General features: G+C 34.0%; 2 protein-coding genes across 2 annotated transcripts; both read left to right on the forward strand.

Moving 5' to 3' along the window:
* The first annotated feature begins 9213 nt into the window (after positions 1–9213).
* On the forward strand, positions 9214–40768 carry LOC131851269 (Ig-like and fibronectin type-III domain-containing protein 1). Its single transcript, XM_059201744.1, has 25 exons — positions 9214–9467; positions 12967–13113; positions 13765–13990; positions 14810–14982; positions 17067–17400; positions 18322–18475; positions 20043–20209; positions 20874–21087; positions 21512–21637; positions 22272–22452; positions 23390–23524; positions 24303–24487; positions 25490–25634; positions 26080–26209; positions 26911–27112; positions 30331–30436; positions 31082–31222; positions 31592–31770; positions 36064–36231; positions 36650–36773; positions 37865–38066; positions 38433–38605; positions 39376–39548; positions 39668–39751; positions 39920–40768. The coding sequence occupies exons 1-25, from the start codon at positions 9287–9289 to the stop codon at positions 40112–40114; spliced, it is 4245 nt and encodes a 1414-aa protein (XP_059057727.1). The 5' UTR covers positions 9214–9286; the 3' UTR covers positions 40115–40768.
* Positions 40769–48717: 7949 nt separating this feature from the next.
* Positions 48718–63901, forward strand: LOC131851278 (cytochrome P450 4c3-like). Its single transcript, XM_059201756.1, has 11 exons — positions 48718–48729; positions 50942–51098; positions 52436–52525; positions 53216–53326; positions 54098–54286; positions 55449–55645; positions 57012–57078; positions 58652–58847; positions 59921–60072; positions 61577–61756; positions 63747–63901. The coding sequence occupies exons 1-11, from the start codon at positions 48718–48720 to the stop codon at positions 63899–63901; spliced, it is 1506 nt and encodes a 501-aa protein (XP_059057739.1).
* Positions 63902–72089: the final 8188 nt, after the last annotated feature.

Consider the following 72089-nt stretch of genomic DNA (forward strand, 5'->3'; position numbering starts at 1 on the left):
GACTTCATCACGCAAGTTTCTTGCTCATTTTCTTGTGTTGAATAGGAGTTCTGAATGAGTGGTAGAATAAAAAGTATGACTAATTAAAAGCGCTTACATTAAGTTTATTAGATAAGGAATATTTCTATTTCGTTGTAACCCATCTAAATTGTTATAACTTTTTGGAACCAAAAACCCCGTAGTTCTTACCCCGTAATAATTGATAGCTTTCGGTTGAACAAATTTACTCTTCGTGTTATTTCTGGTATTATATATATTATTTATTACAATTTTGTGTTCATTATTGCTATACTGCTCCAGAGCTATCAAATATTTAACCTTACTATGCACGGGTAGTATTTTACAATATTTGAATAAATTTTCATAATCACCGTTAAATATAGTTTTAGTTTTCTTATTACTTAAGTATTTCAGTAGCATAGTTTGTATTTTTTTTATTTCATTTATATATGTAGTAAAAGTACGTCCATATATACTCAGACCATAACTAATCAGTGAATCTGCTAGTGCGTAGTATAAAATGTATAACATATGCTTGTTCAACACTTTCTTTAATTGATAAAATTTCCCTAAAATATTCCTAAGTTTCATACACACACTATTAATATGAGATTTCCAACTAAAGTTGCCATCCACAACTAGTCCCAGATATTTGAAGTTATCAACAAAATCGATCCTATTACATTGACAGTTTATTTTGTCTTTATGTAAACATTCATACGTGTGTCCTGTAATTATTCTTTCTTCTATTTCTATATCCACCCTATAGAGAAGTCGGAAAGGTATTTTTTTTTAATTTATTTTAGAATCTCTTTTTGAGGGATTTATTTCGAATGTATATTCGAATATTTTGAAATAAATCCCTTCAAATATTTTGAAAGATTCTTTGGAATGTTTTGAAAAAATCGCGTTAGTGGTCCTACGCAGCTGTGTGTCTTATGATATAGCTTAGCTCCTGAGATGTTTTTCCATCAACTCTTTGTATCGTAGCCCTCTTTAATAACAGGTAGCAGATTCCGTATTTCCTATATGACTCCTATATATGTTTGTATATCTTCCATATATGTATTATATATACTTTGGTGTAGCGATTGTGTCTTAATTTCCGATGGTTCCAAGTTCGAATCAAAAATTTCAGAACACAAATATAACTGCTCCTGAGTATATCTGCTTATCTTAATATATGTTTCTTCTGTACATGTTTGTCATCTTACTTCTCCTAAACGGCTTGACAGAATTGGATGAAATTAGGGCTATATTTATCGTTTTAGAGATGATCAAGATAAATAGACAGATATTTGTCTGTTTGTCTATTTTTTTACACAATCGTAAGTATTATATAAACAGTGGTCTCAAACTTTTGTAAACACTGTTTAGATAATACTTTCATATGCATTTAGTGAAACGCTGTTAATTTGAAATTACAAATGGACACATCAGTTTTTTTTCGTATACATTTAATGTTACGTCATATACTATATATCTCATATATATAATTCCTCCAAGTGTCTTGTACGTCCGTACAGAGACACTTGGAGAAATTAAGGGTACAAATGAATACATACACATACATATAAATCGATTAAAATTATAACACTCTATACTGCTGCTCTATACTTAAAATTAAAAAAAAATCAGCTCAAGGGATATCTGAACTCATGCTTATGATGCACATCCCTATATTTTTTTTTTATTAGGGTATTGGGGTATTGTCGGGTGCTAAGTTCTGTAACACTGCGACCTGAATAGATCTATTGTGCTCGCCTTTTTTCAAAGTTCGCTGCCTAGATCCGTCAGGGACAAGAATTGAAGGATATTCTTAGAAGCAATGATTTTTATCCCCTCAGGATAGTGTATACTTTCCAAAGGAGATATTTCGTTTATGCATGAGTGGGCTACAACATAGGATGTGTAGTGGCGTGGCTCTTCAGCTTGACAAAATCCTATACACATGCACACTTCTAAATGTATGTATGTTGGGGGAAGACGATTGTCAGCAATGTGGATAACTCCATTGCTAGCAATGTACCATGTCAGGTTGACCTCCACGCGGTTCACTTAATTCAATGTATATTTATATAGGTGTCTATGTCTAACATTAAATGAAAATTCAGTGCATGAACAACTATTGCCATGCACGCTCGTCATTCAAGTAATCGTTTAGTGAGTAGGCAGTAGGTAGTAATAGGCTTTGCTCAGTAAATATGATTTAACAGATGTTTTTAATTTATTTAAGGGTAATTCCAAATATAATAAACTTTTCAAAACTATAGGCAACTTATTACATAATTGTATGGACTGGTAGTGAGCAGTTCACAATGCTTCACCACCTCCAGTGTAGGTGAGAGCTGACTCACAAAATGTTGTCTCCTTGTGCTCTCTCTGAGTTGTCTCATCTCATCAGTTTCATATTTTTGTATATGTTTAACGTTCGAATCGATACGAATAATTTGAATGATTTTGCGGAATTCGATTCCGCAATTCGATTACTCATCAGCTATTCGTGTCATGAAACGGTTTAAATTTGTAATTATATTTTTAACAAGCAAACAAAACGAAAAACTCTGTGAAGCGTTATCTGTAGACGTTAATATTTTTTTAATGTTACAACGATATTACTGTTCTTATCTTAGGCAAGAGAACTTTAATCTCGTTACAAAAATATACGTTGTAACAATTCAGCATAAGATTATTTTTTGTTATTTTCTGTAATTTATGTATTTGTAATCTACATTTACTAAAATTATAAAGAGGATAATATTCCTTTTTGTATCTTTCTTAATTTGTAATGGATCAATTCAAAATATTTTCTTCGTTGTAAAATTATTTTTTTAACTGGACTATTAACACAGCGCCATCTAGTCCCACGGTAAGCAGAGCTTGTGTTATGGGTTATGTTATAACTGATATAAATACTTAGTTTTTTTTGTAAATACATACATAATGCATAGAAAACACCCAGACCGATATAAACAATCATACTCATGAATACAAATGTGAGGAATCGAACCTGCAACCATCGGAAGTAAACCGGTGTTCTAAACCACAAAACCACCGAAATAATAGCAATAGTAGTAACTAAATAATATTAATATAATAATAATTGTAACTAATAATAATTTCATAACTTAACACTATTTTTTTATTTAATTTTAAATGTAATATATTTTTGTGCTCCATCTACTCTCTAATTATGCCAGAACTCTAAATTCTTCGCGTTCTCAGTACTTAAGACTGTGTATAAAGTTTTTCCTTCACATATTAATGTATGTATATATTAGTAAAGGTAACTCATCTCAAACTTCCCACCCTTAAGTTAAAAGACGCTACACGTAAAACAGACTACACACGCTACTAAAATTATAATAATATCATAGGACAATTCACACAGCGCCATCTAGTTTCAAGGTAAGCAGAGCTTATGTTATGAGTACTAAATACTTACAAGATACAGCTTTTCAAGATATTAAGGTTTCTTATGTGCGCACGTGATACCCCTGGTGTTTCAGGCCTATGAACGCCTGAAACACCAGGGGTATCACTTGCGCGTTGCTGACCCTTAAGAAACCTTAATATACTCTTCTTGAAAAACCCCATGTGATACCCCTGGTGTTTCAGGCGTTCATAGGCTACGGTAACCATTTACCATCAGATAGGCCGGATGATTGATTACCACCATCGTAGTATAAAAAAACATACATATGTAATATACACAGAAAATACCCAGATCGCTACAATTATACTCATAAATACAAATGTTTGTATCTTGCGAGGAATCGAACACGCGACCATCGGAAGTACGACGGCTAAACCGTTACTCCACCGAGGCCGTCAAAAAATAGCGCAGTGAGAGGCACTTTTTAACTAAGTCGACCCTAATCTTACTAAATATTATAAACGCGAATGTTTGTGAGTATGGCTGGATAGATGTTTGTTACTCTTTCACGCAAAAATTACTAAACAAATTTTGATGAAACTTTAGTAAAATAGCTTATACATCAGAATAACACATAGGCTATTATTTAAAAAGATTTTATGTAAATTGGGCGAAATATAATGATAAATGTCAAGTAAGTGCAGACAAAGTTGCGCGGGGCTAGTAATATTATAAACGCGAAAGTCGTCAGTATGCATGTTTGTTACTCTTTCACGCAAAAACTACTGAACACCTTTTGATGAAACTTCACAGTAATATTGCTTATACATCAGAATAACACATAGGCTATGACTTAAAAAGATGCTATGTAAATTGGTCGAAATATAAATGTTAAATAAGTATGATGCGATGCGAGACGAAGTTGCGCCTGTCGATTTTACCCTCACCAAAACTGCTTCAATACCTCCCCTAATTCTAGTGTCGTATGTAGACCGCATAACATGCGCATGCATAAATTGATTTACGACCTACCCCCACTAATCCTATTCTAGTTAAGATGCCAACCCCTCCGCCCATTGCTTCGTAAATAGCCAAAATATTCGCCCCCTTATCAAACCCTTAACAAAGAGGTCTAACCTACTCCAGTTGTTATCATATAGATTGATTCATTCCTGAAAATATGTGGAAAATTGAGGGGGCTCGCTCAATTTGCGTTGATTTCTTTATCCCTCTGCCGTGGACGGGGAGCGCCGGTGAATCTAAATGAGATGGTAAGGGTCGGGTCTTAGTAATAGCGGACTAGCTTATAGATGAGACGATTGGCGCGTGGTAAGAATTCTCGACGGGACTTGTTGAATTTCATCGCTTTATTATGCGGCTGTAAATAAAATAAATATTGTTCAAGTAATGTGTTATCTGTGTAGAAACTTTATTTCGTGTGTTACATTAAAAATAGCTTATATTACATTCATATCTTCACGTTAAATTTCATTAAAACCCGTTCAGTCAAATATAACAAACAGACAAAGTCGGATACAGTTTTGCATTTATAATTTTATATATTATTAGACTGATAGCGGTTTCTATTAGCAATTCGAGCAACACACAAGTTTCTTGCTGATTCTTCCTGTGATGCGTTCGGAATTAGTGGTAAAATAAAACTAACTAACTATTCAAAAGTGCTTGTATTGAATGAAGATTATAAACTACACCAAAAAGCGTAAATTTTATACATGTATTATTCTTAATATTGTAAACATCATATCCAAAAGCGTGTCTCTCTCTTCCCAAATTTTTTTAGGTTATTTTTTACTCATCGTGTTGGTTTCATGCTATTTTTACACCAATTGACGTCTTTGACTGAAAATATGTGGAAAATTGACGCCAGATTTTTTTTAAATCAAAGAACCGTAAACGTATTATCTATCAAAGGTTACCTTGAGATATACAAAACCTTCCCAACAAGTAACCACTTTGACAGATTGCAATCTAATGTCGTTTAGGGAAAAAAAACATCTGTTATTTTTTCAAGATTAATTTCGATACAGCGGTGATGTCAAACATCGTCACTGTAGTTGATAGAAGGGTTAGTATTGCCCTTACTGTTTAATACAATCTTCTTCTTTCTGCATCTATTAGTACTGCTAGACGTATGCCTCTTGCATAATTTTCCACTTTGTTCAATCTGACGCATTTTTCATTTTTTGTCCTGATCAATACAATAATTGTATTTAATTACTAGCTGACCCCGCAAATGTTGTGTTGCTATATAAATTAATTTAAAATAGGGATTGCTGTTAGAAGAGTGAAAATTTAGGGTTGTGTGTAATTTTTAATGCCACATATAATAATTTAAAATGATATTTGGTCCAAAATGTTTTTCAAAATGTTAGTGGTGGCCAACCCTTATCACATAGGGGTATGAAAAATAGATAGTAGCTGATTCTCAGACATAGTGGTGCATTTATAATTTAAAACTTAATTATTACTTAGTATTAGACTATTTGATTGCCCTATCAAAGCCTGCCTAAAGAAATTGAGCTGTAGGTTATATAACAATTAAATACAAAATTAATTGGCTCTTTGTGTATTTCAAATTAGTATAAGTTTCTACGTTTATTCGTGATTATAAATTTAATTGGTTGTTATATGATTTATTATAACTAAAATTTAAGTGTCTATTTGTAATCTCGAATTAACAGCCTTTCGCTGAATGTTTTTTTTTTTTGTAATTTTACGTGTTTTGACGATCTCGGTGGTCTAGCGATTTAGCACACCGCTTTACGTCCGATGGTCGCGGGTTCGATTCCTCGCACGGCACAAACAATTGTATTCATGAGTATGAGTTTTTGCATCGGTCTGGGTGTTTTCTATGTATGTATTTACGAAAAACAAAATTATCTATGTACTTGGATCTAGTACCGTAACACAAGCTTTGAATAGCTTAACTTGGGACTAGATGGCGCTGTGTGAATTGTCCTAAGATTATTATTATTATTATCTAGCTTCGCTCAAGAGAAACTAAAGCCCCGCCCCAAAATTCGCTTTTTGACATTTATATTCGTGGAGCGGATCTGCGTAGTCTTTACCGGCGTCGCGGTCGGGTCAGGCTTTTAAATCCCACAAAAGCTTTTTAAGTATTACAGTAGTTGGACAGTAAAGCTTTGCATCAATGATGTTTACAATAAAAAAAAAAACAAAAACAATTGTCTCCAAGTATGGCATTACTTCTTAAGTTAAGTTATTAATTTTACTAGTCGCTCTTTGTTGAATTGATTACTGAATGATTTGCTTATTTTTATTGGGGTATATACATATATATGCCTAGAATTTCATACTATGATTTATTTATTTACTAGCCACTCGCCCCGGCTTCATCCGGGTGTACATGTATTATATATAAACCTTCCTCTTGAATCACTCTATCTATTAAAAAAACCGTTTCAAAATCCGTTGCGTAGTTTTAAAGTTTTAAGCATATATGGGGACGGACAGACAGCGACAGCGTTGGTTATTAGAAAACCAACAGTTTACAACCTAATACATTAAATCAATTGTTCTAGAGTTTCTAGAGTTCATCGTTCAATCAGTTTCTAGAGAAAACCAATAACAGGTTTTCAGTGATTTAGCAAAAGAAGATAAAACAGAACGTGGCAAACAGAATAAAGGTTAATTTAGAAGTACATACAGATCAATCATTATAAATTTCACAATACATAAAACTAATAGAACAATCAATTTAAGAATTACAAATACAATAATAGTAAACGTATCATTAGTAAGAATCGGGTGATGTGAAGTGAGTGGCTTAATAATTATTAATCAAAAAAATCTTAATAATTATTAATAATTAAACAAAAACAAAAAACGCTATCGGAAAGTGTATTAAATGTATTTGAAGATACTGTGAGTACAATTTGCCGAGATGAATGTCGAGCGAGTTCCAGTAGCAGCAACAAATGAAGACGTGTGAAGGTAGACGCATGTCTGCCCATAAAAAGATTTTGTTTTCCATCTACCCGCTGCTCTTCAGTTTACCAGATCATGGCGATTGAAACACTGCCGAAATATCGGGAACTCAATAAATATAAAACATGGTAAGATCCCGTGATTTTTACTAATTATACGTTTAAATAATGACCTCATCAAATTTAAAACAGTATACAATAATAGTATCTGAATTTGAAGTCACTTGTGTGTGAATGTGTGTAAAAAAGAATGTGTGTGTGTATGTGTAAGAAAAAATGTGTGTGTATATGTACCTATAATTAAGGTGTATGAAGATTGTGATGATACCTATAAATTCATTTGCCCTGGAGAAATCACACGTCATCTAGTCACCAACAACTGATATAGAGAAATACATTTTTATATAAATACATACATAATATACATATCGATACAAACAGCCAGACTAAATGTAAACAGTCATACTCATGAATACAAATTAAAAAAAAAATTTGATAAAATTAAAAAAAAAGTGGTATTTTAATTGTAAATGTAATTATTGAAAAATTTATATAAAAACGTGTATTTATGTGTATAGATGTATATAGGTGGGTAAGTATTAAAAAAAACTGAGCGATATCTTGCCAACAAACTGTTCTGCAGTTTGGCGAGTCAATATATAAAAATAACTGTACTGTACATTTTTTATTAATTTATTTAATAAAGACATTAAATAAATTAATAAAAAAAATGTTTCTACCGAGGAATAGTACCGGCGACCGTCGGCTGTAAGGCGGTATGCTAATCCGTCAAAGATAATTGATTATCACAGAGTGATCTGATTTTAATTAATATCTCGAATTTAATTATACAGGAATTTGTAATAAAAATTACAGCTATATAATAACTAGCGACTACGATTTGGTATGCGTTTTTTAAAATATGATATTCTTATCTATCTGTCTTGATACAAAAACAGTAACTTTTAAATATCGTAATGAGGTAACAAACTAGCAAACATACAGACATACTTTTGCGTATAAAATATTACCATCTTTACTTAGTATAAAATGAAGTCGCTACCGTTAAGATCTAAACGAACAGATCTTTCAAACTACGCAATAGATTTTAATGCAGTTTTTAGCAGTAGATAGAGTGATTTAAGTAGAAAGTTTGTATGTATAATACATGTACACCCGTGCGAAACCCGGGCAGGTAGCTAGTCTCATATATAGTGTAGTAGTCATCCCCACACGCTGGAACCTAAGTGGTACCTTACCAGTGGTAAGGTACCACTTAGGTTCCAGTAGTTCCATACCACTTAGGTTAACCACCAGGTGGTGAGGGGAAGGGGATTGTAAGTAATGTGGATTGATAACCCCATTGCTAGCAATGTACCATGTCAGGTCGACCTACACGCGGTTCCCCATGGAAACCATCGTGTTAAATTCCTGGTGAATTTGTCACGATGGGCTAACTGACCTGACCTCATGTTCATTCTATTCTATTCTATTCTATTCCTAACAGTGTGGTTTCAGAGGAGCTTCCTCCCGCGTACACTTAGATTGTGGAATGAACTTTCTGCCGAGGTTTTCCCACGAAACTACAGCGTGAAGTTTTTCAAGAAGGGTATATTGAGGTTTCTTAAGGTTCGGCAACGCGCACGTGATACCCCTGGTGTTTCAGGCGTTCATAGGTATATGTGTATAGGCATATGGTAACCATTTACCATCAGATGGACCGTATGCTTGATTGCCACCATCGTAGTATGAAAAAAAAGTAGTCAGAACAGACCGAACTACAATCAGCATTCACGACTAAAAAATTTGTTGGGTATAGACAGTAATGTATTTTCTTAATTCGTTCAATATTTTTGTTATAGATAAAAAGAGTGAATCAGTTGAAAGCGCCAGCGCCTCAACGGGGAGTTCTCAAGAAGATGAAGAGCCTAAAGAGACGTGGATGAGAGCACCCGGTAGTGGAGTCACCGTCAGGAGTGGGGAGGATGCTCTTCTCACGTGTGTGGTGCTTGGGGCACGAGGGAAGCCGGTGCTGTGGAAGCGGGCGAGTGACCGCCAACTCCTCACTGCTGGTGGGGTCAAGGTCACGAGGGATGAAAGAGTTCATGTTCTTCATGATGATAGTGAGTTTTAATTTTATATAAATGGAATAGAAAACAAACTGACGGTTCTTCTGTTCTTAAGTTGTAACGGTCAAAAACACATCAAGTTTTTAAATTTATTTAGAGGAAATAATACAGAACAAAAAAAATCTCCAAATACGGCACTAGATCTAGACTAGTTGTGCCCGCGGTTTTATCTGCGTGAAATTTATAGCCTATGTGTTATTCTAATGTATTATTGTAAAGTTTCAATAAAATCCATTCAGTAGCTTTCTCGTGAAAGACTAACAAACATCTATCCATCATCATCATCATCATCTGCTTCTTCCTTATCCCATTTATTTGGGGTCGGCGTAATATGTTTTTCGCTTCCATTCATCCCTCTAAACATCTATCCATCCCTCCATATTCATTAATATTATGAACGTGGGATACGTTCATAATATTAGTAAAAAATAATATTCATAAATCAACAGGAATGTGATTGTTTGTGTGTGTATGTATATGCGCGTGCGTATGTGTATGTCTCAAAGCGCCCACCAGGTAAATAATTCTAATATAAATAATAATAAATCATAATAAAAATAAATAATCAATCTCAGCAGAATCAGCATACTGCAGCGGCTAAATCGCTTCAACGCTGTTTTTCTAGATATTACGATACGAGCGAAGCGGGGAAGCGGTGGCCTGCATTATTATTTACTGTAATTAAACGTCGAAAGAAACCACAAACCACAGCTAGTATACCAGTGTAATAATTTTAAACAATTTTTCATAGTGCTCCTATTTCCAAGTCAACCATTAAATGGCCCCGGCCTTTGTGAAGAGTTCAAAGCTACACAAATTAAAGAGATTCGCTTGTAGTACCGCTCTGGTGAACACAATATAACATGTATAACTGGGCCTATAGTGATTTATTGTTGTTGTATAACATATTCAATAAACATATAATTGGCTGGGGTATTTCGGGAGGTTGAACAAAAGATCATATAAATGTTAGAAAATAATAATTGGTTTGTTGTATATAGATAGTATATTTAGTCATATCATTAGTCTGTAATAGAACTACATGGATAAAGATATTTTGTTTGATTTAATTTGATTGCCTTAAAAATTAATTACAGATCTAAAAAGATATTAAGAATAGAGTAAGAAAATAACAATTAAGAACACAACAAATCATTTATTTTTTATTTTTATGGTTTGGCAAAATGTGCTTTCGCCAAAAATAAGTTTGGGAAACAGAAAGGCGGAGTATGGGTAGGAACGGAGTTAAATTGAACTGATAATAATATACAATCATTATAGGAAAAGAAATATTACAGTAAAAATTTGCATGGATATAATAAAATTTTACATATATTATTCAATGTGAATCAATATATTTAAGGTAGTAAGTCTTTTTTTATTTTCCCGCGCAAAAACGTAATGCGCCACAGATACACAAAATTACGCAGTAGGATTATGAGCGCGCTATAGCTGTATACGATGTTAATAATAGGGTTAAAAGTATGAATTTGCCGTTCTAGATAGTAGTGCCGTAATAGATACTTTGAATTGACATAAAACCTTCATGCTGTGATATTTTCGAGTGAAACTATATGCATAAATATGATTATATAATCGAATATTACATATATTATTAACCCATTAACGGTCGCTGTACCCAATTGAGTACAGATAAAAATAATTTTTATTCTGCACAGGTACTTGGTATGTTTTGTAGGTTATTATTTTTTTAAAGACATTAAATCACCCTATAAGTGTAAAAAAAGTAAACTGAGGTTCATTCGAAAAAGTTAACATTACAAGTTATCAAAGTTTTGAGTTTTAAAAGATATTTTGATATATTTTTCAGTTTTTTAGGTTATAATTCTAAGTAAATAAATATGACTTATTCCTTTGAATATGAAAGTATTTTTCAATATTTACGTCGCTGTACTCAATTGTTTAAATGCATGTTAGAAAAGTAGAACTCAAGTCAATGTAATTTTTTTTTTTTGGGATAGTTCACAATGAGCCGCGGTCAGTTTAGAACTATTCTAATCGCTAATCGCTATTCAGGCAATGAGGAATCATCGTCATTCACCATCATCAATCATATTTTGTGTCTTTGTATACTTTCTAGTTATGATTATAATAAAGCGAAACCTGAAAAAAACCTTTGTTTGGCCATTAATGGGTTAAATGTAAATCAATATATCTTCAGAAGTATTTTATAGTCTTTTTATTTTCCCGCGCTAAGACGTATCCGCCACAGATACACAATATTACACGGCGCGCAGCCGTGGTAGGTTGACAGTCGCGCTATAGCTGTATGAGATGTTAATACTAAATATGAGTATTACATATATTAATACTTCTAATTATTTCAATAAAAACTCTTTTATTGGATCATGGAATGACTAGCCAGCTGACGGTGCATCTGGTGGTAAGTGGTGACTGTCGCCTATGAAATATCTATCCAAATCCATAGAAAGAGTAACAAACATCCATCCATACTCACAAACTTTCAATTTATAATAGTAATAAGATATAAAAAGTCGACAGAATCTCACCAAAGGTTGCGCATAATTTTCAGTGGTTTAATTTTTCATGTTCCCTATACGGATAGAGGTCTGTTACATTATCATACGTATAAATTTTTATTAAGAGATTTGTCAAAAATAAATCCAAAATCCAGTATTTTTTTAAATCTGTTTGGATTAGACAATGTATATTGCGTTATAAAACACAAAAAAATCGTTTTGTACTCGTAAAAGTGTTACAAAATTGAGGAATAGTGGTAACGGCGATAGGAATTGCCTTTGTATTGTAGCCGCGGGCATTTGCAATATTCGCGCTGGGAAGCTTCAATTTGATCAAAATATAGACCGCATATATACCTAATACTACAACATCTAAAAATATTGAAACATCAAAAATGTATTAAATTATGTTTATTACATCAAAAATTTATTAAATAGGACTTGTTTCCAGAACCGTAAAATAATAAAAAAAAAGTGTTAAAAAAGTTATATAACTTTTAAATATTTTTGCGAATAAGAATGAACTCACCTTTTTTTATTATTATAACTTACGGCTCTGGAAACAAGTCCTATTTAGCCCAACTTTTAAAGTACACTAACTCGAAGTTTTACAATACAAATTACATAAATTGAAATCATTGAAATTAAATTAAATTTATTTGTTATAAAAGTAGTATATAATAGATGGTATGGCTATTTATGTCCAACATGTGAAAATTAGAACTGTTTCGCGTGACATTTCTCAAAGTTTTAATTTTAATAATAATATTTAAAAGTGAAAATTCCATCAAACTCGGCCTGTTTTAGATATTATCAAGAATAAATAAACAGTTAGACAGAGTTCTTTCAGAGATAAGCCAATCTTTGTTTTTTTTTATATTATATATAATATAAAAAAAATCAAAGATTGTGTGATTATGTTATATTTTATTATACATATAAGTGCAATGACGAGAATATATAAAATTCTGTAATACTAAAAATTGTTATAGCTGACGAGCCGCTCCAGGGTCCTGGCATCATGAAGGGCGGTGACGTGTGGGCGCTGGTCATCAAATCAGTGAAGTCTTCAGACGCCGGTCTTTACACATGCGAACTAAACACAGAACCTCCTGTAAAAAGCTTCCACAGATTAACTGGTAAATATCACTTCATGTAACTAGAATTTGGCTCCACTATATATGATAACACAGATGTACTAAATAAAAAAAATTATGGCATGTTGATCTTCATTAAAATATTCACAGTATACATACAATGTCATTCATTTTGTATATAAAATAATGTTTCAACGAGTAAAAACAGTCCGTTCGATGGATCCCCCGTCTTATTCGACGACGGGAACGAATATCGAAATTACGACGGCCTGAGCCGAGGTTCGAACCCCTAACGGTGCCCTCAGACTAAAGTCGTATCCGTCAGGCAGAAGTTGGCCTTCAGCCGCTCCAGAAATCCTTCCGCGGGTTTGGAGTGCCATCTGCACTCGCCTCCTATCGTCCGGTGAAGCTGTAAAGGCCAGCTGCGGCCAACAGCATTAGAGTAGTCCGAAAAAAAAGAAAAACACTCATTAATTAGCCATTGACGGCCTCAGTGCTTTAGCGGTTTAGCACACTGCTTTACTTCCGATGGTCGCGGGTTCGATTCCTCGCATGATGCAAACATTTATATTCATAAGTATATTGTTTGTATCCATCTGGGTATTTTATATATATATCTTTAAGTGTGTTTACAAAAAAATTCACAACTAACATTGTGAGACGAGAATTTTACATATAAGATATTTTTTCTAGTGATCTCCCGAGGACTCACGCCGCCGGAGCAGCAAAATGTAACCGACAGCTACTCAGCGAATGCACCGACACCATCATCATTGGCTCTATCGCACAACTATACAGACTGTTGTTTGGCTGCGAACATTAGCAAATCGTGTTTAGGCTTTTGCAGCATACAAACGATCCTTGAAGGTACTGGTCAAGATCCGGAGACCTGCCAGCCCGACTTCCCGGCTATTGTCAAGTAAGGATAACCATTTTTATAGTTTTTGACAGTTGTAAAATTTTAGGAAATTTCACAAGTCTGGCGATTTAGCACACTGCTTTACTTCATCTGCACTTACTTGACTCATTAGTACTTATAATATTTCCCACAATTTAAATAAAATCTTTTTAAATTTTAGCCTACGTGTTATTCTATATTATTGTAAAGTTTCATTGAAATCCAGTCAGTAGTTTTTGCGTGAAAGAGTTACAAACATCCATCCGCAATATACAGGTATATCATCATAGCTTATATGTACATTAGAGTAACACTTAGGCTATAATTTAAAAAGATAATATTTAAATTGGCCAAAATATAATGATAATTGTCAAATAAGTGTGATGCAGGCATAGTTGGGCAGGTCAGCTAGTATTATATACGCGGAAGATTGTGAGTTTGGATGGATGGTTTGATGGTACTCTTTCACACAAAAACCATTTGACGGATTTTGATGAAACTTTACAATGCAAGCTGTACACAGAAATACAAAACTATAATTTAAGAAGGTATTCTTCAAACTAGGCGAAATATAAGGATATGTGGCGAATCTACGGACGGCGTACACATCCTATAATAGACGAACACTGGATATATAAGTAATAGCGGTAACAATCTACCCGCTAAATATACATAGATGTTAAGTAAATGTGATGCAGACGATGTTCAGCGGGTCAGCAACTGATACTATAGTTTTAATATATTTTTTCCCAATAGCCCAGGTATGGCAGATTAATATTGGGTCTAACATGGGTCCGCTAATTCTCTGTATTCCTAACATATTTTTCCGCATTCTCCCAGGTGTATGGCAGATGGTCGTAACCACGTACCGTGCTGCGTCCAAGAACGTGTTCCGGACATTTGTCAAGACGTGTGCCGAGGAGAATTCACGCCTATCACTGACAATATCAAAACACACTACTCCTGCGCATCGTACATGGAGAAAACACTGGCTTGTATCGTGGAAGGCATAGGTATAACATATTTTTCAAACATTATTCGTACAAATTGAACATAACATCATCTTTTTTTTTTTTTTTTTATTTATTTATAAGTATTACATATACACAATTTGTTTTTACAATTATCGCCAAACTGCTTTGCAGTTTGTTGGCGAATAAGGACACTCATTTTTACTTATATCTAATTTACAATTTAACTATAATATAGAACTTATACTAATGCACTTTTTCGAGTAACCATCTTTTCAATTTAAATTTAAATATTTCTTTACTTGAACAATCGTTTTCATTATAAATTTTATTAAATATTCGTGGAGTAATGTACCTTCTTGTTCTCTCACCATAATAGTTGCATACCACCGGTTCAATATACTTATTTATAGTTGTATGTCTCATACTATACTCAGTTGTTTTTTTAACCTTATACTTATTGCATTGATATTGTTCTAATGCCAATAGTAAAGTAACTTTTTCATGTATAGGGAGAATATTACATTTTGTGAATAACAAATTGTAGTTTCCTTTACATTTCTTTTTAAATTCCGTATCTACTAAGTGTTTCAAAAAACGTATTTGTATTTTATACAATTTATCAAGATAGGTACGAAAGGTACAACCATACGCCGCCAGACCATAACTTAATACCGCGTCTGCCAATGCCCAATAAAAGGAAAACAATATCGACCTACTAACTACATATTTAAGCTGGATGAACTTACACAAAACATATCTTAATTTATTACATATATTGTTTATATGTATTTTCCAGCTAAAACTACAGTCTATTGTGATCCCTAAATATTTATATTCATTCACCATCTCGATATGTTCACAATTACATTGTATTTTACTATTGTGAAGACATTGATACGAGTGGCCGACTATTCTAATTGACTTGTTAATATCTTTCATATATGGAGAATGTACAAGCATACATTTAGTTTTAGATACATTCAATAATATACCATTGTCATGGGACCACATCAAAATGTTTTCCAGGTCGGACTGTATACATTTTTCAATACTTTCGATATCTCTATCTGCATATATCAAACACGTATCGTCTGCGTACATATATGTCGTACAATAATTTATTACGTTAATCATACTATTTACGTGCATGGTATAACCAACAGGCCCGTATACCGAACCAGTAGGCACACCACTTTTCATATAAAATTCCTGACCGGCTGTAGCATTAATTACAGTGAACAGTTTTCTGTTATCTAAATAATTTCGGAACCATTCGTTTACTGGACCACGGATTCCACATTCTCTCATTGCCTCCAGTAGCTGTCCGTGGTCCAGGGTATCAAATGCCTTTTTGAAATCTACAAAGAGGACTCCTACATATTTCCTATTATCTAGGTGACTATTTATTTGATCACTAAATTTGCCAATAGCTGTAGCTGTACTATATGATTTTCTAAACCCATGCTGTGTATATCTGCTTCCTTATCCCATTTATTTGGGGTCGGCGTAATAAGTGTTTCTCTTTGATTCATCCCTGATCGCAGTCATCTCATTAATTACTCTGTTTCTTACCATATCATCTTTCACACAGTCCATCCATCTCTTTATCGGCCTTCCTCGGCCCTTATAACCATCCACATTCATATACATATAACACCTTCCTTAAAATATTATCTTTAAATACAACATAACATTCGACATAACAAAAGCTGTACGTAAGTATGCTTTTATTACATACCACAATAGAATTTATTATTAAAATAATTCTTTATTCAAATATATTTAAATTTAGGCACTTTTGAATAGTCGTACTTTTTTTTTAAAACGTACCACTCTAAGGAAGGCAGTGTTTCATCACAAGAAGGACAAGCAGGAAACTTGCGGGAAATTTTAGTCTTTGAAGCAAATATTGTAACTTTACATTTTTAGTAACAATTTGTGAAGGTCATAACGGTAGTTTCCGCACTAAATATTTGTAGTCTTACACATGCTAATTGTAGCGAAATTTAAAAAAAAATATTAGAAATAAATAGTGAAATCCAGCTTTTCATGCTGTGATGCCATGTCCAGGGGAAATAGGATAGGATTTATTAGAAAAGCGATTAATCTAAACAATTTTTCAGAACTCCTCCCCAGTCCGCCAGAAGAAGTAGAAGTTGAGCCGCTAAACGAGAAGCAACTAAACGTATCATGGACTCCACCAATAGAAAACAGTGATACTATCACAGAATACATCGTCAACGTAACCACATTACGTTCATTTGACGCCCACCTCATAGATCCTTCGGAGAGTTCCATAAAGAATGATACAGCTAAAACGATACAAACCGTCGCGTATAAAGTACAAGCGAATAAAACATTTTTAGTGTTAGATGATTTGCTGCCGTTTACTATGTACGAGGTCACAGTGACATCATATAATATACATGGATCAAGCCTTCCAAGTTATGCCATCAGGTATGTGAGAGAACATAGACAGATAACTAGTATTTGCCTGCGATTTTGCCTATTATATTCACGATTTTTTGTTATAAATGTGTTTGCTCGTGGTCTTACCTCATCTGATGGTAATTGATGGCAAGACCTAGGATGCAGCGCGATTACCCAGAAGAAATCTATTCACCATAGACTTGAAGAATCCGAGGTTATATTTCTCCGAGAACACGAAAGCTGGAAGTGTTCCACTCTTTGGCAGTGCATATTAGATAGTACGACGCTAACCGCTCAGTATGAATTTATGGAATTTCCACGACGTACGGAGAAAGTAGTCAATTACAATCTTCTAGTTATTTATTTATTAACTTTCTTTACATTGATCTTAGGAATAAAAACAGCTCTATATTCAAATACATTTCAAGCATGAAATTATTTAGAATAATATTAATATCTAGATGTTCGTTCTTTCTTTTTGGATCAAGTGGTTTGTAGATTAATGGGTGGTGAGAATATCCATTGGATCTGATAGATGACGGTAGATTACAAATCAAAGTTACAAACAAATAAAAGGTGCTGTTAAAAAAATTATAGAATAGAAAAAAAATCTTTAGTTAAATAAATTTAAATTTTAGCACTTTCGAATAATCACACTTATATTTTTAATCTACCGCTCATTCGGAGAGCTGTCTTCACAAGAAGCATGGACAAGAAACTTGCGTGTTGATCTTTTAGATAATTCCTGTAATTTTACATTTTTAATTTGAATTGTGTGAATACGAACCACTAAATAGGACTAATAATAATTCATTAGAATCAAAATATTAAATTCCCGATCACAACCAACTAGTTGAATAACTAAATAAGAACCAGTCGTAGTGATTAGGCCACCCAGTTCTTACAGTACTAGTTCACGTGTATTACGGCTAATGTTTTTAATCACAGATCTTTAACCCTGACACCTGGTAAAATGAAGTCCACCCAGGTGGCAGCTGCACCTAAACTCCCAGATGTGAAGGGATGCTGCATCTCGTCGGGGGTGAATCATAACGGTTGTGTTGAGAAGCTGTGCGACCCAACTAAAACGCACGAGATTGATGTAAGTATATGTATGGTATCATGCATGACTCATCATCACATCCCATATTCATCTTTAGTAGTGGCTATGTGTTATAATACGAGATGGCACGCTCAACTTTGTCTGCATCACTCACTTGGCATTTATCATTATATTTCGCCCAATTTACATAATGTCTTTTAATTGACAGACTCGGTGGTCTAGTGGTTTCACACACCGCTTTATTATCCGATGGTCGCGGGTTCGATTCCTCGCACGGTACAAACATTTATATTCGTGAGTATGATTGTTTGTATGTATAAGATACAAACAATCATACTCATATAAGTTTGGGTGTTTTCTATGTATAATATGTATGTATTTATAAAAAAAAAATATCCATGTATTTATATCAGTTGTTTAGTACCCATAACACAAGCTCTGCTCTTAGCTTGGGACTAGATGGCGCTGTAATAATATTTCAGGACAATTCACTGTCCTGAAATATTATTATTATTATTAATTATAACTTGTGTTATTCTGATGTTTAAGCTATATTACTGTAAAGTTTTATCAAAAATCCGTTCAATAGTTTTTGCGTGATAGAGTAACAGACGTCCATCCATCCATCCATACTCACAAACTTTCGCATTTATAATATTAATAAGATTTCTGTGAAGCTGTAAAGCTACATATAAAATTAACAACAACGGTTCAAACAAAAGCATCATCTGCTTCTTCCTTATCCCATTCATTGGGGGTCACGTTATGTTTTTCTCTTCCATTCACCTTTGTTCGCTATCATCTCGTTATTTACTCCCTTTCTTGCAATATCATCATTCACACAGTCCATCCATCTCTTTTCCGATGTTACAGTGCCCTTCTAACCATCGATATTAATATATATAATATTTTCTTTAAAATATCCTCTACTATCCTCGATGATCTAACAGTTTAGCAAGTCCTCAAGTTCCAACGGTCGCGAGTTCGTTCCTTGCTTAATACAAACATTTGTATCCATTACTATGACTGCATATATTGGTGTTGTTATACTAAATATCAATTCCTACGCATTACATGCCTATACAATGACAGAGTTTATTCTTCAACTTCTCCGACACTGGCACCACTTTCATACTTCCTCTAATGTATTTATTCTTTATCTTATCCATTCTTGTCACACCACACATCCATCTCAACAGTTATATACGTTACATAAATATTTAATATAAGATAAAAATAACATTTTGTTTGGGTGTTAAAAAATCATTACTTTCCGTGATAATTAAATAACTGTGTTACTGCAAGTTAATCTCGAATCTAAAAAAATTCACCACCAATCAAAACCACTCATATATTATGATTATTACCTTAGGGAAATAAAATATTATTTCTGAAAGATTTAAATATAGAACCTAATGTTTATTATTTGAAAGGCATTGTTTTACACTAAAAAAACAGTTTCATTGTTTTGGAATTGGAATCATTGTGTTTTTATGTTGTGTTGTCTGAATAACATTATAATTTTTGCACTCATTCCACTGCTCGATGGATTCATATCATTTGTGACTAACGCACTATCATCAAAAAGGTACCTTTTTAACCCCAGCTGCAGGTCACAGATCTGATGATATGCGCTCCCTGGGCGGGAGTCACCTTCGGGTGTCTCGCTAATGGAATGGACCATACACCTTGTTGCCGATCTAGAGGATTACCAGAACCCTGTCTCCCGCTGTGCAGTGGAAATATCACGACACTTGACTTCAATCATTTCAAGTAAGTTTGTATCTTGTAGTGATAGCCTAATGTAGTCTAAAACATATTATGCTTCTGAATTCTGAAAACTAGAAATAATACACCCATTTTAAATTAACCAAAAAACTAGAGATGATAACGATATAAACTATCTTCTCTGCTATTTTCTATCACCTCCAATCTATCCTCTGTTACATTCCAACAAAGAAGTAAATCTTGACAGCCTACTTTGATCTTGCACTAAATTCGAACCTAAACAATATATTCTTAAGGCGGGAGATAGCCAATTATCAATCGATCTCTGCGTTAGACCCCTTTATCGTCCGTGATAAAGGCAGGTGCGGCAAACTGTAATAGTTAAAAAAAAGCTATTTCTCTATCATCAAATTCTTTATGAAATTTTATTTGCATATTATTACTCCTAAGAATTAAACTATAACATATATCATAATTCTACTAAAAATAATTTAGTTAATTCAATTAAATAATTAACGCTATTTCTATTTCTACTCCTAAGAAATCTTAGAGGTAGAAATAGAAATAATAATAGTAATAATATAGGAAGAAAATTACGACACTTACCAAAAAATGTAGGTACCACTTAATCCTTCAAACCAAGACCAATTAGATGATCATAACCAATTTTATCTAACTGAATCTATCACTATTAAATACGATTTACCAGGTGCCTCCGCTACATGAACTCATACACCAACTGCCTGCTGGAGGGCTACGGGGTGCTCCCGGGTGCTCCAGCGTGGCTCCACTTGACTAACATCGATACTGACTTCGCTGTGGTACATTGGTCTCAGCCTGCCGCTCTAGGAGATACTGTCCAGTCGTACAATTTGCATTACAAAACTTTAAGTTCGGATGAAGATTATAGGGCTTTGGAGAAGGTAAGTGATGACATTAGTAGTCTTATAATAATAATAATAATAACAAATAATTAAACATACTAGAATTACTTGGACAGTGTAACTCCTATAATGCCTTAGAAATTCGAGAATATGAAACGAATAAAAAAAAAATAACATAGAACAATTCTCACAGTGCAATCTAAACTCAAGCTACGCAAAGCTTGTGTTATGAGTATTAGACCAATGATATAAATACTTGGACACATTTTTTTATAAATATTTACGTAATATATATATAAACACCCAGACTGATATAAACAATGATACTCACGAATATATATAGCACCAGGCGAGGAGACGAACCCGCAACAATCTGAAGTAGAGGCATGTGCTAAACCACAAGACACAGGACCAGAGAACTGACATAAATACTTATTTTAATGCAATATTTGTTCAAATACAGATACATTCACCGTTCATCCTCGAAGACTTGGAATCAAACACGGAATATGAAATCTACGTTGAAGCAATCAATGAACATGGTGTTGGTCCACCTTCATCCAGAGTCATATTTAGAACACAAAGCCAGGTATTTCTTTAATCTTATCAAGTATTTACCAAACTGAAATTATATACCATTTCACTTCGCCATCAAAAGCCGTTTTTTATGTAATTCCAAAGCTGAAGATCCACCTGATACGGTGGACATTATGAACGGTAACCGTCGTAGCACTACGGATATCCCGTTATCTCGTGACAGCCGTGATTCTACTCATGACTTGCTATTCCGGAGGACAAAGATGTCATACCTCTTATTCTGTAATTTTATTGCCTTTGCACTCTAGAACTGAAACAGATTACTGCAAGCTGCTTAACGGCTGAAATAGTTTGGTACAGCATAGAGGCACAAAAAAGAAAAATTTGCCTTCAGATAGACTGTAATCCTGAAATGAATCACCTGCGGAGGTTTCCGCTAGAGATTACAGCATGGGGTTATTCAAGAACTGTATATTAAGGCTTAAAATTTGGCAACACACATTATGTCAGGTGTTTTAGGCGTCCATATATTACGGTTAATCATCAGCTGGGTATGCTCAATTACCACCATTGTCATATAAAAGAAATTGCAAATTATCATTTTGTATTTAACACTGAACTTTCCCACATTCCCACAAATATGTGTATTGAAATCACCTGGATTTGTTTGGTTGGTTGTTTCTTAGATTTACGTGGATGAAGAAGAGGCAGCCACCGCCTACAACGTGACAGAATGCTGCGAGAAGGTTCAATTAGCAGGAGTATGCATGCCACTGTGTTCGTACGACGCCAAAATGTCGGATCTACGCACGCTCGCGCCGTTGTGCGCAATGGAGTTCCACAAACTATTACGTTGCGGTGCTGGAGGTAAGACAAATTTATTTTACGTAATTGGAAGGATAACCGTATATTGAATGAAAAGTAACCATTGCCCATTTGTAACCATATGTAAATTATATAAAATGTATTTAAAACAACGCTGCACAGGCCACAAATAATTAAAAAAATAGCAAGTAGCTTTATATAAAATTAATCAGGAATAATATTGTACCAATTTCTGTTCCATTCCTTCTGCTGCCGTAAGGCTGCAGCAGTTTCACTTTAAGTTTTATGTTAAAAAAGAATATAATTCTGAAAAAAATGCCGAAACAAGGTCGTCAGTATATGCAATCTTTAATAATAATGATATAATAATATCATTCTTTCTAAAAATATTTACAAAAAGAAAACATTATATAAATCCACTAAACAAAGTACGGCTTTGTCGCTTGAATTTTCCCTATCGTCTACTTTACTGCGTGGACTATTCTTCGGGACCTACATTTTAGGGTGATTGTGGTAAAGGTATCTTTTGTATATTGGATGGTGAGCTAGCGATTTGAGGTGTTTGTAGTAGTGTTGGGAGTAAATTGGAGTGTTTATGGTAATGTGGGGAGTAATTTGGGGTGTTTGTGCTAATGTGGGGAGTAATTTGGGGTGTTTGTGCTAATGTGGGGAGTAATTTTGGGTATTTGTGCTAATGTGGGGAGTAATTTGGGGTGTTTGTGCTAATGTGGGGAGTAATTTGGGGTGTTTGTGCTAATGTGGGGAGTAATTTGGGGTGTTTGTGCTAATGTGGGGAGTAATTTGGGGTGTTTGTGCTAATGTGGGGAGTAATTTGATGTGTTTGTGGTAATGTGAGGAGTAATTTGGGGTGTTTGTGCTAATGTAGTTTGTGGTAATATGGTAAGTAGTATACTCCCCACATTATCACAAGGGTATCTAAATGCAAGAGAGGGATGTGAGACGTGGAGCGTGTCGTCAGGTCGCAACCACGCGGGGTGCTGCGCGCGGCGCGGCGTGCCGGCGGCGTGCCGCGGCGCGTGCGCGGGCGCCGCCGCCGGCGCGCTCAACGCCTGCGTGCCCTACATCGGGAACATCGTGCAGTGCTTCGAGGAAGGTAAACCACCACACTACCCTCGCACTCTCATCACACAAATACCACTTGAAATAATGTCTCTTCAAATAAACTTAATATCATTTCTGAAGTCTTTATAACTCATATTTTTTACACTCTACCACTCACTCAGAACGAAGACGAATAACTTTAGAACGTTGCGTGTTGCTCTTTTAAATAAAAGTCATAATGTATATAATAGTAAAAATCAAAAATTACATATTAATTTTTAAGTGAATTTTAAGTGATTACGAACTGCCAATAAAAGAGTGACAAAATAAATCGGTAATGGTTATCAGAGCAGATCAGTACCTATAAGCACACACTACCATAACTCATCCTTTAACCGAAATACAGATTACAGCTGTACTATATATGAAGGAAAAATTATAAGAATATACCTTCATGATTGCTCCCATCCCATATGATGCGGTCATGATAATGCTCAACTGTCACTTTTACCCTCTCGTTGGATATATTTGAATCCATGAAGCTTTAACCATCTAACTATATAGTAACAGTAACTTAATAGTAAGTCACAATTATCCCTGCAACACAAGCTACTTTGAATACAATATCAACACATTTTGTTTAAGAACTGTTGGATAATTCGTATCTCATGGAAACTGTTATTTTGAGAATAAATATTATTTACATTATTTTTATTAAGTATTATCCCCATAGTATCGCTATTATATTCGCCTTTTGTACTATATGTTTTGGTATTTAAATAAATATTTATAACTATTTCTATTTATCATCATTTATTTCAATCGACCAGGCACTGGCTTACTGCCCGGGCCGCCTCGCGAGCTCCACGCTGCAGTATCAAGCAAAGGTAGTGTCATCCTTGAGTGGGTAGCACCTGAAGAAGCTGAGAATGACACCAGTTATGTAGTTCACTGGCAGAAGATCAACAATAACACACAACCCTACACCTACAATACGCTGCCAGCGTTCTCTCAGGTAAGAATTCAGACCAGAGGTAGACTTTACTTACTAAGTCGTCTGCGTGAGTACCTCTGTCTCATTTATTTCAGGCACGAAACAGCAAATACCAGTAAAATTAAAGGTTACAGAGGAATTAGATCCTCTGGAATGGCGCATCAAAAGAACAATTTCGATATTTTTTCAAAATTATCAAAAATCCTTATCCTCAATCAAAATTGAGATAATTGAGACAGATATACCCACTTCTGACGCACAATTTCAGGCACGAAACAGCATAGACAAGTAAAATTAAAGATTACAGAGGCATTACATCCTCTGGAATGGCGCATGAAGAGAAGAATTTTGAAAATTTATCAAAATTCTATTCCTCAATCAAAATTGAAATATTTGAGACAGATATACCTACCCATGTCTCACTATTTCAGGTACGAAAAAATATAATATACAAAAAAATTAATGGTTACAGAAGCATTAGATCCTCTGGAAAGGAGCGTGAGGAGAAAAATTTTGGTTTAAAAAATTCCGTGTGCGAGTCTGTAACCATATATAAACATTTAGTATGTTTGTTGGGTTCTCGTCATGACATGCTCGGTATATATCACATACATCTTACTTTACATTTATTTATGATAAACTAGCTGTGCCCACGACTTCGTCCACCTGGAATTGTGACCAAACAAATACCTTGACCAAATAAATAAAAAAATAATCTAACCCAAAATACTAAAGAAAAAGTTTCATCGTTTCAAAATTGATAATACATCCATACAACCTTTCATTTCCCTTTACAACTCTTTTTCGCATTAAAAAGTAGCCTATGTCTTTCTCAGGGTCTAGACCCTGAGAAAGTGAAATTTGGTACCCAGATAATCTAGATTATCTGGGTACCAAATTTCAATTAAATCAGTTCAGTAGTTTTGGCGTGAAAGCGAGACAGACAAACAGATAGTTACTTAATAGAATAGAATAGAATAGAATAGAAGAGAGTAGAAAACTTATCGATGACTCCTTTCACAGGGTATGATGAACGAAACGAACATCACTTCCATAGAAATCCACTCGCTGGTACCTAACAGCACTTACCAGATGTTCGTGGTTGCTCTGAACAATCACGGATCCTCGCTGCCTTCTAGCATGATCATCTTCAACTATACAGAAGGAGGTAAGTTTACCAAACAAAGCCTACTCACTAAACGATTACTTAAACGACGAGCTTGCATGGCAATAGTTGTTCATGCACTGGATTTTCATTTAATGTTAGACATAGATACCTATATAAATATACATTGTTAATAAACTGGCTTTAAAAAAAGAAATTCAATTGAGTTTCAGTACAGTACTCTTGTCGAGGCTGTGGTAGGCTATGTGGCTCTCGTATCGATCTATATAGCTTCGAAAAGTTCACGCACCTTCACGCCATAAATCGTCTATCATATGCGCATAGGCTATTAGTATAGTAGACTCTTTCTTTCACTTCCTTTACAAGTTTAAAAGAAGATAATACTCACCTACACTGGCCTTAGCCAAGTGTGGGAGAGGTTGTGCTGTTATTGATATTAAGGTTAGGGCATCTGGTCATACGCATTCTAATGTGCATTGTTTTGCAGAAGAGAAACAAGTCTCTGGAGTACCATCACCACCACACTCTCTGTCTGTGTCGTCTCACTCTGCCACCTGGCTGACTCTCAGTTGGCAACCGCCACAGTTCTCGCTGCCTGACGAGAAAATATCCTACACGTAAGTTATTATCTAAACTGTACTAACATTTGTATTAATGAATTTGTTTGTTTGTATTGGTTTGGGTGCTTTCTTTTTTTAAGATATTACCTCATTGATATCTATACATATAAATAAAATTGGAGTGTCTGTTTGTAATATTGAAATAACCATTTTTAATACATACATACGAATATAAGTATGGTACATACACCAAAATATCATTTTTTACAATTTTTGTCTGTCTGTCTGTTTGTTCCGGCTAATCTCTGAAATGGCTGGACCGATTATGATGTTACTTTTTTTGGCAGGTAGCTGATGTAATGAGAAGTAACTTATGGTAATTTTAATTTAGAGAAATTCTTTTATTTTAGAAATATAAAGTTATGTATATTCCACGCGGACAAAGTCGCGTGTACAGCTATAGCTATATATTTGTGATACTAATTTTATATGTAATATAGTATATATTCTTATGGATGATAATGGAATGGTACGTCTATTTGAATTTAAAAATTAATCTGTATTTTTGTATGTGTGTCAATTGAATATAATAACAGCCGAATTTCTTAGCTCGAAATCATTTCGAACTGACGGTAGATTTGACATATCATAAGATTTTGTAATAGATCTAAATGAATAAAGATATTTTGAATTTGATTATGCTTTTATGCTATATGTTTGTAACGGCTGATACAGAATTTATCTATCTAATTGAACAGGTTATATTTCAAGTCCCCCACGCAACTGGGACAGAACAACGTCACCACTATAGACACCTCTGTTCCTGGTCACACGTTGGAGAAGTTGACTCCAAACACCCAGTACGTGGTGTGGGTGAAGGCGCATACAGCGGCAGGAGACTCGCTGCCGTCTGAAACTTTACTGGCTTGGACGGACCCTGCATACCCTGCCTATGTTGAGGTAAGTAGAATAATAGAATAGAAATCATTTCTTCAAATAAACTTACATTGAAGCACTTTTGAATAGTCATCACATTTTTTTTAATCTACCGCTCATTCGGAAAGCTGTCTCATCACAAGAAGAACGAGCAAGAAACTGGCATGTTGCTCTTTTAAATAATTTTATTCTTACTTTACATTTTTAAATTTAAGTGTGTGAATACAAACTACCAATTAGCACTAATTCAATTAAATACTCAAATAGAACATATTAAGTATACAACCAACTGGTTAAACAATTAATAAGAGGAGTTATAATATCTTCGCGACAATACTCAATGGGGTAGACAGAGGAATGCCTCTGTAAAGGGAGCTAATGAGCTGCTTTTACACGTACGCTCTCAAGCGAATATGTTTTCACGCAGAAAAGAATCATCATCTGCTTCTTCCTTATCCCTTTTATTTGTGATCGTCGTAATATGTTTGTCTCTTCCATTCATCCCTGTTCGCAGTCATCTCGTTATTTACTTCCTTTCTTACCATATTATCTTTCACACAGTCCATCCATCTCTTTATCGGCCTTCCTCTGCTCTTATAACCATCCATATTCATATGTAACACCTTCCTTAAAATATTATCTTCATTCCTACGCATTACATGTCCATACCACGATAGACGATTACTCTTCAACCTCTCTGACACCGGCGCCACTTTCATACTTCCTCTAATGTATTCATTCTTCATCTTATCCATTCTTGTCACACCACACATCCACAAAGAATGTGCATGTAAATGTGTGACAGAGAACGAAGAGGACCGCGCACTCGCGCATTCCCGCGTTCCTCTATCTAGCGGCTAGCGCGTTTTTTTAATGTTAAAATGGCGGTCATGGGAGTATGTGGCAAAGACTATGGAGTTATTAATAATTTATCGATATTAAATCTTAATGGTGTCTTTGGCAAATACAATTTGTGAAATAGAAAATGAATAATGGCCTTAACGATTGATCGAGTCAATGTAATAGTATTGTACTTGTTTGGTATAATGACAAATATTCAAGTACATAATAAATTAATGTGAAATTAGATTTAACGATAAAATACATTTAATTAAAATATCAATAGCATTATGAATAAAAATAAACATAACAAAAATTATACGCTCCACTTCGTAAATGGCCGACATGCTTAACAAAATGGAGGGAAAATTTTGCCGCCATGACAAAGTCACCTCGTTATATTATTATAATAATGTCCGTAATGAAAGAAATCAGGTTGTTTGAATGTAATCGTGGACTTTGCCTCTCAACGTAACCACCAATTTACTTGGCAACAATAAAATGCAAATTATTCCTTAGAAGTATTACAAGAAATGAAGGGAAACCGAGAGCAATATAAAACGTAATGAGGGTGAATACTTTTGTTTTAATACAGGCTCTTTTAAAGCCGAGTCTAAAGTGAAATAAGCGGACCCGGAGTGGAATGAAGATATTACTGTGTTACTATATAGGTTAATACTTAATTACAATTTTAATATTAAAACACTAGCGTTATGAGCGTACTAGCTCAGTGGTTTATTAAAAGACTTATGGCGTGTCTAGTGGGGCAAAGAACGTACTGCCCCAGTAGTTTTTTATCCTCAATTACGCCTTAGTCATGAGTTCGAATCATTCCTGAATAAAAAAAAGTATTTTTATATTTCTGACTTATGAAGGAAACACCGATAATAAACCAAAAAATGTATGTTACCCGCGATTTTGTATTTTATTTTTAGATTTAGACCACGCCAAATTTCATTAAGATTCGTTCAGCCATTTAGTCGTGTAAAAGTTACAAAATGACAGATACACTTTCGTTTTCCAACATTATATCGTATACTAGCTTTGCCCGCAGTTTGCCTACGTCTATATTATAGCCTATTCTGATGTATACGCTATATTATCGTAAGATTTCATTAAAATCCATTCAATAGTTTTTTTTTTTTATTTAGGTCACCAACAATGTTTACACCAACACTGTTATATTATATATATTACATTACAATCTATTTATACTAAGCGCAACCTTAATTATAGGCAACTACGACATTTATGTGACAAATTTGTGCTTACAATTAACAATTAACAAAACATAAAAAACAACTTAAAATTCTACCTATATAAAACCTGTACTGATTCAACTAGAACTTATAGTACTATTGAGACATCTGCGAAATTTGCAATAACTATTACTAAATATGTCAACTGATGAATGCTTCTTTGAATAAGTGTTATAAGTTCTCATTAGCCTGTTTAAAGGTGAGTAGAAGCCTAAATTACTTCGTGCGAGATTTTCTATAAATATATTATATTTACCAGGTCTAGGGAGTTTAGGTGGTATTCGAATATTAACTTTATACAACAACTCTGAACAGTTCAATATGCCATTCCCTAATTTCCAAAGAAATATAATATCTGGTACTTGTCTTCTATCAGTTAGAGGGTTCAATTTAAAGTATTTGAGTCTGTCTGAGTAGTGCGTAAAAGAGTATCAAACATACATTCATCCATGCATAAATGCATGCAATAAGGGGTACGCAAGGTTTGAGGTCTTTTTTGAAGTGGTACGCAGCAAAAACTACTTGAGAACCACTGCTTTAATTTCCTCAACTTGCTTTCTTGATATATAATAGCGTAGCGGCTTTTGTATTGATTGCCGCATGCATCCTCATGTAAAGTGCGAATACTGTAACTACCATATAGTAATTTTTGTAGCTGTGACGTGGTCGAGTGGAATGAGTAGTCATGCTCACTAAAATGTCCAGACATGTGGCGGCGTGGTGGGCCGGGTCATTGGGCTCCCTAAAATATGGTCGAGCGCAGTGATGGCTGGCTCATCCGTCATACTCGTGAACGAGTGTTGCTTGTAGGGACTGGTCTGCTCTTATCACTACGACTGATTTAATCTTATTGTGTTTTTATATTTGAGCCTAAATAAATTAGTGCTGGTTGGTAATTTGTATTCACACGTTTCGACTTGTAAAATGTGAACTTACAAGGATTGTTTAAAAGAGCAACACACAAGTTTCTTTGTGTTTTTTTGTGTCAAGTTTCGTTATTCTTCTTGTGATGAGACAGATTTCCGAATAAGCGGTAGATTTAAAAAAATGTTGACTATTCAAAAGTGCTTTTTTCTATTCTTTAATAATTAATCTTCTAAAATTCTATAATAATTTTCTATTCTATTCTATTCTATTCAACAGCCACCGACCGTGAACCCAGTGAACCTCGTGGTAGAAGGTTCCAGCATGACTATCCTGTGTATCGCTATGGGCACGCCGACACCTACTATATCACTATATATATCAGGTCAGTTATATAAATTTCCATCTGTTTGAAATAATATACATTTGCAACTATATAATAATAACAATAACCCTGGACAATTTACACAGCGCCATCTAGTTCCAAGCCAAGCAGACTCTATGGGTCTGTAATATTGTGTTAGCAATTACATAATTAAATTAAATATACCGAGATAAACTTTCATATTTGTTTCGTTTTGTAAAAAGTCGTCTGTGGTACCTCAGTCACGTATTTCTGCTGCTAAGTAGCTTGCATTATAAGCTGTTTTACAGTTGTAAGCTTGGAGATCAGACAGTAAAATTACAAATTGAGGAAAACATTCAAATATTGTAAATATAAAGTTTTCTTCATAAAAAAAGTAGTTTTTTTCGATTCAAGCATTTCATATGTTTCGTGACATTTTTCACAAAAAACAACTGGATATTTAACATTATAGTCTATATTTATTTTGGGTTAAGAATTTTTATTCACCTGAGAAAACTAGTTTCTTAAAAATAGTTTCTTTGAAATAGTTTATATTCATTTTGAATGAAGAACTTCTATTCTCATGTCAAATAAATTAGTTTATTCAAAAAAACATTTTGAGATTTTAACTCAGAAGGCACTAATTAATGTTCTGGATTATTGTTAATAAGTTGTAACATACAGGTCGTCTAGTCAGACAAGAAGTGACCCGTCATATGGTCACAGTCATCCATAACGTAACTCGGGATATGGACCAGATATCCTGTTACGCGGACAACGGGTACGGGACTCCAATGCAGGCCTCCAGAAAGATCAACATATCACGTAAGTTATTTAAAAGTGTCATTAGTAAGTTATTTTCTATAGACACATTGGAATCTGGAAATACCGCTGATTTATAGTTATATAGAAAAGGAGTACAGAATGCGATCGATTTTTTTAATAAAATTTTGTATGAAAATACATTGAGTCAATAAAAAAAAAATTGTGTAATTTTTTTTTACTATGTATTGTATAGAAGTGTTTTTGATAAAAGAACCTTAATATTCAACCTTATAACTTATATTAAGTTGCTGTTAAATATTTTGTCTATAACCATTGATGTAAAGTGTACAAATAAATAAATATTAATTGTGGTCGAATTTCAACCAGTGGATGACCCCTAGTAAGTACAAATATACCATGTTCCTGCAGATGTCCCAACAATCCAAGCATCAGGTATAACAATGGCTGCCGCTGGCGATTCCGTAATATTGGAGTGCAGAGTTGAAGCACTGCCCAAACCAACCATCGCATTCTGGAGAGAACCCAACGGGAGGAACCCTGTTATTGATGGACCCAACTACACGATTCAATTATTGGCTGATCCTGAGGTAAGATCCTGTACATTTTTAATCATAAAACATGATAGTGGTACGGTACTCCCGCCTACGCTAACGGTTTATTCTGGCGGGGTACTGGCGGAGAATGATAGGATGAACATCAGGTCAAGTCAGTTAGCCCATCGTGACAAATTCATTAGGAATTTATCACAATTGAAAACCGCGTGGAGGTCAACCTGACCTGAAAACAAAATTGAGGTCGAGTATTACCAACATTTAAAGAGCATGGTGGAAGATCGTCGAAAGTGGCATCTGTTGAATGAACATAGAGGTTGATATGTTGTCTTATATATAAATAATTGTATATATTATAAAAAATGTATATATCACAATAACTCTATTCAAATTATACCTCTACTAAAACCATAACTTCTTAAAACAATACAAACTCTGCTGAAGCGAGCGTAAACCACAGGCGCAAACGCTGACGCATTGAGTAAACCAATGAGATACTCAGTCTTAAAAAAAAAAAAAAAAAACATAGAGGTTCATATACATAATTGTATTTGAGTAATAAATTCTGTCATTGTTAAAAAAATATATTGATAGATTAAAAGTTACGTTTAACATCATCTTCGTATTTTATTAAAAATATCCATTAAAATCTAGGTCATTTCACTCGGAATATCTCCCAATTCAACAGCATCTAGTCTCAAGCTAAGGCAAGCTCGGCTCATGAGTACTAGACAACTGATATAAGTACATAGATACATTATTAGATTTTTTGTAAATACCTACATAATATACATAGAAAACAATTAAACCGACACAAACAATCATACTTATGAATACGAATGTTTGTACCGTACGACGAATCGAACCTGCGATTTTCGGAAGTAAAACAATGTGCTAAACCTCTAGACTGAGGCCGTCCATTTAAATTATTAATATTTATTTTTATTTTATTTATTTAATTCAGGCAACTAGGCCCATATTACAAATACCTTATAGACTAACATACATAAGAAATAATAATAAAATTGTCTCTATGGTCACGGCACTGACGACGGCAATCTGCCACGGTAGCGCCGATAGACCACCCTCTTCGGCCAGTAGTTCTCCTTCTTGAACGAACGAACGAGCGAACGCTTTGAAGCTCGCGTTGTAGCTCGATTCCAACTGCGTCACCCTCAATGTCAGGTTGCTTTTAGTCCGGATGTAGTCAACAATTGCATATTATATATACATGGTGTATTAAAGTGTAAAAAATAAAATTCTTAGCTGTCGAAATAGTAACCGCAATACTTGACATACCCATATTACCTGAGGATATTTGATCCAATACTGTGGAGAGCGAGACAAACTTTTTGATGTCGGCCTCATTTGATCTCGCGACCTTTGCGATCTAAAAACCGAAGCATATATTACTTCCTTTTGGGCGACGTACTTATTGAATATTCCCTTTTTTACATATTAATCATTACATTTTCGTCCAAATTACTTTATTTTTCTATTGTTGTATTGATTTCACAGCTTATATAGATCAATAGGTCACTTTCTCAAGAACGGAGTATATCTATCAATTTCTCGTCAATAATTCTAATTCAAATTATAATAAAAGAAATATAAAAAAAAACTGTCATTGTTGAAATACACCTACTTAAAATTACTTATATTTTGAATTCTCCCATATTCGAATTCGGTTCCCCTGTATTCCCAACTTTGCTACAGCGGTCATTACTTATTACTTGCTGCCCATATAGATGACTCGTTAAAATACTCTAAACTAGTCTAATGACCCTCTTAATAATATATACATACAAAAGCCGTAAAATGTTCTATTTTACTGGTTGAGAAATTATTTAACAATTCTTGAATTCCCCAAAATGCGACTTCGGTTCCCCAATATTGCATTGTCTTGTTAGCTAGTTGCGGAACTATTATTAATAATACTTACTGCCTACATAGATGATTCGTTGAAAAACTATGTGCTCTACTTCATGACCGTATCAACAACAGAGTATGATATTTATTATAAAGGCTGAAAATTATAACAATTATATTGTAAGAGAAACATCAGAACTTGAAGTATTATACAATTCAATTCTCCCATATGCGACTTCGGTTCCCCGATATTGCATTATCTTATTAACCCATCATTGTTGAAACGGTTATCAAATAAAACTTACTGCCTGCATAAATCACTCTTTTGGAAAACAACAAAAACATTAGTCGATCCTCTCAACAATAAAAAATATATCATAAAAATAGAACAACTATTTCATAAAAGATATATTATAAAATTTAAAATGTTATACAATTCAATTCTCCCATATGTGACTTCGGTTCCCAGATAATATCTTGTTAACGCATAATAAATAATACTTGCAATACTGTACATATAAATCACTCGTTAAAAACAGCAAAAACTCTGTAGTGACTAGAGTGTTTTTGTTTTTTTCTGATATATTGTTTTCTTTTGTTTAGAAGATAGACTAGAGTCTAGTTCATCTTTTAAACAATAGTAATTTAAAATGTTATACAATTAAATTGTCCCATATCCTAGTTGGGTTCCCCAATATCGTGTTATCTTGTGAACTCATATTAAATAAATAATACTTACCACTCACATAAATCACTCATTAAAAACACTGTAGTGACTAGAGTGTTTTGTTTTATATTGTTTTTTTTTCTGATATATTCTTCTCTCAATAACAAATAATATGACACAAAAATAGAAAAACTATTTCATAAGATATAGGTATATATAGGAATTTAAAATGTTATACAATTAAATTGTTCCATATCCGAGTTGGGTTCCCCGATAGCGTATTATCTTGTGAATATTAAATAAATAATACTTACCACCCATATATATCACTCATTAAAAACACTGTAGTGACTAGAGTGTTTTGTTTTATATTGTTTTTTTTCTGATATATTGTTCTCTTTTGTTTAGAAGATGGACTAGAGTCTATCTTTTAAACAATAGCAAATAATATGACAGAAAAATATTGTAAATTTATTTACAATATTCTATATACCATTCTATTATTTACCATAAACTGTTTAAAAATAAATTGTTTTAAATGAAAAATCTTGATCTTGTTTTATCTAGGTGTATTGTTCAAAATCACACATTAATTATTTATTGACAGATTAAATAAATTACTTTTTTTTTCTTTTAACTTAATACGAGTACTGGCACATAACAATGACAAAAGAGGTTGTATACATATATTAATTAAACATACCGCCGCCCAAAGGACTACTATAGTCCTTTACAGATACTATATGGTGATACCAGTACAAAAGTGAAATAACTTATGAGATAGATATATATCGGAATTTAAAATGTTATACAATTAAATTGTCCCATATCCGAGTTGGGTTCCCCGATATCGTCTTATCTTGTTAACTCGTCGTCGCCGCAGCGATCTCCAATTAATATTATGGAGATTCGATTATCTTAAATCTCATTGTTATTCATGGAACTGTCAATAGACCGTCTCTCTAAACGATTTTCCTTTCATAATAATATCAGTTTTCTCTTTGAATTGATTATCTTTACGTGCATTTTGTGGTTCTGTTTTACACGACCGGATATTTGTTAATCTATATTTTCTGATGCGTTATTTGTAAATATTTCCGCAATAGTATTTCGTAGCATCAAAAATATTTGAGATTATTTTTTATTATTAAATTTGAGTTTATAAATATATATAAATTATACCTTAACTGTACTTTCCGTCAATGTTGTAATTTAGTTTTTTTTTATAATTATATTAATATGTATAATAATCTATTTTATAAGTATTTTTTTTAGTTATTATATGGAAATAGCATCTAAAATAGGTATTACTTCCTTTACTTACATAATTCATATAAAAAATATAAATATGTATATATTTGATATGAATTATGTATTATATATTATTGGGCGCCAAAAAGATAAACCTAATTTAAAAAAGAGTAACTCTTTATGACTTAGTTTACAAATAAAAAGTTAATAATTGTGCCATAACAGATAGACACATATATTGCAATTGATACTGTATTTTTTATTAATTTACTAACTGTCCCGGCAAACGTTGTTTTGCCTTAAAATAAAATAAAAAATTTAGGGGTGGACTACCCCTAACATTTAGGGGGATGAAAAATAGATGTTAGCCGATTCTCAGACCTACTCAATACGCTCACAAAATTTCATGAGAATCGGTCAAGCCGTTTCGGAGGAGTATAGGAACGAAAACTGTGACACGAGAATTTTATATATAAGATTTATTTAGCGGTAGTCTATTTCATTATATGACCACATACCTATAGAAATAAATACTTCTCCAGGAACAAACGAAATACACGATGCGGTTAATAATAAAGAAGATATCGGAAGCAGACGAAGGTGACTACTTCTGCCACGCAGAAAACGCTTTCGGGAAGACATTGAGGCCGGTCTCCGTGAGACTGAGGCCAACTTCGCCACACCATAACGTGACCGAGTGTTGTTCTCAGGTATGTTGATTCTCATTACCCAGATTGCCTTTGTATCAAATCTAATAAAATCTAATCAAATCTAATCAAATCTAATGAAATATAATTTAATCTAATCTAAACAAGTATAATCGAATCTGATCAAATAAAATTTAATTTAATTTACGAATAACATAGATTGTCTACATCGATTATGATTGTGAAATAATATACATAATATTAATTGATGCAGAGCTTTTGAGGCATGTAAAATGTCATGCTAAAATACAGATTTTTGGAGAACTAGATATCCGAAGAACCTGTGTCACGGGTAATTATCCACGGGTGTCATTATACAATATATGTGTAATGTCCTATTCTGTATGGTCATACAGAATAGGATTTGATCAGATTTGATTATACTTGTTTAGATTAAATTAAATTTGTCAATTTGATGTAGATGAACGTGTCATCAGCGTGCATCGATGCGTGCAGCTTCCATATCGATATGGACAACATCATGGACAGACCTGAATGTCTGGATGACTTCGATAAACTCATGAAGTGCGCTGCTGACGGCTCAGGTGAGTTTCTAGTATTTAGTGAGATCACTTAGTTATACTCATTCCTGTTTATATTCACTACACAAAAACTCTACTAGAAGAACATTTATTCATATTTGCTATTATTATTTAAGTTTCTATTCTTTTAATTATTAACATTAACTAAAATACCAATTTTACGGCTTTCTATAGATAATTAAAAACAGTTTTAAAGTCACGTACATATTATATTATTTTGTTAATATAATAATAATAATAATAATATTTATTGCAGTTAAAGATTGTGTTACATAATTAAGTTGTACATAAGAGTCAATAATTTTAACATACAAGTGTAATTGTGCCATCTGAACTAGTATAAAATTATACTGTATCTCAGATGTCACATACCTTCCCAGGGTGCATATTATTTCATTTATTAACATTTACTTTTACACAGCACAAAATCATACATACTACTTAACATAATATTACATATTCGATAAAAAAAAAGGAGGAAATAATAATAACGTAAAGCCAGATAAATAATAAATAAATAAATAACTTATTATATGCCGATAACCACGTAATCAAACCATTTTATAGTATTTAAAGTATAATTTGTATTTACAGAATAAAGTTTTCTGTTTCGTCATAACTTAACTTCTGTAGCCAGGTTTTGAGACACTTTTTACATAATATTTCGTTACCAATTGCAAACTATAAAAAAATGTCTTTTCTTTATTAAATGTTAGTTTATATAATGACAAATAAAGTGATCCACTACCCAATAGCACTTTAACTATTAATTAATATCGATACCCTGATATATTTACAATTTAGGTCGTGCCGTATAATTAAAAAAAAGGTCCGGTCCTCCGGTGGAAGGTGGATTGATAAGAATTTCGTTACTTACTCATATATACATTTTTTTTTACTATTCTGTCATTGTTCTTCTATATTATTTATGCGTCTCTTAATACATTCTGTTTTCTTTTATTTTTTAATAGATCTGAAAGTGTTTCTTTATCGTAATTTTGTATCTCAATACTCTGGAAATTATTATTCTTATAATACACATCTTAGTCTAAAAAGGTTACAAGACCATAAAAATAATTCGACTGTATCATCAGATCACCGAAGCTGCTGCGCATCCTGGGGCGTTCCACGGAACTGCCTAGAACTTTGCCGAGGTGGAACCGTTTCACGGTCGTGTGCAATCCAACATGCGCGAAGAGCACTTGCATGCTTCAGGGATACAGGAGGAAAACTGCCGGGTCCACCAAGGAATTTGAAAGCACATGTGGCTCCGACACCAAACTCTGTGCTACTGAGGTAAGTCTTTGAAAATTTTATGGTATCTAAAGTAGTTCTAACTGCAAAACGAAATAATGAGACCGGTTTTAAGTTAAAGAGAAACCGTTAAAAGAACTCTTAAGAAAGGGAGTAAAATTTCATATATATGTAAGAAGAGTCACATAATAATAATAATGGCCTTATGGATAGCTGTAGCATATCATAATAATGTGTCACATGCTAAACAGGAAGGTGAATAAATGAACTTTAACTTAAAGAAATTTCATCCGATTGCCCATTGCATTTTCCTTCTTAAACGTTATCAACATTTAGAAAAAATATTAAAGACCCCAAGACATACTAAAGACTTCCATTACAAAGCATACTTGAACTTCATTTCTACAGCTGGGATCAACCAATAAAGAATCCACAGACGGTATATCTGTACCGTGTGTTCTGGAGAGCGTACGGCGCTAAAGTACCAGAAAAGTTGGATACCAGCGAAACCAGCGTCGTACTGACGGGCCTGCAGGACGACGTGAGATATGAATGCGTCGTGAAGGCGGCTAACGATGTTGGTGAGTAGAATATTTTAACACTCAATTTATCGAATACTTCTACTGTAGTAAGAGCTGAGAGTTTGATGTTTGATGTAATAGTGTGACGTTCATTAACGGCTAAAATGTCCTATATGAATAAATGATTTATGAATTTGAATTTGAATAGCTCGAAAGTACTCCGTACGGTTTGATGTATTATACGGAAAGATTTCATTCATCACATGAGTCTGTAATAGAAGTACATCAATAAAGATATGTACTTTGATTTGATTTAGAGTATAATATAAGTTTATTTTTGAAAAATCAAAATACAAAAATTTGTCCCCAATTTAGGGCCTCTTGCCCTTAAATTGGGAATAAATTTTTGTTTCTAACTTTACCTCCTTTCTTTTTATTCTTTTATCAACATATTCTATACTCTGTACGGATGCATCTGATCATGAGATTTTTTAGACTTGTACCGATTTGAGAATGGTGTGTTTTATCTACATATAATGCATTTATTTAAAAACATTAGGCGAATTTGACATGTGATAATAGTCTAGAGGTCGACTGCCGGCTTAGATTAGAAGGTCATTCATTAGGAATCGGGCTTTTATAAAAGAACTTTTTGTTAAGTCATATTTCTCTTAGACTCTGGAAATAAATCCGATAGATTTTGGTAGACTCGCCCCCAACTAAGTTGAATTTAAATAAACGCCGCGAAATAAGAGCATGTCATATGTTGCGTTCAACATGATGTCAAAAATTGGTAATATATTTTTATTTATTGCGTTTTTTCTTAACAGGGACGTCTTCTTTGAGCTTACCGATCATGTTCACAACTGCGGGACAAGAGACTGGTGCAGCGGCCGCACCAGTCGCAAGTTCCGGCAACGCTACAGCCGTGGGCCTAGCTGTTGCTTGTGTGCTTTGTGCAGCTATACTGTTAGCTGCCGGCCTTTACTATAGACATAGAAAGGTAAAGGATAGAACATAACCTCAAATTCACTAAGAACATATTAAATATAACTTTTGTTCTGTTTGGTAAATAGTCTTAATGGAAAAAGAGTGTTTATTTAATATATGTGTTCTTTTCAGAATCTCAGGTTAAAAGCGCAGGGTGGAGTAGCCTTTGAAAATCCAAGTTACCTGAGGGAACCTAATCCCGATACTATAGTCAATGTAAGTATTTATTATTCCATGGTTGATTGTATGTAGTATCTTGACTTTGTAATCTTGGCCATTAGTATTTTTATTATTAAGAAGATTTACTATAGACTTCGTCTTGTGCCGCTTAATTAATTTTTGTATAGATATTTTAAACTAAAACTTTTTTTTATTTCTTGACAGGGAACGGTACCTAATGGTAACGCGAACGGAGGTAACGGCGTCGCTAATGGAGTATCAAATAGTTCAGCGTGGAGACAAGAAACGCTGCAAAACCCTAGTACTACAATCCCGACCGCCCGCGAAGTAGACCCGACCCTGTACGAGGAGCTGAAGCTCGGTCAGGATGGCGCGGGCTTCAAGAGACTGAAGCCATAGCCCGAGGCGGCGCGCCGCTCGCCGCTGCGGTCGCCGCGGCTGTCGTCGCCGCGAGTGGCGCCGCGCTACTGAGCGTCGCGGGCTCGCGCACGACCTTTTATACGCCCCCCACGCGGCGTCACGTCACAGTATTCTCCTCTCGCTCGCACGCCTCGATACTTACCGTCTCCTTCGTCGTGTCCACCAAATATTAATATTAGTCGGTTGTGCATTTGTAAAGCGAGCGATAGTAATCTGAGAATTTGTATATATCTACCGCTTAGATCGTAAATTATGTACCTATATTGTACAGTAGTGTATATAATTAATACAGCAGTTAGACATGACGGCCATAGCGGTTCGTAGATTGTAAATGAATCGTTGATATAAAATATATTTTCATTACTGTACTCGATGTGATTTTAACCAAAAAGAATGGACCTCATTTATTTCTTGTCATTTCATGTACATATGAACACAGAGTATCGTTAGGACAATTTTAGGCCGCGCCGCTTCGGCGTCGAAGTGATTATAAAGATTTAGGTCATTCTTTAAACAAAAATGTGCCTTCGAACAATTTATGAAGTAGATAGTATTTAGGAATAGTTACCACTTTATTCTGTAAAAAAAATGTATTGACTGTATGAGAAAAGTTAAATAATATACATTGATTCTCTATGTTATATACATACATACAAAATCGGTGTATATTAAATAATTTCATGTATTTATATAGAGAATAAATACAATAAATCAATATATAAACATTTAGTCCCGTTAATTCTATTAGACCATTGTAATAATAATTTCTATTTTATATATCATAAATGTCTAATATCATATGATATATCTAATAATTCTACCTTTGTCAATAACATAGCAACTCTGAATTTCTGTTATATATTGCTGCGTGTATTATATATTGCGTTATTGTGATACCAACTAAACACCATTTCTCCAACTAATAGTATTATTAAGTATATAATTATTTATATTATTAAATTTATAATTACTCTATAATAATAATAATTTGTTAATAGTGTCTAGCGGGGTTAAATATCATTACATTTTATATTAAATAGTTTTCTCATTTACATCCAATTGTTTGGATAATACTTCAGTAGTTGTATTTGGACTCGAAGCATATCACTCACAGTTCAGTTGTTCGAAGTGCTTGCACTGTTTGGTACGTTGGCGGGAATTATATGACACTTTATGAAATATATATTTTATAAATATAATATATATTTTTTTATATATTGTATTGTACGATACACATATATGTTATGTTTATTATGTAATTATAGTTTTTAATTCAATATATCCGATACACATGTAGTAATAATAGAGATAAACTTATAATTATATATAAAGTTTATATATATTCTAACTACTTATGGATCGAATATGTTTAATAAAAAACATTATAATTACAAAATAAACACAATATATATGTATATCCGGCAACATAATACATTGTGTATGATATAAAAGATATAATTTCTAAATATTGCTATAGATCTTTTTTATGTACATATAAACACTTGAATGTCTCAATATTCGCCAACGGTACTAATCCCTGATGGTTCACTAGTTAAATTATATTACTATATATAACTACCATAGATAATTTTATATTGCTAAGTATAAAATTTCTCATAGGATAATTGGGACTACGTAATTTCTAATTACTTAAATTCATAAATATATTTTTTATAATCAAAATTAATGTCTATAAATATTGAGTTTAATTATAAAAAGCAACAGTAAATGGTACCCAAAGAATTACTAATAATTATAATTCTCAACTTAGTATTATTATTCAATAATAATACTAAAATCTAAGTTATTGCTAAATGTCATAATCAATGACTAAAATTTTTGTAAACGTAATTTCTAGTATTGTTTACTAAAATTTTAGTCATATTGAAGATTTTGAAATATAACTATATTGATTTCCGTTTTAGTGAACCATTAGAAGGAGTGCGATATGTATTTTCCCCATCACTAAGATGAATGATTTGAGTTGCACTATGTATGATTTGTGAAATATCTAAAGCAAATTACTCTATCTACTTACAATTGTTTTATTAATACAATAATTTCATTTTTTTCTATATTTCCAACTAATATATTTGTCAATTGTATATTATAGTATATATTTTTCCATATATATTTGAAAAACAATATAACAGTACATATACTTAGATGTATTGTTTGATAGCGAAAATTGAATTAAATTAATTTTTCTCTCATTAACTTATATTATGTACAAAATATACTGAGTGTGTGAATATACATAAAACATACAGAACGATTGAGCTCCTCCTTTTCTGATGTCGGTTAATAATATATTATTCTATGGTATGTACATTTTATAATTATTGCATATCAATCTATAACTATGCATTTCAAAATATATTCAATTTTAACCGTTAATAAAAGAGATATTAAGTCATAAAATGATCTCGTTTTAAACTATTGCAAGTTCATAGAGACATTCAGTGATAGAGAGGGCAGAGTGGAAATATTAGTTCTATTTTAGATCTGCCTTTTAAATTATCCTTTCAGATGCTTAGCAAGGTAAATAAAAAAGTTATGAAATAAAATTAAGTTTATTTTAGAGATTGTGGTCCACCCTTTTTTCCCTAATCAAAAGGCGATTAACCTATCGACATTATTTATCAAAATTATACTATATTTACTTTCTTTAAGGCCGCTAGTATACAGTCGATCAGTTGTCAGGTTTAACGAAACGCAATCGGTTGGTATGCCCCGCCCTCCTCGAGATGCGCCAATCAAAGCTCATTGAAACGTTAGTCATATACGGGAGCCTGACAACAGGTTGACTGTATACGAACGGCCTAATTTGTATTGTTTATTTGGCCTTTGCTATTAGCATATACAAACATACATAGTGTGAGTATTACATTGTAATTGCTCAGATAATATTCAAGATATCTCAGATAATATCAAGATATATCAGATAATATTCAGATAATATATAAGAATGTGATGAATATTAGGTATTCTTATCATAATACATAATATTAGTAAAAAAAAACGGATGTGATTAGATTTGTAAATAATATTAATAAAAAAGAAAATAAAAAATCACAAATATATTTTTATGGTTTTATTATATTATAGTATATTTTTTTTATTGAAACCTTTGGGCTATTGTCCTGTGCTTAGACTGCAACCTGCATAGATCTCTTCTGCTCGCTCTTTTTCAGAGTTTACTAACTAAACAAGGGACAGGAATCGAAGGATATTCTCAGGAGCGATGGCAATCTCCTCAGGATAGAGTGTAAACATTCCAAAGGAGATATTTCGTTTATGCATGAGAGGGATACAACCAAATAGGATATGTAGCAGTGATCCAGTAATGATTTATTGAAATTGTTGAAAATATGTATTTATGAATACATTAATATACTAGCTGATACCGCAACTTTGTTTTGCCGTATCAATTAAAATCATTATTAAAAATAATAGGTGGTGATAGAAGGAAATTTAGGATTGTGTGTATTTTTTAAGGTTTACATTACAAAAATAAAATAAAAAGCTTTGTCCAAAAAATTATGTTTGGACAACCATAGAGATATGAAAAATAGATAGTAGCCGTTTCACAGATCTACTGCAAATTCAAAATTCAAAATTCAAAATATCTTCATTCATGTAGGTCTATTACAGACTCTTCTGATATGTCAAATCTACCGTCAGTTCGGAATGATATCGAGATGAGAAGAACTGACAAGAAACTCAGCTCGTATATTTTTTTTAATGTTGTACATATTTACAATAATACAATTTCATTTAAATTCAAATTTGGGAGAATAGTGACCACAAGCATGTTTGTTCTTTTTTCCATAGTATATACTATTGAAAAAAAAAAACAAAAAATCTAATCAGTGATCGCAACCTGAACTTACTCATCATAACAGCAAACCCGTTCACGACTATGACGGATGAGCCAGCCATCATTGCACTGAACAAAACTTTCTGTGTGTGATGAAATGAATGTGAGTGTGTATAAGATAGAGACAAATAAACGATATATCTATCTATCTATGAACGTAATCATAATTCAAAATATCTTTATTCATATAGGTCTATTACAGACTCTTATGATATGTCAAATCTACCGTCAGTTCGGAATGATATCGAGATGAGAAGAATGACAATAATAGGTATATATTTTTGAAATAATAGTGGAACATGTTTATGATATATACAGTTATTAAAATTCAAATTTGGGAGAATAGAGTGACCACCAGCATATGCTATCGCAAAGAACAAAAAATTTCATCAGTGTTCACAACCTGCTTTTTTTTTTTATGGATGATAATGGAATCTGCACCAAAAACGCCTGCGATTTTAATGGTTTACGTAATATAGCTTATTCATCAGAATAACACAATCATGTTAGACCTACAATGAGAAGCACTGGCAGATTTTATATATTCTTTTATCCATATTTAAAATATTATGTTCTTTATATACATTTTGTTTTATACACTTCTGACATGGCTACATTGCTAGCAATGAGACGTCTACAAAACAATCTCTCTTATTTTCACAACCTGCTTATTCATCATAACATTGTTTCAAACATGGCGAGTTACACACGACTACTTACCGGCATTGTTAATTAGTATAATTTGTTAACAACTTGCAATTTTCACATCCACCATCATCTGACGGTATATTGTGTTAAGGTGGTGTATACATGAATACATCTTATTAATATTTGACGGCCTCGGTGGTGTAGCGGTTTAGAACATCACCTTGCCATAGTCACAGGTTCGATTCCTCGCATGGCACAAACATGTATATTAATGAGTATGATTGTTTGTATAGATATAATAGGTATATATTTATGAAACAAAAATATCTATGTATTTGTATCAGTTGTCTAGTACCCAAGCTTTAGCAAGCTTATTTTGGTTCTAGATGGCGTTGTGTGAATTGTACCGACATTATCATTACATATAATATAAAAAAGTTGTGTGTATATATATAATTTTGTTGTAAAGAAAAACAACAGAACGGATTTTGATGAAACTTTACAGTAATATAGCTTATTCATCAGAATAACACAATCATGTTAGACCTACAATGAGAATCACTGGCAGTTTTTATATATTCTTTTATCCATATTTAAAATATTATGTTCTTTATATACATTTTGTTTTATACACTTCTGTCACTGCGCTCTGCTATAATAGACGTCTAAAAACATCTCTCTTATTTTCATTTATTATTACTGGCTATTGTTTAAAAAGATAGTATGTAAATTAGGCGAAATCTATACATATAAATCAAATTGGAGTGTCTGTTTGTAATATTGAAATAAGCATTTTTTACTACATGCATATGAATATAAATACGGTACATACACCAAAATAACATTTTTTACGATTTTTGTCTGCCTGTCTGTTTGTTCCGGCTAATCTCTGAAATGGTTGGACTGATTTTGAAGCGACCTTTTTTGGCAGGTAGCTGATGTAATAAGAAGTAACTTAGGCTACTTTTATTTTAGAAAAATAAATTTAAATTCCACGCGGACGAAGTCACGGGAACAGCTAGTATAATAATAAATGTCAAATGAAAATGAAGCAGACAAAGTTGCGCGGGTCAACTAGTACATTATAATATATAATAATTAAACTAGTAGTAGGTACATATATAATTTATGTTGTAAAGAAAATGCATACACGTATTAGCCCTTTTCTTGTCCGATAACCAAATAGCCCTAAACCATATTAAATATAGACCCTGACGGGTCTATGTTGTGTACTTTGAAAGATGGCGAGCGTAATAGATCTCGATCTCGGGGGGAAAGGGAATTGTTAGTTATGTGGACTGATGACCTTGTTAGCAATATACTATATCAGGTTGACCTCCACGCGGTTCCCACTGAAAACCATCGTCGTAAATTAATATTTGCCAAGAGGGGCTAACTACCCTGACTTCATGTTCCAATGGCGCCCCGCCAGCATAAACCATTTGCGCAGGAGGGTACATCATTCCATAATCATCCGTCATCCGTCATACTCGTGAACGGGTGCTGCTTGTGTGGACTGGTCTGGCTCTAATCACTATGACTTATTTTCTCTTATTAATTGTTTAACCAGTTGTTGTATATTGAATGTTTTTTCTATTTTATTATTTCATTGAATTAGTGCTAATCGGTGTTTTTTTTTTTTCTTACAATTCACACAGCGCCATCTAGACCCAAGTTAAGCTAGCTAAAGCTTGTGTTATGGGTCCTAAACAACTGATACAAATACATAGATAATAAATACATACATATTATACATAGAAAATACAGACCGACACAACATCATACTCATGAATACAAATGTTTGTTCTTCTTGACCATCGGTCGTAAAGCGGTATGCTAGACCGCTAGACCACCGAGGTCGTCGGTTTGTATTCACACACTTACTTAAATTGTAAGTGAGAATAAATTATTTAAAAGAGCAACACATAAGTTTCTTGTTTGTTCTTCTTGTGATGAGACAGCACCGAATGAGCGGTAGATGAATAAAAAAAATGTTATAACTATTCAAAAGTGCTTCAATGTAAATTTATTTGAATAAATGATTTTCTATTCTATTCTATTCTATCCATAAAAAAAAGACAACTTTTTTTTATGGATTATTACCCTACATATGATCTTACAATTACGTACAGATATATTACACGTATCCTGGTGTTTGTCTGGTCCGTAATTGAAGAATACTGACGTACTTCTTATCCTCGAGTATCCCAACACGCTACTGTCATCTCCGCAATTATTGTTTAAATACATAATTATATTTAATTAAGCATGTATTTATTAATACACTACATCTTACAAGGACCTGACCTAAGATATACATCAACTCATAATACCATACCTACATGTTATGAAATGGTAAACGAGCCGTGTCTGTGCATCGAACACATGACCATCGGAAGTAAGGCGTTGTGCTAAACTACCGGACCGCTGGGGCTGTCAAATTATAATTGAACCAATCTGTAGTAAATACATAATTTACTGACATATTTTGTCATTTATTTTAGTTTATATTAGTAATAGTTTATTTAGCTAAAGTTAGTAATTCGTTTTATGGAAATTGCGTAAGGTTTTACAATAAAATACCAGAGTCTGTTATAAATCTGCCAGAAAAAAGATTTAAATGTCAAATAAAACAGTTCCTTTGCAAAAAAGCTTACTATAAAATTGAAGAATTCCTTAACGACAGTAATGTTTTTATAGAAAAACTTTAAATCCATAGCACTGACAATATTAGCTAATTACACTAATAATGAGTGCGTAGCGATTTCTATGTTGATTATCGCATGCCTCTTACTTGTTATACTGTAATTATTTATATAAAAAAAACATCTATTAAAAAGAGCAACACACAAGTTTCTTGCTCGTTCTTCTTGTGATGAATCTGCATTCCGAATGAGTGGTAGAATCAAAATATGACTATTCAAAAGTGCTTGTAATGAGTTTATTTGAATAAAGATTATTTCTATTTCTATTTCTATTATTATTTATAATATTATAAATATATGTATATTGTATACTTACAATAATAACCCTGGATAATTCATAAAGCGTCATCTAGTACCAAGTTAAGGAGAGCTTGGTTTATGGGTACTAGACAACAGATATTAATACATACGAGTATATTCTTTTCTTTGTAAATATATGTATAATAGACATAGAAAAGAACCAGACCGATACAAACAATCATACTCGTGAATATAAATGTTTGTGCGAATTGTACTTTGCGACGATCGAACCTGCGACCATCGGAAGTAAGGCGTTGTGCTAAACTAGCGGACCGCCGGGTCTGTCAAATTATAATTGAACCAATCTGTAGTAAATACATAATTTACTGACATATTTTATCATTTATTTATGTTATATGTAATAGCTTATTACTTATAATATTAATAAATAATCTATACATATAAATAAAATTGGAGTGTCTGTTTGTAATATTGAAATAACCGTTTTTTACTACATGCATATGAATATAAATACGGTACATTATATTCTAATAAAAACAACTGTACAATCTTTATTCCTCCACATTCTTTCTTTCTACTCTATTAAAGATATAAGATATAAATAACTCTACGCGCTACGTAGCCCTACGATCTGCTTGTAGCTTCCACAAACGATCTCTAATCGTCCAATCATGTACATGTATATACTGTAAACAGTATAAGAGCTCTCGGAGCCATAGGTCATCTAACGACGCTTTATTTTTATGTACTACTAGCTGTTCCCGCGACTTCATCCGCGTGGATTTTAACTTTATTTTCTAAAATAAAATAATTTTTTTTTAATAAAAGTAGTCTAAGTTACTCCTTATTACATCAGCTACTAGCCAAAAAAAGCCCCTTCAAAATCGGTCCAGGTATTTCAGAGATTAGCCGGAACAAACAGACAGACGGACAAAAATTGTAAAAAATGGTATTTTAGTGTATGTGCCGTATTTATATTCATATGCATGTAGTAAAAAACGGTTATTTTAATACTACAAACAGACACTCCAATTTTATTTATATGTATAGATGTATAGGTAAAGTTATTTATACGTGTTGAGATGGTCATGCACGTTATAGTCTGTGAATATAGCAGTGCTGTAGGTTGGATTAGATGACGACTTATTTGAGGTATTTCTAATTTTTTTTAATGGATAATAATGGAATGGAACCGGAAGACGCAGCATGGGTAGGCCTCCGACAAGGTGACCAGATGGTGTTTTTTTTTGTGGATGATAATGGAATGGTGCACCCGCCTGCGCTAACGGTTTACGCTGGCGGGGCACCAGTGGAGGATGATAAGATGAGCATGAGGTCAGGTCAGTTAGCCCACCGCGACAAATTCACCAGGAATTTAACACGATGGTTTCCAGGGGGAACCGCGTGGAGGTCGACCTGACATGGTATATTGCGAGCAGTGGGGTTATCAATCCACATTACTAACAATCCCGATTCGAAACAGACGGTTAAGATCGCTAGACAGCGTTGGATGCGATTGTCGTGGAGATTTTTGGGGGACGCCTTTGTTCAGCAGTGGACATCTTCTGGGCTGACATTATGATGGTTTACGCTGTCAGGGCACCTGTGGAGGGTAATAGGATGAGCATGAGGTCATGTCAGGAAGCCAATTCTGAAAAATTCCCCAGAAATTTATCATGATGGTTTCCAGAGAAACTGCGTGGAGGTCAAACATCTATCCACATTAACAAAAATATCTTCACCTCCTTTCTAATTTATTTATTACTAGCTGTGCCCGTGATTTTACCCGCGGTTTTTATAACCTATATGTTATTCCAAAGTATAAACTGTATTACTGTAAAGTTTCATCAAAATCGGTTTTGTAGTTTTTGCGTGAAAGAGTAACAAACATCCATCCACACTCAGAAACTTTCGCGTTTATAATATTATAATAATAAGATTACAACTAACAGAGCCGGCAAACGTTGTCTTGCCATATAAAATATTTCTACTTAAGAAAATTTCTCGATAAAAATTTTGGACAATCCACACAGCGCCATCTAGTTCAACTTGTGTTACGGGTACTCAATAAAAATAAAGTGTTAAGATCTCGTGATTTTCACTATATATTGATTTACGTGATTTTAACTTATACGTATAAAAGTAAAGTCACTATGTAATTATTGATCATTCAGTATATCACCAGCACAATCAACTAAATCACATACAATTTATTGTTATAATTCACAACAATGACCACCGTTTTAGTAAACGTACAATTACCATTTTATGACCACAATTATTTTGTCATGACGGCAATTGCCATACACCCGTTGTAGTTAACAAATTGACACATGTCTTATATATACAATCTTCTGTACGTGTTTCTCACATACCTCCTGAACGGATAGAACTGTGTTGTGTATTTCTATGGAATCGTGGATGGTTTGAAAACCAAATTGAAAATGGTAGGTGTGGTTCGGTGGCACTATTTCTACGAGACGAGGTCTGCCGAGTGTTATATATTTTGAAATGTAGTATTTATATAACTTAATTGTACAAGTAAGAACCTAAAATTAAAAACCTTAAAAATATAGTCTATTACAGTAGATGTGAGAATCTCAATGAAGTTCATTGAAAACAATTATAAAACACCAAAATTGTAAATTATATATTTTTACTAGCAGACTCGGCCACGCGTTGTGTAGTTGAGCTTGAAAAAAATAATATTGCGACTATAAATTGAGATGTAAGCTATCCTATCTTTCAAGTTGGTTCAAATTGCACACAATGTGCAAATCAAATTTACAATCGGTTCAGTAGTTTAGGAGTCCATCGCAGACAAACAACGTGACACGTAATTTTTAAATATAAAGATTATAATGTCGATATAATCAGCTGTGTAACAAATATTGAACAAACAAAAGACAATCGTATTCTTGAGAACACAGCGTTCTCTATTGGAAAATTATAAAATTATTTATTAATGAGGTTGTAATATTTTTTTTTTGTTTGAGTTTCTAATAGTAGGTGTATAGCCATTGGCCGCAACTGGCATTTACAGCTTTACCGGACGATAGGGGGCGAGTGCAGATGGCACTCCAAACCCGCGGAAGGACTTATGGAGTGGCTGAAAGCCAACTCCCGTCTGACGGATATGACTTTAGTCTGAGGGCACCGCTAGAGGTTCGAACCTCGGCTCAGGCCGTCGTAATATCGATCCCCGTTTGAATTGGACGGGGGATCGATCGGAGGGGTATAAATAAGTTAAATCATCAAATAAGTGTTGTCTACGCACTTGCAAATAACCTAACCATATCTATTTGCTTGTAGATGTTGACAGTATTCATTGTGGTACTGTTGGTGCTTGGTGCATACATACTGATGTATATAAAGGGATATCGTAGTCGGAAACTCTTCGCTGGACTACCAACCTATTCGCACTTGCCATTCGTTGGCAATGCTCACTGGTTCATAGGCGGAGGTCGGGGTAAGTTTTTTATAGAACTTAACACAGTACCGGGGGGAAGAGAATTGTCAGTAATGTGGACTCATTACCCCATTACTAGCAATACCAAGTCAGGCTGACCTCCACGCGGTTCCCCCTAGAAATCATCGTGTTAAATTCCTGGTGAATTTGTCACAATGGGCTAACTGACCTGACCTCATGTTCATCTTATCATCCTCCACTTGTGCCTCGCCAGCGTAAACCGTTAGCGCAGGCGGGTGCACCATAGAAATAGAAATAGAAATAGAAATAATCTTTATTCAAATAAACTCATTACAAGCACTTTTGAATAGTCATATTTTGATTCTACCACTCATTCGGAATGCAGATTCATCACAAGAAGAATGAGCAAGAAACTTGTGTGTTGCTCTTTTTAATAGGTGTTTTTTTATATAAATAATTACAGTATAACAAGTAAGAGGCATGCGATAATCAACATAGAAATCGCTACGCACTCATTATTAGTGTAATCAGATAATATTGTCAGTGCTATGTATTTAAAGTTTTTCTATAAAAACATTGTTATCGTTAACGAATTCTTCAATTTTATAGTAAGCTTTTTTGTAAAGAAACTGTTTTATTTGACATTTAAATATTTTTTCTGGCAGATTTATAACAGACTCTGGTATTTTATTGTAAAACCTTACGCAATTGCCATAAAACGTATTACTAACTTTAGCCAAACGTCATTTAGGTAAAATCAGTTTGTTATTGTTACGTAAGCTTTTATTGGTGCAATCACTAACTCTTTTGAAACAGTCTATATTCTTCCTGGCATACATGATATTTTCATAAATGTATTGAAAAGCAACGGTGAGGATATTTGATTCCTTAAAACACTCTCGCAATGACTCCCTGGAACCCATACCATAAATGGAGCGAATGGCCCTCTTTTATAAAGTACATATTGCAGTTATATCAGCTGCTTTGCCCCATAACAAAATACCATACGACATAATGCTATGGAAATAGCTAAAATAAACATATCATCACATCACACATCATAGCATTATCATCCATAAAAAAAATACAGTGTAGTGTACCAATGATAACAATGCAGGTTGTGTTGTTTGAAAGATAGGATAGCTTACATCTCAATTTATATAGTTTTGTCCAAGTACTTTAGGCCCATCAACATGTGGCCGTGTCTACTAGTTATATATATAATTTTATCTATGTTAGATAAATTTAAAAAAATGCTTGACCGATTTAATTTCTTTCATCTATAGAAACCTACATTATAAGTGATTATCTAATACAGTTTCTAAACAAGTACCGTGGTAAACACCTAGTTATGTAATAAATTGATTTATTTTCAGTATTATTTAAACGTTTAAAAGAAATATCAGAAATCACCGATCAAAAGAATCTACCATTTGCAGCTTGGATTGGAACCTTACCTATATTAGGTGAGCATTTTTTTTTAGATGAAAAAGAAATGATGGACCAGCCTGCGCTAATGGTTTACATTGGCATTTGTATCTTAGTACGCACATATAGTCTTAATTATAACGTCACATAACAAGTATAATATAACAATCCAATAAGGGTAAACCTGCATGTGTGTGCTACAGAAATACAAAACTGGTACATAGCTCAGCGTGGAGAATCACTCAAGGAGCAAAACACTGATTTTCAGCTATGTCCCCGAGGTGAATAATATACTTTTGTTTTTATAAACTAAAATGAACTGAACGAAATAAATAAATAATATACATCTCACCATTCAACTCATAAAACAGCAACAGCTTTCAAAATGGAGGCTGAAATAAGTACGTTAGACTAAGGTCCCATGCAGGCGACTTGTACGAAGTCAAACATGATTAAACTATATTATATCAACATTCTGAGCAGTCTATTAAAATGTACATATTACTGCCGCCCAGCAGTTTTTTTATAGCATAGGGGACAAACTTGTAGCTCACCTGATGATAAGTGATTACCGCCGCCCATGAACACCCGCAACACCAGGGGAATTCTTGCAATACACCTGGTGTTGCGCTGTAGCCTTTTAAAAGGAATAAGCTCATTTCATTAAGGTTTTAATATCGTATCAGTTGTTTACTTATCTATCTGTATATCCACTGAAAACATTTCAGTAATCGACAACCCTGAGGACGTGAGGACTGTAACAAATACCTTCATTGAGAAACCTTATTACTACCACTTCGGCCGGATATGGCTCGGGAATGGCCTGGTCACTGCACCTGGTATGTGAATAAAATGCACTACAGTTGCTTACAAAATCAAATTCAAATATCATTTATTCATTTTTGCTGTTCATGCACGTCAAGTTTTTTGTATTAATATTTTTTTCCTACCCTCCAGTTCACTTCAGAACTGACAAGAAACATAACTGTTTTTTTAAAACCACTTTATTTATATCGTGTACCTATATAGGTATCTATGTTTAGCATTAAATGATAATCCCATGTATGTACAACTATTTTCAAGGTACGTTTGCTATTTAAGTAATCGTTTATTGATTAATATACTTTGCCCAATAAATATGATTTAACAGACTAAAATAAATATTTAATTATTTCTATCAGTTGTCTAGTACCAACAACCGAAACAATGCTTACAAACTAACCTGCATAGCGGCTGTAACTGGTCAGACTGTGATACCCAGACATAAAGAGGTATTACTTTCTTTCTTAGAATTTTTCATACCCTCCAGTTCACTTCAGATAAGAACTGAAAAGAAACATAACTGGTTTTTTAAAGCCACTTTATTTATATCGTCTACTTACATAGGTATCTATGTTTAACATTTAATGATAATTCCATATATGAACAACTATTTTCACGCACGTTTGCCATTTAAGTAATCGTTTATTAAATAATATTTCATTATTTCTATCAGTTACAACCGAAACAAAACATACAAAATAAGCTGCATAGCGGCTGTCAGACTCAGATACCCAGACATATTAAAAAGATAAAACATACTTCGTTTCCTTAGAATTTTAAAATTCCAGCTGCAATATGGAAGCATAACATCAAGAATATTGGTGGAGCCTTCAATACCACAGTGGTGGACAGTTATCAGCCGGTTTTCGATGCGCAGGCGCAGAAATTGGTGCACCAATTAAAAGGGGAAGTGGGTTGTAAACCGTTTGATATAATGGAGAAATATATCGCCTTTATAACTTTAGAAGCTATATGTCGTAAGTTTTTCTTTTTATTTTAATTTGATTATGAAGATATTTAAGCCTTTTAACTTAATTTACGCAAGCAAATTATCATAACAGCTTGTAGCAACCAGTAGTCTACATGATGGAAACTGGTAATTGTTCCCTACCACAGAAAAGACTATTGTGTTTCCATTCCATATATGAATCATCAGGGATATCAGAAAAGCCAGTTAGTAGGACTACAGTCACATTGTAAATGCTTATTATTGTGTAATTATTTATATAAAAAAAACATCTATTCAAAAGAACTATACACAAGCTCACTCACTTCTTGCTCATTCTTCGTGTAATGAATCTGCCTTCCGAAGGAGTGGGAAAATATGACTAGTCAAAAGTGCTTGTAATGTGTTTATTTGAATAAAGATTATTTCTATACAAAATACTTAAACGCTACAAATATAATTAAATTTAAATGTTAAATAAAATTATTGAATAGTAATAAAAAAGAACGATGTTTTAATAACGGCTGACGTATGAGTGCATGATAATTATATATTATACATATATATGTAGATACTAGCTATTCTGGCAGACGTTGTTTTGCCATATAAATTAAAATCGCTATTAAAAAAATAGGGTTTCATGATAGCAGGGTGAAAATTTAGGGTTGTATGTATTTTAATGCCTCAATTTAAACAATAAAAATAAAAAGTTTTGTCGAAAAAATAAAAAAAAATTTTGAGGTGAGCTACCCTTAACAATTTGGGGTATAAAAATTTGTTATTAACCTATTCCCATTTACTTTTAAAGATTTAAGCATACATAGGGACAGACAGCGACAGCGACTTTGTTTTATACTATATAATGATTAAATGGATACATAAATGGTTCCAGAAACAGCACTAGGCGTGTCACACATATCGGAGCGTATCATCACCACACAATAGTGAACTTATATCGAAAGAGGGATTTCTTTCAGTCAACCTTTGAGTGACTGAGAAGAGTGGAGTGGTGTGGTGGCTATATTATTCTTATACGTAGTTCTTGACAACCGCGGTGGTCTAGCGGTCCAGCACACCGCTTTACGTCCGATAGTTGCGGGTTCGATTCCTCGCACGGCACAAACATTTGTATTCATGACAGCGACTTTGTTTTATACTATGTAATGATTAGATGGATACATAAATGATTCCAGAAACAGCACTAGGTGTGTCACACATATCGGAGCGTATCATCACCACTGAGTATTACGATGCATTCAACGACTGTATGGAACTGTTACTCAGAAGAGGTCTAAATGTACTCCAGCATCCGGATATCCTGTACCGCTTGACGCCCGCTTTCAAGCAGATGACGAAATCCGTTGCGATTCTTCACAATATATCCGAGATGGTAATTGAATTTAAATCTATATATACAAATATAATTGGAGTGTCTGTTTGTAATACTGAAATAACCGTTTTTTACTATTATACATGCATATGAATATAAATACGATACATACACCAAAATAATGTTTTGTCAAATTTTGTCTGTCTGTCTGTTTGTTCCAGCTAATCTCTGAAATGGCTGGACCGATTTTAACGGGACTTTTATTAGCAGATATCTGATGTAATAAGGAGTAACTTAGGCTACTTTTATGTTAGAAAAATAAAGTTAAATTCAACGCGGACGAAGTCGCGGGTACAGTTAGTATTACATTAAAAATCTATACTAATACATATAAATTAAAATCGTTATTAAAAAATAGGGGCTGACGGGTGCTGCCAGAAGGGTGAATTTTAGGGTTGTATGTTGGGTTGCTCTTTATTCAATAGGTTGTAGCGCGGTGGTTATCCTCATCACTGTAGCGTTATATATGTTGTGATGAGGTGGCACTACATAATATATTATTTATTGTAGTATGTAGGTAGTGAGTATACAGGTAAAATGATTGCATGATTACATACATTATTAAGTTTATTGGTAGTGTGCCACATGGCTTATTAATAATGTCAGTCGACGCGGAGTCGGAACGTATACTGATTTTACACTTAACTTAAATCTATGTTAGTGGAGACTTAAACTAGTGGAAAGGTCTCAAGTGTCCACAGAAATATTACAAGTGTACGCGCAAGGTATATTATATACATTTTTTTTTACATAGGAAAAATCCTTATGGAAAACCTCCCGACCCGAGGGAGGTAATCGGAATATTGCCAGACTTAAACTGCCTGAAAACCTCAGGGTGTCCACAACCCGCTGTTGGTTCTAGGGTCGTGAAATCACCTTAGCCTTCTCCCGCAGCACCGAATATACGGTAGGTATATTCGGTGCTGCGGGAGACCATTGGTTGGCTAGGTTGTCTACAAGAGATTTTTCCTTATGGATGATAATGGAATGATGCACCCGCCTGCGCAAACGGTTTACGTTGGCGGAGCACCAATGGAGGATGATAAGATGAGCATGAGGTCAGGAATTTATCACGATGGTTTCCAGGGTGATTCACTTGGAGGTCAACTTGACATGGTACATTGTTATCAGTTATTAGTCCACATTACTAATAATCCCATTTCCCCCTCTCTAAGAGACTGCTTAAAACGATAAGGCCTTATGATTAAAGGAAGCAATTGACTTATAGAAAAAATGCGCACAATAGTGAACTTATATCGAAAGAGGTATTTCTTCCAGTCAACCTTTGAGTGACTGAGAAGAGTGGAGTGGTGTGGTTGGCTATATTATTCTCACCATTAGTATACAAATCACAAACTTGTTTCAGGTAATGACAAAAAGAATACAGCGCGAAAAAATTAATAACGATTATCATTTAGAGGAAAATAAAACTGGTAAGCATTGTATTTAAAACATAGCTGAGCATATATTCTGTGTGAATTTCTATGTATATCATGTATAATATTTTCCATACTGCATAGATTTTTGCCATAAGTTTTTACGTCCGGCCGCCTACCTGACACCAACCCACATTGGGATCGCTATTGTTGGTTGTTTAACACCCACCGTAAAGGTACCCGTTAGTACTAGTTGTTATAGTACCGGAGTTTAAATAAACTCTTGCGGTCTTATTACAAAAAATCTGTTAAAACTCGGACGAAACTTGTTTAAATGATCGTGGTTTAAACCATTCCTAAAGTTAATACTTGGAATAAACCTAACATTATTACGAATCCAGATCTAACAGAGGACAACCTAGTACTACAGTTTAATCGTTCATTATATATTCCCCACAGATAATAAACAGAAATCAGTCACTCATTTCTATCAGCGTGCAATTGCGTTCCGTTTTACCAGAAAAAACTCAATTTTTAAAATGGAGTTTGACTTTTTGCATTTAGACCACTGTTAAACTAGGGGAATCGCAGGTCTAACTTTAGACCTTAGACGAATCACGGTTTAGAGATAAACTTCGTTTTGTAATAAGGAATACTTTGGTCAATGGTTTATTACTAGTACTAAACCAGATTTATCTTTTTGTAATAAGACAGTTGTTGTCATAGGACAATCAAATTTAGGAAAAAAACCTTGTTGTATAGTAACAATGCCTAAGTTTGATTGGCATGCTAACCAAGTTTTAAGTTTTTTCTTCGGTTAGCTGTAAATATAAATGTAATATATATTTACAAAAATATATATCAGTTGTTTAGTATGCCTAGTATAAACTATGCTTAATTTGGGGCTAGTGTTTGAAATTCCCATCCTTATTATTTATTTACACAGTAACACCCGCCACGACTCAAATAAGTAGAGGAAAGTAGAACTGTAGAACTATCAAGAAAAAATCGTCATGAAGTATTTTTTATTAGTTTTTGAGATTATCGTTAACGTAAAGCCGTACGATACAGGGACTTTCTTTTACAATATCGTCTTGCTAATATATAAACGCGAATGTTTGTGAGTATAGATAGATGGATGGACGCCAGTTACTTTTACACGCAAAAACTAATGAACGGATTTTGATTAAAACTTTACATCGTCATCATCAGTCTCGCGGAGCCTTTCACCATATCAATATATGTGTAATCCTTGTTATAGTATTTATGTAGTATAAGTAGTTTAATAATATAATTCATCACATTATTTACAGTTCATTCATACTTTATATGTTGATAAAGAGCTCGAAGTTTAATATTTATGTCATTTTCTTAGTAATAAGTATAGTATAAGTAAGGAGCCAACAGAATATCAGCGCTGCGGAGTTGTCTGTAACTTTATGCTGAGTTGGTTAGCTTTTCACTTTTGCGGCACATAAAGACACCTACATTTCTTTTATTAATTCGTGTTGATTCTGTATCTCATGTATGTTACGTGTCTGTAATTGTGAATAAAGAATTTATCTATCTAATAAATGTCATGCAGATGAAACCGCGGGCACAGCTAGTAATTGATAAATATTCTTTTAAGGAAATCCAAAATTCAAGCCGTTCCTTGATATACTACTGGATCTTAGAGGAACAGATCCGATGCTCACCGATGAGCAAATCAAATCTGAAGTTGACACCATCATAGTGGCCGGCCAGGAGACTGTAGCAACCACTTTATCTTATGTCTTCCTAATGATTGGATGCAAGCCACGAATACAGGAGAAATTATATGCTGAGTACGTTTATTCTTTTTTATTAACTTGGAAAAGCAAAGAAGCGTACTCGTATCTAATGATTTTTTTTTCGGAACACTCTAATGCTGTTGGCCGCAGCTGGCCTTTACACCTTCACCGGACGTTAGGGGGCGAGTGCAGATGTCACTCCAAACCAAGGAAGGACTTATGGAGCGGCTGAAGGCCAACTCCTACCTGACAGAAACGACTTTAGTCTGAGGGCACCACTAGGGGTTCGAATCTCGGCTCAGACCGTCGTAATATCGATCCCCGTTTGAATTGGACGGGGGATCGATCGGGGGGAATCTAATGATCTAACGAGAAGTCGAATTAGAATTTATTTATTTTTCTGTTTATATATATACAGGCTGAAAGTAAGAGAACAGTGGTGTGCCTTTACATAGCCTGGGTGGTCCAGTATTCTGATGGTCGCGGGTTCGATTCATCGCATAGTATAGACATTTGTATTCATGAGTATCATTGTTTGTCTGTCTGAGTGTTGCATTACATTTTTTAGTAAATACATACTTAATATACACGGTATATTAAGTATGTATTTACTAAAAAATGTACTTATGTAATTATATTAGTTGTCTAATAGCCTAGGTCTTCTTAGCTTGGGACTAGGTGGCGTTGTGTGAATTGTTCATGGATATTATATTAATATACTAGCTGTTTCAGCGACTTCGTCCGCGTGGAATTTAACTTTTTTTTCTAAAATAAAAGTAGCCCAGGTTACTCCTTATTACATCAGCTACCTGCCAAAAAAAGTCCCGTCAAAATCGATCCAGCCATTTCAGAGTTTACCCGGAACAAACAAACACACAGACAAACAGACAAAAATTGTAAAAAATGTTATTTTGGTGTATGTACCGTATTTATATGTAGTAACAAACGGTTATTTCAATATTACAAACAGACACTCCAATTTTATTTATCGGTATAGATTATTCTTACATAAATGACGATTGCCACTTACCCTCAGGTGGACCGTCAGAATTTTCGCCATTTCGGTTACTTAAAAAGAATTGTTTTGTAATGTAATGATTAATGAGTTAAACATTTTTATTTTAAAGAATGCATGCAATATTTGGTGAGAGCAAAAGACCAGTTGACAGGCAAGATCTGGATCAAATGGTATACTGCGAAGCCGTCATCCAGGAGACCCTGAGGATGTATCCACCAGTGCCTGGTGTCATGCGCTATGCTGATAGAGATCTCCAACTTAGTAAGTCGTGTTGTCTCTATATGTTATGATGGATCTTCTCTTTTTGACTGAAAAACTCCAAAAAAAAGATTAAGACTCCAAAAAAGGACGAGGTGGTTCTGTTTAGGATCCGACTGTACTGTTAATGTTTATTACTTCATAACCGAACCGGCTAACATAGGTAAGGCTAGTGATACACAGACGATTTCTTAGGTCGGATTTCATCAAAGAAACTGATCGCGTTTAGTTCGAACTGAACTACATTAAAACGTGTTCAAAGCTTTATTTTGCATTTCACCAATACAAATTTCGCTATACACGTTTATAAATTCTGAACGCCCGATTTCCTATGATTAACTCTTTAAACGTATTTTAAGCAACTGTCTGTTGTCAAACAGTCAAGAAAAAAATTTTCGACAATATAATATCGGGAATAAAAAGTAAATTGCCAGTAGTGTAAAAAAATCCTCAATAAAATAATGTTTTACTAGTTTATAGGCAAAGGTTGTTGTTTTATATTCTGTAGTCGACGGTAGGTACTTATTAAATTAAAAATTAAATAACTTATCCTAATTATCACATGATTGAATTACAAATATTATTTTATTTAAATTACCCATTGCATCAAATATTATTTTATGAGCGTGTAACACTGAACGAATGAAAATCTAAACTTCATTTTGATAAACGCGATCTAAAGTAGATCTAAAGTAAAACGAGATCAACGTCGTTCTTTTTTTCGAGTTCATGCTGAATTCTGTTTCCTTGAACGTGTTTATACTACGATTGGTGAAATCCAACCTCTCAGGTAAAATTACTATACTTTAATTTTTTAACTTCATTTATTTGACTTTACTACAACTATTTATTTTATTTCGTTCTATTTCACTTTATTTTATACTAGCTAACCCGCACAACTTAGTTTGTGTTTTATTTTTCCACCTTTTGCAATATTTTTCATTGCAGCTCCGCTCCTATTGGTCGTAGCGTAATGCTATATAGCTTAAAGCATTCCTCGACAAATGGACTATCCAACACAAAAATATTTTTTCAATTCAAACCAGTAGTCCTGGAGATTGGCGCGTTCAAACCAACAAACAAACTCTTCAGCTTTATAATATTATTATTAATTATTATTATATATTATATTATTTAATTAATAATAATCTATACATATGAATAAAATTAGAGTGTCTGTAATATTGAAATACCCGTTTTTTACTACATGAATATGAATATAAATACGGTACATATACTAAAATATTTTTCTATTTTTGTCTTTCTGTCCGTCTGTTTGTTTCGGGTAATCTTTGAAATGGCTGGACCTATTTTGACGGACTTTTATTGGCAGGTAGCTGATGTAATAAACTTAGGCTACTTTTATTTTAGAAAAATTCATTATTTTAGAAAAATAAACTTAAATTCCACGCGTACAAAGTCGCGGGTACAGCTAGTAGCTAGTATACATAATAATATAGATATAGATTTTTCTGTATTTTTTCTATTTCACAATATTTCGTTTCAGAAAGTTGCATGGTTCCAACAGGAACATGTTGTTGTATCAATATATGGGGTGCAGGGCGATCTCGGCGTGTGTGGGGAGCAGACGCTGCGGAGTACCGCCCAGAGAGATGGCTCCAACACCACAGCCCTGGACATCCAGCCGGTTTCCTGGCCTTCAGCTACGGGAGACGAGCATGTATAGGTAATAATAATAATAGTAACAACTCCGCATTTATCAGAGCGCCATCTAATTCTAAGATAAGCAGAGCATGTATTTTAACTCATTTATTTTGTCCTTAGCCCTGAATAATTTACACAGCGCCATCTAACCAAAGCTTGTGTTATGGATACTAGACAACTGGTACAAATACATATATTTTTTTTATACATACATAACATACATAAAAAACACCCAAACCACAGATAACATAATATTACATACCCAAACCAATACAAACAGTTCATTCATTGATAATTTAAATCTTGTCGGTGGAGCTCTTGCCACTTTCCGCGATCTTTCATCATGCTATTTAATTCTTGATACGTCACGACTCCCATTTTGTCCTCAATTTGTTTGATGTAGCTGTGCCTTGGTCTTCCCCTCCCCCTCTTTCCTTCTATTTTCCCCTCAATAATAATTTTCATGAACTCATCGTGCCGTATCAAGTGTGCCAACATTTTTCCTCGTCTATTTTCTATTGTGTTCAATATTTGCCTTTTTTCTTTTACCCTATATAGTACTTCTTCGTTTCTTACCTTACAAACAGTTAGACTCATAAATACAAATGTTTTTACCGTACGAGGAATCAAACCTGTGGTCTTTTTTGTTTTGGGGGGGAAAGGGATTGTTAGTAATGTGGATTCATGATCTTATTGCTAGCAATGTACCATGTCAGGTTGACCCCCACGCGGTTCCCCCTGGAAACCATCGTGATAAATTCTTGGTGAATTTGTCACGATTACTATTCGCACTTGCCATTCGTTGGCAATGCTCACTGGTTTATAGGCGGAGGTCGGGGTAAGTTTTTTATAGAACTTAACACAGTACCGAGGGGAAGAATTGTCAATGTACTCATTGTAGCAATACCATGTCAGGTCGACCTCCACGCGGTTCCCCCTAGAAACCATCGTGATAAATTCTTGGTGAATTTGTCACAATGGGCTAACTGACCTGATCTCATGCTCATCTTATCATCCTCCACTGGTGCCCCGCCAATAAACCGTTAGCGCAGGCGGTGCACCATACCAATATCATTCATAAAAAAAAAAACCTGCGGTCTTCGGAAAAGAGACGGTGTGGTAAACCACTAGAGCACCGAGGCGTCACTTTGTATTTCATTTCATACATTTTTTATGTAACTGGAATGCAAAGTATGTTTACGGACCATTTCATGGCCATAGCGCAGTAGTCTTCAACGTTTTACAAATCAAGGGCCAAAAACATATTTTTCTGCATAGCGGATCGCATCATAGGTACTTGTATTTTTATGAGGATTTTATATTAAACTAGCTTTTCCCCGCGGCTTCGCTCGCGTTAATTTATCCCCTTAGAGGTGGAATTTATCACAATCCTTTCTTAGGGGATGCCTACGTCATAGTAGCTTTATGCATGCTAAATCTCAGCCCGATCGGTTAAAAATTGACAAAGTTTCATACAAATTTTCATCCCCTATTTTATCCTCTTAGGGGTAGAATTAATCAAAATCCTTTCTTAGCGGATGCCAACGTCATAACATCTACCTGCATCCAGCCATTTCAGAGTCAGACAATATATATTCAGCCCGTTATTTCAATATTACAAACGTCCAGTGGCTTTTATTATATACTTGTTAATACTTCAATGTTTTGACAACAGTTATCTAATATATATGGCTATATATATACATATAAAAAATACTTACAACAATTACTTTATTAGTTACATAATATTAGAAAATAAAATCTCACGTAAATATACCTAATATCTAATGTCAAATCGACCACCACGCGGTTCCCCCTGGAAACCATCGTGATACATTTCCGGCGAATTTGTCACGTTGGGCTAACTGATCTGACTTCATGTTCATCCTATCGGCCTCCACTGATGTACCATTCCATTATCATCCTTAAAATAAATTAATTTAGGTATATGATGTTATTATTATTATTAATAACTGTATTATTATTATTATTATTATTATTTTCATGTACAGGCAAGAAATATGCAATGGCGATTATGAAGACAATAATAGCGCACTGCGTGAGAGAATTGGAGCTGGTCTCCGAGGCAGACAAGCTGGAGCTGAAGATAGACCTGGCTCTGAAGCCAATGTCCGGACACCTCATACAAGTGAAATTACGGCAATAAATATATTAAACTGATAGATATAAATAGAAATAGAAATAAAATGTATTATAAACTAGTTGTTATCGCGACTTCGTCCGCGTGGAATTTAACTTTATTTTTTTTTAAATAAAAGTAGCCTAAGTTGCTTCTTATTATATCAGCTACCCGCCATTTCATTTCCATTATCATCCCCAAAAAAGAACCCGTGACGTAAATAAGGCAGTCTACAAACACCAAGACCCAGCGTAAGTTAATATTAATGTGTATATATAAGTAACTTTAAGTACAATAAAGGTACAGAGTTCGGTTCCATTCAATATTAAATCATTGTTTCTGTTCTTACGAGTTTCATATTACGGAAACAATAATAGAGTTATGGGCACAAATAAAGCCGGCCAAGTTTAGCCGTGAGATAAAAAATGAGGTTCCGTAATTTTATTTATCTAGATTTATAGCCTATTCTGATGTGTAAGCTATAATACTGTTTAAGTTTCATCAAAATCTGTTCCGTAGTTTTGAAAGAGTATATAATAATAATAATCTCAGGACAATTTACACAGCGCCATCTAGACCCAAGTAAACTAACTAAAGCTTGTGTTATGGGTATTAGATAACAGATACATATATATAGTTTTTTTTTTAAATATATACAAACATGCCACTCGGTGTGTCCTTGTGACCTCGGTGGTCTAGCGGTCTAGCACACCGCTTTACGTCCGATGGTCGCGGGTTCGATTCCTCGCACGGCACAAACATTTGTATTCATGAGTATGATTGTTTGTATCGTTCTGGATGTTTACTATGTATATTATGTATGTATTTACGAAAAAATATATATGTATTTGTATCAGTTATCTAGTACCCATAACACAAGCTTTAACTAGCTTAACTTGGGTCTAGATGGCGCTGTGTGAATTGTCCTGAGATTATTATTATATATATATATATATATATTAAGTTTGTTATTGTCGATTTTTATGTTTACTTTGTTAGTTGTAGTTTAAAACTTAATGTGCTATCGTTGTCGTCGATCTCTTATTGTATTAATTTACTGGTAAAGGCTATAACAGAATAGCAGAGAGGGTGGACTCACGGCCCCCACTCAGTTATAGACCGTTTTGTCTCCTTCATAAGTTTTAAATTATATTATTGTATAGGCAACAATTGTATTAGTTTTTGTTTGAGACAAATAAAGATTATTATTATTATTCTCTTTTTCACAGATTACGCTGGTGATTAGTACCGAGGACGGGACATGCCAAGTCTCTCGTTACTTTATTTTGCTTGATGATTTATTCTGGGGCATTTAGGAAGCAACGGACTATTGCACATGTATCTAAGATAACAGCCTTTTGTAGTGGAATGTAGATCTTATTATTATTATTATTGTAACTATCTTTCAGCTTATCATCTGAATCACTTGATCACAGTAAACAAGAATGGTAAAACCATCTCGAGTGTGAATGAAAATACTATATGTAAATAAATAATTAACTGCCCACGGATCCCTAAAACCAATCTAATTCCTAAAGACGTCTCGCTTTGAGCGAATATCCTTTATTTTTATTCTTTCCTCGAATAATAAAAGCGCTTTGGAATTCGGCTACAACAAACTTTAAACTCGATTAATAACGAAATGCAATTGTAAAAAAATTGTACATCGGAACTTCGATAAAATTTACTTAAACATAAGTAAATTTTATCGAAAGAAATTCGGCAAGAAATATTCAATTTATCGTATCGTAATGGGTAATGACGTTACCACTGCAGCGCAGGCACATTATAATACTCTTTATTCAGTTGATAATAGGGTATAAAATGTAAATGTAATTTTAATTTCTATTAAAACTAGCTGTACTCGCGACTTCGTCCGCGTGGAAATTAACTTTATTATTCTAAAATAAAAGTAGCCTAAGTTACTCCTTATTACATCAGGTACCTACCAATAATAGTCACGTCAAAATCGGTCCAGCCATTTCAGAGATTAGCCGAAACAAACAGGTAGACAGAGAGACAGACAAAAATTGTAAATAATGTTATTTTGGTGTATGTACTGTATTTATATTCATATGCATGTAGTAAAAAACGGTTATTTCAATATTACAAACAGACACTCCAATTTTATTTATATGTATAGATATAGATTATTATGAGAGGTTAATTGCGGAGCACTTTATCCTCTCATCTGGACCGTTGTGCGTATAGAGCCGAGACTACTAAAAGAGCCGTCTAAGTTCCTCCTAGAAGTGCAGAATCCTCCCAGTGTCTTTTCAGTCTACATACGACTATTCTTAATGTAATGTAATATTGACTCTATTCTCCACATTTATCCTCTCATCTGGGGCGTTGTGCGTGTAGAGCCCAGACTACTAAAATAACCAGCCAAGCTCCTCCCAGAAGCGCAGTAGCCTCCTGGTGTCTTCTCAGTCTACATACGACTATTGTTAATGTAATGTAATATTGATTCTATTCTCCACATTTATCCTCTCATCTGGGCCGTTGTGCGTGTAGAGCCCAGACTACTAAAGTAGCCAGCCAAGCTCCTCCCAGAAGCGCAGTAGCCTCCTGGTGTCTTCTCAGTCTACATACGACTATTGTTAATGTAATGTAATATTGATTCTATTCTCCACATTTATCCTCTCATCTGGGCCGTTGTGCGTGTAGAGCCCAGACTACTAAAGTAGCCAGCCAAGCTCCTCCCAGAAGCGCAGTAGCCTCCTGGTGTCTTCTCAGTCTACATACGACTATTGTTAATGTAATGTAATATTGATTCTATTCTCCACATTTATCCTCTCATCTGGGCCGTTGTGCGTGTAGAACCCAGACTACTAAAGTAGCCAGCCAAGCTCCTCCCAGAAGCGCAGTAGCCTCCCAGTGTCTTCTTAGTCTACATACGACTATTGTTAATGTAATGTAATATGGACTCTATTCTCCACATTTATCCTCTCATCTGGGGCGTTGTGCGTGTAGAGCCCAGACTACTAAAATAACCAGCCAAGCTCCTCCCAGAAGCGCAGTAGCCTCCTGGTGTCTTCTCAGTCTACATACGACTATTGTTAATGTAATATAATATTGACTCTATTCTCCACATTTATCCTCTCATCTGGGGCGTTGTGCGTGTAGAGCCCAGACTACTAAAATAACCAGCCAAGCTCCTCCCAGAAGCGCAGTAGCCTCCCAGTGTCTTCTCAGTCTACATACGACTATTGTTAATGTAATGTAATATGGACTCTATTCTCCACATTTATCCTCTCATCTGGGCCGTTGTGCGTGTAGAGCCCAGACTACTAAAGTAGCCAGCCAAGCTCCTCCCAGAAGCGCAGAATCCTCCTGGTGTCTTCTCAGTCTACATACGACTATTGTTAATGTAATGTAATATGGACTCTATTCTCCACAGAATCCTCCTGCTGTCTTCTCAGTCTACATACGACTATTGTTAATGTAATATAATATGGACTCTATTCTCCACATTTATCCTCTCATCTGGGCCGTTGTGCGTGTAGAGCCCAGACTACTAAAGTAGCCAGCCAAGCTCCTCCCAGAAGCGCAGAATCCTCCTGGTGTCTTCTCAGTCTACATACGACTATTGTTAATGTAATGTAATATGGACTCTATTCTCCACATTTTGCCTCTCATCTGGGCCGTTGTGCGTGTAGAGCCCAGACTACTAAAGAAACCAGCCAAGCTCCTTCAGCGCTTCTAAAGCGTCTGAAGAAGCCTCCTAGTATTTGCACAGGTTTCACGGAGCGACCTCACCGTTCCGAGGATTTATGAACGTTGTGTGGCCACTGCAAGCACTCCAGGATCACATGAGCGGCCGTTTCTTCGGCTTCAAATCAGCCCCGACAAAGATAACTGTCTGTAGCACCTATTGTGTACACTTGTACACAATAGGTTTGTTTTCATAATTTTCAATATATATAATACTAAGCGTGCCTACAGGTTCGCCCGCATAAAATTTATAGCCTATGTGTTATTCTAATGTATAAGCTATATTACTGTAAAGATTTATCAAAATTCGTTCAGTTGTTTTTGCGTAAAAGAGTAATAAACTTCCATCCATACTCACGAACTTTCACGTTTATAATATTCAATAAGATTCGCTTCAAAACTATACACTATTATTGTCAGAAGGCACAAACGATTGTCTGTTCCAGTTTTAGCCTACACTCGTATTGTACAGGCGCAGGTTTCAGAAACCAATCCCACAGAGAGCGACCTGTGCCCACAATGACTCGCAAGTAAATTGCACAAAGTGATCCCGACTATTTTAGTACCACCCACTTCATAGTCAGAGGGTAGGTGACTGATTTCTTTAATGAGTGTGTCTGCACAATAAAATTAGCATGTAATAATAGTAATAATAATCTCTGGACAATTCATACAGCGCCATCTAGACCCAAGTTAAACTAGCTAAAGCTTGTGTTATGGGTACTCGATAACTGTTACAATACATAGATATCCTTTTTTTCTTAAATACATACATATTATACATAGAAAACAACCAGACCGATACAAACAATTATACTCATGAATACAAATGTTTGTAGCGTACGAGGACTCGAACCCGCGACCACCGGATAGTAAAGCGGTATGCTATACCACTAGACCACCGAGGCTGTCAGGTATACTTCAATTTTCATTCTATTTACAGTAAATAGAATGAAAATTGAAGAATCGAATTGAAAACGATTCGCAGTGAGAGTAGACGCAAGGACTCAAAATAGACACCTTATTTTTAATATTTATAAATCATTCTAATATATAAACTACAAAGAGATGACTGAAGAATATTGGTTTGAAGAAGCATTACTGATGATCACGAAATCAGCCTTTAGGTATCGACAAAAAAAAATAAATTAATAAACTCTAAAATTTATAATTATTATTATTGCAAATCACCAATTTATAGGTACATTATCGAGAAGTAATATATCCTAAATAATAATAATAAAAACATTTATTCAGCGTTACTTCCGTATTAGTAGTTACAATCATGTTTACTATATAACTTAAAAGCTGAAAATACCCAGTATAGGGCCGTCAGTATTACGTAAGCAGATATAGTGCAATTATTTACCCCCCCCCCCCCCCCCGCGTACCCCTTGTCAGCAAAAGTCCCTCCCCCCATGCTTACGTAAACATTTTAAAATGAACGTCTTTTTTAGCAACAACAATGTGAGAGTTGCCAGCCCTGTAAAAAACTAGCGATGACGTAATCATCATCTAGACTCCCCTAGCCATCCAAAATGAGCAAGGTAAAGATCGTGAAGTATATCTGTTCTTGTCTATTACGCGAGATTTAAACAAATTGTAGCGCAATCGTCTCTTTTTATACTGTTCGGACATCGTCGGCTCGCCGGCCTGGAGTCCGTGGGCGGTGCTGCGGGGCGCGGCTCGAAGGGGGTGCGAATAGCACCGACCGGCCCTCACTTCTGATCTCGCCACCGATTACGACACGCGCACTCAATATTCTACCATTCTTCGTATTTCATATTTAAATAATTACATCTAATCTACAGTCCATAACAAAAACCTTTAATTTAAAAGTCCTCAGATTAGGACCCTGCATTAATGGTCCTTCGAGCCGGATTTGAACCAGCGACCTATGGATTCCAATTTAAGATACCTCTACAGTCCACATATAGAATACATATACAATATAGTAAAATTAACAGTAAGTATAATAAAATAAAGTTCAATTAATATCGTGTTTGGCTCCTGGTCTATTTGATTCAGTGCACATCAGGTATTCAGTTACAAAGCAAGTTGACTAGAAACCTCGTCTGCTTAATTTAGACCAATGTATATCACAGCCTTTGTGTACTTCAATTCAATTAAAGATAGTAATTTATTGCATTCATATTTCAACCATACAACAATTATAACCAAACAATTGACAACCTTAAAAAATGTAATACAACTATGAAATGTGGGTAGATATTTCTGTAGTCATCGGTTCTCATGGAATATTAAAAGTTAGCAAGGCATAGATTTGTAAAGCTTCGTTCATTGTGTTTAATAAATATAGTAAATAAAAAGTGCAAAAGTTTTATTTTTTTGTAAAACTTTAAGTTGGGCTAAAAAGAACTTGTATCCAGAGCCGTAAAACAAATTAATAAAAAAAAATTGGCAAATTTTTCTCGCAATCGGCCAATAACAGGTTTAAAGAAATAACACATACTCTTTTATCATAAAAAAGTGTCAAAAACAATATTTTCGCGAAACATCAACGACCTAAGAAAATGCTAGTGAAATGAAAAGATGGCGACTGCGGTTTGTTTGTCAGTGTCATTAGAATTTAACGAAATACTCCATAATCCGAATTTTGCGGATATATGTTGTCGACTCGAAATCTATATTTTTTTATGTTTTGTTATTCACATAAGGTTTCGTTCGAGTCTACCGTACCCCTTGACGAAATTATTAATATATATAACTATATTAAAATATATTATTAAAAGGAGTCCCTTTAGACAAGGTTCCGAGGTAGCTGCCAGCTCTTCGGTTTTTATACATTTTTTATTTTATACATATTATAAACCAAACAATTATATATCTAATATATAAAATTCTCGTTTCACAGGTTGTGTTTATACTCCTCCGAAACGGCTTAAACGATTTTGATGAAAATTTATATGTATATTCAGTAGGTCTGAGAATAGGTTTATAACTAATTTTATACTCCTAAGTGTTACGGGTGGCTTACCCAAAAAATATTTTTTAATTTTTTTTTAATTGTGTGACATTAAAAAATACATACAGCATTCAATTTTCACCCTTCACACCACCAATTTTTAATAACAATATTTAACTATAATAATTTTGACGTAGGTACGTTTTCTGTAATGTACCTCTAAATCTTCTTTATTTGACACTAGCTACTCGCCCCGGCTTCGCACGGGTATACATGTATTATACATATAAACCTTCCTCTTGTATAACTCTATCTATTAAAAAAACAGCACCTAAATCGTTGCGTAGTTTTAAAAATTTAAGCATGCAAAAGGACAGACAACATCAGCTACTTGGTACATATGTAATGATATGTACCTACCTACCTTGAATACAAATAGCTCGATAACATTTCTGTACGCTCTAAAAAAATGCTGCGAGAGACAAAACACTACCCAATTTCGCTGCAACGCACTTCTCCGGATCGTTTTACCAAATTCACATCGCCTCTATCATAAGAACAGCTTGCATTTTCAGGACCCAATTCGCCTATATTGTCCCAGAGGTGAAATGCGGGCAATCCAGGTGGAAATGACCAGTGGATATTACTGTTTCAGCAAAAAATATCCTTATTACAGTAAGCAGTGCCGGAATAGCCTAGTTGTAAGAGTAACAATTACTACGAGCCCCGTGTAATAAGTCCCGAGCACTCAAAACTATCGTACAACAAAAAGTATAAACATAAAGTTTTCTATCTTTCTTTAGTTTGTACATAGTTTAAACCGAATAGAAGAATTGTCAAACAGACATATTCGTAACATTCATACTAGATTTGAAGACAAACTTGCCATTACTAAGTATTGTTTATAATTTTAGATAAAATCAATGGGTCTTTTAAGGGAATTACTATAAAATATTCCCATAAGATACCAAAAGATATACTGGAATTACCTTTAAATAAATTTGTTAATTCATATCTCACCTTCCCCCGTCCCACCTATTGTTATATTATGTATTACATTCCCACCCCCTACCCTTAACATGATAGGTAGAAAACATTCACTAAAAATTACATTAAATATCATTCATCATAAAACAAAGTCATAGTATAAAATATATTATGCATGTAACACGTGGTATAAAAAAAATACTATAAAAGTAGCTTAAGTTACTCCTTATAACATCAGCTACCTGCCAAAACAAGTCCCGTCAAAATCGGTCCAGCCATTTCAGAGATTAACCGGAACAAACGGACAGACATACTAAAAATATTAAAAATGTTATTTTGGTGTATGTACCGTATTTATATTCATGTAGTAAAAAACGGTTATTTCAATATTACAAACAGACACTACAATTTTATTTATATGTATAGTAACTCGTAAATAGACTTACAAATATTACTAATCATAAATGTCCTACATTTTTAATAACTCATGCAAATATAATAAAATTTTATCACAAGCAGTAAAATATAAGGCACGCCGACCCATCACGCAGTTTCTTTGTAATCAACAAACCAACAACCGAAACA

This window comes from Achroia grisella, unplaced genomic scaffold (assembly GCF_030625045.1).
Source record: "Achroia grisella isolate CSIRO2021 unplaced genomic scaffold, CSIRO_AGI_Agris_v1 utg782, whole genome shotgun sequence".
Classification (NCBI taxonomy): domain Eukaryota; kingdom Metazoa; phylum Arthropoda; class Insecta; order Lepidoptera; family Pyralidae; genus Achroia; species Achroia grisella.

Bases quoted from the DNA above. Each gene is read 5' to 3' on its own strand.
- LOC131851278 (XM_059201756.1), top strand. The intron at 51,099-52,435 runs GTAAGTTTTTTA...ATTTATTTTCAG, and splicing joins GTTCATAGGCGGAGGTCGGG to TATTATTTAAACGTTTAAAA. The intron at 54,287-55,448 runs GTAAGTTTTTCT...AAATGATTCCAG, and splicing joins AACTTTAGAAGCTATATGTC to AAACAGCACTAGGTGTGTCA.
- LOC131851269 (XM_059201744.1), top strand. From the start codon at position 9,287: ATGAGAGCACCCGGTAGTGGAGTCACCGTCAGGAGTGGGGAGGATGCT. The intron at 21,088-21,511 runs GTAAGTGATGAC...GTTCAAATACAG, and splicing joins ATTATAGGGCTTTGGAGAAG to ATACATTCACCGTTCATCCT. The intron at 23,525-24,302 runs GTAAACCACCAC...TCAATCGACCAG, and splicing joins CGTGCAGTGCTTCGAGGAAG to GCACTGGCTTACTGCCCGGG.